This window comes from Neltuma alba, unplaced genomic scaffold (genome assembly GCF_004799145.2).
Source record: "Neltuma alba isolate B1F8T4 unplaced genomic scaffold, ASM479914v2 tig00005664_pilon, whole genome shotgun sequence".
NCBI classification, from domain to species: domain Eukaryota; kingdom Viridiplantae; phylum Streptophyta; class Magnoliopsida; order Fabales; family Fabaceae; genus Neltuma; species Neltuma alba.
The window spans coordinates 404,394-476,482 of record NW_021634192.1 but is presented as its reverse complement, the minus strand read 5'-3'; the positions used below and the strand labels follow the sequence as shown (position 1 = coordinate 476,482).

The window sequence follows — 72,089 nt, the reverse complement described above, 5'->3', positions numbered from 1 at the left end:
TCGGTTAACTAAACAATCTCATTTAATTAATGAATTTTATTGAGGATAATATAAAAATTAACAAACATGAATTACTTTTAACTAACTTTTCTAAATATGCGGAAATTTGTTATGGATCAGACGATGGAATAATTTCATAACTTAATCTTGCATCATTTAATGTTAAATTCTTATTCAATCCAACATATGTCAAAGCAGTTATATAAATATGTTGGACAAGATGACATTTTAAGATTGGCTTGATATATAGCTAAATACTACATTTTTCACGTTTAGTAAGGCATGACTAAACATGTTTATATAAGCCAGTCCTATTTGTGAGATAGAGCGAGAATGTCTCTTTTTGGTCATATTTATAAGTCACTCATAACTTTTACCATTGATATATTTTTTGTCTTTTACTTATTATAATCTAGATAATTATTTTTTTAAGAAAAAATATATATTAAACAAGAATAACGTTGAAAAGTTGTATTTTAAGAAAAAATTAATGCAGTTTAAAAATTTTTTTATATGTGAAACATACTAAAAATGCCCTATAAATAAAACTAGAGGAGTAATATGGAGTCTAAAAATATTAGTAATAAGTTTTGAATAATATAGCTCACGATGTATTTATATTCTAGTTTAGTTTAGATGCAATCTATTTTGTTCAGCAAAACAGAAAAAGAAAAAGAAAACTAAAACAAAAACAAAAACCTTTCGCGCGGCCAAGGCCGAATAGAATAACTCATTTGCTAGCTTATTTACATTTCTTCAAAGGCCAAGGACCACCTCCGATTCTTCATACAAGTTCAATAACTAGTTAAAAATTTAATTTAATCTTTAATATTATAGCCTTTAGCAGTGACTTTTTGTCGTCGTTGAATGACACTTTCAACGGTGACATTTTTGGTTGCTACTGAAGGGTAGTTTCACTTTCAGTCACCGTTGAAAGTCTATTTCAATATTTTATTATTATTATTATACACATTTGATTTTATAACAATTATCACCAAATTCATTCCAACTCAATAGTAAGAAGAAGGGACGTGAAAGGAGGTTAGGACATCTAACCATGGAAGTGTCATATCTATGGTGATGTGGCACATCGATGTGTGGACACGTGACATAGGCAAGTTGACAAGTGACGTGGCGACTCTTGGCAGCACCGTCAGTAGTGACATGCGGCAATCGATAGCTAGTTAGTGATAGTAACGGAGTAGTGGTACTTGATGGTGGTCCTATTTTCTTCAGTGACACTTTCAGCGGCAACTCATTCAGCAGCAAGTTTCAATGATATATAGTAGCTGTTTTCAGCGGTGACTTTTTGACGCTGAAAGTCAATTTTTTTTGTAGTGTTAGTAGCTCTTATATTAAAAACCGGAGGTAGTATATATTATATCCATTTCTTAATATAAGAACTAGTTGACTAATTTGAATGGATTAAGAAAGTTTATTAAATTAGTTATTTGTAATAAATAAGTGTTGTCTTTCCTAAAATACCTTTGCTAATCAAGTGTATTAGCTTTAACATTTGACAAAACATTTAATATGTATAACTACTATAAGGACTATCTTGAAAAAAATGAATAAACATGAGAGACAAAGTGTATTGGGATGTTATACTAAGGATCAAAAGTAGTACACACACTCTCACACTGTGATTATAGGGTCCAGTCGCGCCCTTTCCTAAAGCTTTTCTTTTTAATCATCATCAATTTGATGTGGTTTTAGGGAAATAAAAGAAAATCATACATTTATCCATGCCATTTTGCTAATTAGGCATCCAAACCAACAAGAGATTCAAACTTGAATACGCAATAATGCCGCAACGATCATAATCAAAGAAGAATCGTGTGTGTGTGTGTGTGTGATTCACTAGAATACGCGGATCAAAATAACTAAGGACGCAGTCTGAGGAATTAATACCACATTATTCTTAGGCACTACTGTAGGAAAGGCTTTTAACGTCGAGGGAGGGAAGTGAAGTCCGGCAATGTAGTAATGAGACTTAGCACACTCTGTTATATGTGTTACAATTTGGCTTAGGTGAGCCAGATGACTTTGAGGGGAGGCAGCTACTGTATTTTGTCTTAGGAGGACATGCAACCGCAGCTCTATTTTCATTTTGGGTTCCTCCCGTGACGGTGTCCTTCATTGCCGTACTCATCAGAGACACAATGGGATCAGTTTCTACGGACAATCTGGCCTTCATAAGATCTTCGATGTAATTATTGTTATTGTACCACGACATGTTGGCCGCCATCTCCTCAATATTCTTCCATGGATCTGATCCAGACGCGAAACCCTGGAGATGAATGAACAAGCTCATCGTGGTGAGTAGAAAGGGAAGCATTTTGGGCATCCCTATTTTCTTCATTTTCTTCTTGTTCTGCTTCCTTTGTTTTCTGCACTGATCTTGTCTTTATATATATATAGAGAGAGAGAGAGATCGATGCTGGGAAAATAAAGATGGAACCATTAATTATTATTATATAATTGTTACCTGTGAGAGATTGTATATGGAGAATATACAATAATAACTACATGAGAAAACAGGATCAAATCATTAACCTTCTACTTATGAATCTGGATCCTTTTAGAATCCTTCTTTTTCCTTTTCTTCCCTAAATCTCGTATCCACTGCTAGATCAAGTAATAGATGGTTCAAATTTAATATTTTAAAAAGCAAATGTCCATCTTCTTTCTCCTATTTATGCAATGTTACAATGATAGTTTTATAAGGCATGAAATTTGAACCATTCATTATTTGATCCAAAGGCGGAGATTAGATTCTGAGAAAAAAAGAAGAAAGAAGGATTCTGAGAGGATCCAGACCTTCTACTTATAATGGAGTTTTTATGCCACTAATCGAGTTAATTAAAATAATTTAAGCTTCTCTTTGCTCCCCCCAAAAAAACAAAAAAAAAAAAACGGGAACAAGAAGAAATGAATTTAAAGACTATCCTAATGGTACAAGATGCGAAAAACTTTGATGGCCAATTAAGTCATAACATTTCTTAATTCAAAAATACAACTAAGAAATGCAAAATATAATAGAATGGAAGAGTGCATCAATGAACTTTGGTGCTTCGTAGCTGTTTCTTCACCCTCTTCATTACTTAATAATTTACTAATAAGCTTTATCATTGATAACTCTCTTTAACTATGTTCCTAGTTTGGTGCTTTTTAAGTGGGATTGTTGAATTCATTTTGGTTGACTAATGCAAGTTTTGGAAGGCGCACGTTCATGCATTTAATTTGTTGGAGGCTCCAATATGACCCTATCTCAATACCCAAAGCGCACAATCATTAATTCGTACCATATGCTTAACATTATATTATAAGAGGATTTCTACTGTGTCTATTGTCCTAATTTACAGCACTTGCTATAACTTGCACTTTTTACGATTCATAATTTAAGTTACTTCTAACTAATTTACTGAAATTAAGAAATGATAGTTATTAACTCGTTAAAGTTATCTTAAATTGAGAATATTTTTCAACTTTGTTCATATTAAATAAGGTTTTGAAGAAAACAGAAAAAATACAAAAGCATGAATCACAAAGATAAAATTGGCAAATAAGTATCAATTACTCTGCAAGTAACTTACATTGTAAATAAAGGACTCAATCTTCAACACATACAGAGAAAAAAATTACGCAGAAGATTATATATACATATATATATATATATATATATATAGAGAGAGAGAGAGAGAGAGTTTGATAATTTGAAAAGGTGAGAAAACACTTTGGCTGCGAAAATAAGCACAAAGTAGGAGGTACCACAAACTCCTAGTGTTATTTGTTTGAATAATTGTGGATTAGCACTTAGGAGGTGTTTGCAAACCCTCAAAATCACTTTTAAAAATCACTTTTCTGCAAAACGAGACAAATTCCTCCATATATTTATTTTATAAATTGTAAAGACACTTTTGAAACCATGATTTGGTTTCCATCCAAATATCCCTTTAAGTGGGTTGCATATGCTCTGCTGACAACCATCATCATATATGACGTTTCATGGAGATACCAAGGTAATTAATGCAAACATTTCGTAAATTCATTACTAAGTCCATGAGGTTGACTTGCAAAGCTAAGAATGAGTTAAATGTTAAAATTCAATTTTTTTTAAAAAAAGTTTACGCATAAATTAAGAAGTTTGAATTTTAAATCATAAAGATTTATTTGTAAATCTTCGAAGTTTAACGTGTAAATATTAAAATATTAATATTGTAAGAGGTTGATTTGTAAATCTATGAAATTTTAACTTGTAAATCTTTAATATTTGACTTGTGAATATTTTTAAAAATTTTGCCAATCAACACCAGGGTTGACCACTTAACGGCCGTCACTGGTGACTTGTCAATGCCGTTTAAGACTGAGTTCTTCTTATCAATTTATATGAAAAATTAATTATAACCAAGTCAGTATTTTAATTTCACAAATTTTGCAAGACTTATGAAAAACTCTCTTAATTGGGACCTATTCATAATTTTCTCTTTTTATAATAGTTAGCAACCGTAGAATATGCGTCATTTTACAGATTCAAGAGAACTATCTGTTATTTTCTTCTTCCTAGCGCCCTATACAATAAAATCACCATATTTCTCTCATGCCTTACAATTTCTTAAAGGTTAAAATGGAAATTTCTCCTGAAAGTTTTCATTCAAAAATACTAGACACCTGAAAGTTTTTTTGAATGTAAATTTTCTTTGAAAAATTTAAAATCATAGCAAGATTGCCTCCTAATACTAAAAAATTAGACTATAAAATTGTGGTTAGTGTTTTTAATAGCAAATGACAATCTTGCTACGATTTTAAACTTACAAGATAAATTTGTATCTTAACCTATTTATCAATGCAAATCTCTCTAACCTTATATTTGGAGAGGGAAAATTGGGGGGGATGAATATTAGGAGAGAAAAATCTTTTTAAAAAAAGGTAAATTTTTTCCTTTCATCCCGTCTAATATCTTCCTCGTTTGGTCAAGTGGGTTTGTTGAACTGATCTTTTTTGTTGACAAAACAAGTTTTGGACCACATTAATTATATTATGTCAAAACTCCAATATGAACATGTGTGGGTGTCATCTAAAATCTAAGCATAAAATATATATTTGCAGTGTCAGCATCCAAGATGTAAGTGGATCATGACATGTGTTTGTAGTGCTAATTTTAGTAATTACTCCCTCTACTTTTTATTATAAGAATTTTTAATTTTTTTTCCTAAATATCCTTTGATTTGATATTCTCTCATTAATTAACTAAACAATCTCATTTAATTAATGAATTTTATTGAGGATAATTTAAAAATTAACAAACAAGAATTACTTTTAACTAACATTTCAAAATATACGGAAATTTCTTAAGAATGGATCAGGCGATGGAATAATTTCATAACTTAATCTTGCATCATTTAATGTTAAATTCTTATTCAATCCAACATATGTCAAAGCAGCTAGATACATGCTGGACAAGATGACATCTTAAGAATGGCTTGATACATAGCTAAATACTACATTTTTTTATGTTTGGTAAGGCATGACTAAACATGTTTATATAGACTGGTTTTATTTGTGAGGCAGAGAGATGTCTCTTTTGATCATATTTACAAGTCACTCATGTAATTTTTAACATAGATGTATTATTTTGTCTTTTACTTATTATAGTTTAAATAGTTATTTCTTTTAAAAAGATGTATATATTAAACAAGGATAAAAATAAAAAGTTGTTATATTTTAAGAAAAAATTAATACAATTTAAAAATTTTTTAATGTGTAACATACTAAAAATGCCCGATAAATAAAACCAGAGGAGTAATATGGAGTCTAAAAATGTTGGTAATAAGTTTTGAATAATATAGCTCACGAGATATTTATATTCTAGTTTAGTTTTGGTGCAATCTATTTTGTTTAGCAAAAAAGAAAAAGGAAAAAACAAAAAACAGAAACAAAAACAAAGACCTTTCGGCCAAGGCCGAATAGAATAACTCATTCGCTAGCTTATTTACATTTCTTCAAAGCCCAAGTCCTGCCTCCGGTTCTTCATATAAGTTTAATAATTAGTTAAAAATTTAACTTAATCTTTAATATAAAATTCTAATCCATTTTGTTTTTAATATTTATCTACTCTTTTTCAACTAATCCTTATAGTAATTAAACATATTAAATAATTTTTATTAAGGAGTAGCTCCAATATGTATAATTAACTACAATTAACTAATTTTTTTTAAAATTTTTTTGAATCAATTATCTAACTTTAGTATTAAAAAATGGGAGCCGGTAACTCATTTTCTGTCAGTCTGTGAATGGTCATCTTGATCCATGTCACTATTGGACCCACTCATGACACTAATTCCCAGAGTTACTTTATCATTCAAAAATTACATTTTCATTAAAAAGAACCTAGTAGTAAATTCACAGTCATAAATAGTTATAATTAAAATAAGGGGAAATCACAAATAAAGACCCTTGAATTAGTAAAATCACTCTATAGTCACCTGAATATGCTAAATTACTATGAGGGACCCGGTCTCAAATTGTAATTATGAAATTATAGCCAAATTACCAAAATACCCCTCTTTAATTTTTTTTTTAAAAAAAGAAAGCCACTGCCTCACCGGAATCCGGCCACCGGCACCGGAGCTCCGGCGGCCGCTTCCGGCCACTGTCGGCGGCAGGACACCGGAGCTCCGGCGCCTGCGGCCGCTTCCGGCGGTCTTCCTTTGTTTTTTTTTTTAACTGTTTTTTTTTTTTTAAATTGGGGGGAAGTGAGGTTGGGGGGATTTGATCTCCCAACCTAATGCTTCCCAAAATAAGGAATGACCATTGAGCCAACAAATTTTTGTTAACATTATGATGCAAAAAAAAAAAAATAAGTTAACTCATTTACTTTTGTTCCAGGTGATAACAACAATACATTTGGAAATAACAAGTTCTGATTGTAAAATAACACGTCTGGAATAAAAATTTAACAATATGTTTTTTTATAACAATAAATTTTGTTGCAAGCAATAACAACAATACATTTAAAAATAACAAGTTCTGATTATAAAATAACAAGTTTGGGATTAAAATTTAACAACACGTTTTTTTTATAACAACACACTTTATTTCAAGTGATAACAACAATATATTTAAAAATAACAAGTTCTGATTATAAGATAATAAGTCTGGGATTAAAATTTAACAACATGTTTTTTTATAACAACACATTTTGTTTCAAGTGATAACAACAATACATTTGGAAATAACAAGTTCTGATTGTAAAATAACAAGTCTGGAATTAAAATTCAACAGCATCTTTTTTTTATAACAATTAATTATTTTATACTTTTGGAAAATAAATTATTTATAACTTATAAAAAGTACTTGTAATCTATTTAATTTGCTAAAAAAATAATTTTTATCTCCAATTTATAATCAGAACTTGAAGTATAATTTTTTATAGATTAAAAATACTTTTTTATTGTTCAAATTTATAAATAAAATTTAGGGAAAATGGCAACACACTTTTTTAATTTTTTTTAAAAAGTTTTTAATCTATATATCTATACAACTTATTATAAATCAAACTACTTCTTATAAATTATAAATAGTACAATTTATTGTGGATTAAAAATACTTTTTGACTGCTTAAATTTATAAATGAAATTTATCTCTAATTTATAATTAAAAATACTATTTTATTCTTTAAATATAAAAACTATTTTTAATATTTAAAGAATGAAATAATATAAAATTTATACTATGATTAATAGATTAAAAATGCCTTATTATAAATACTTTATAATTTATAAGAAGTAGTTTGATTTATAATGAGTTGTATAGATATACAGATTAAAAAGTATTTTTTTGGGAAAATTACACTCAGGTCCCACAGAACACAATTAATATCAAAAAGGTCCCTCGAAATCGCGAAATGATTCTGAAGTCCCCAGGGACCTGTGTGTAATTAATTCTAATTGTGAAATTACGTAGTTACCCCTGTTAATTTAAACCTATTTACAACCTCAACAGTGGCATTTACAACCCGAGATTGTAAACGAATTGCTATAATAAAATTAGAATCTATTTACAACCTCAACAGTGGCTGTTAACAACCTGAAAAGAGGTGGTTAACAACCTCAACAACGCCCCTGGCATTCCACAGAGTGAGTTGTCATAAGCACTGCCGAGGTTGTCAATCACGTCTTCTCGGGTTGTTAACAGCCACTATTGAGTTTGTAAACGAATTGCTACAATAAAATTAACAGGGGTAAGTAGGTAATTTCACAATTAGAGTTAATTACACACAGGTCCTTGGGGACTTCAGAATCATTTCGCGATTTTGAGGTACCTTTTTTATATTAATTATGCTTTGTGGGACCTGAGTGTAATTTTCCCTATTTTTTCAGAGAAATAAATATATTAAAAATATTTTTTATAAGTTATAAATAATTTATTTTTTAAAAGTATAAAATAATTAATTGTTATAAAAAAACGTGTTGTTAAATTTAATTCTAGACTTATTATCTTATAATCAGAACTTGTTATTTTTAAATGTATTGTTGTTATCACTTGAAACAAAGTGTATTGTTATAAAAAAAACATATTCTTAAATTTTAATCTCAAACTTGTTATTTTATAATCAGAACTTGTTATTTTTAAATGTATTGTTGTTATTGCCTGCAACAAAATTTATTGTTATAAAAAAAACATATTGTTACATTTTTATTCCAGACGTGTTATTTTACAATCAGAACTTGTTATTTCCAAATGTATTGTTGTTATCACCTGGAACAAGAGTAAATGAGTTAACTTATATTTTTTTTTGCATCATAATGTTAACAAAAATTTGTTGGCTCAATGGTCATTCCTTATTTTGGGAAGCATTAGGTTGGGGGATCAAATCCCCCCAACCTCACTTCCCCCAATTAAAAAAAAAAAACAGTTTCAAAAAAAAAAAAAGGAAGACCGCCGGAAGCGGCCGCCGGCGCCGGAGCTCCGGCGGCCGGACCCCGGCGTCCGGCCGCCGACAGTGGCCGGAAGCGGCCGCCGGAGCTCCGGTGCCGGTGGCCGGATTCCGGTGAGGCAGTGGCTTTCTTTTTTAAAAAAAAAATTAAAGAGGGGTATTTTGGTAATTTGGTCATGATTTCATAATTACAATTTGAGACCGGGTCCCTCATAGTAATTTAGCATATTCAGGTGACCATAGAGTGATTTTGCTAATTCGAGGGTCTTTATTTGTGATTTCCCCTTAAAATAACTTAGTCAATTTAGTTATTTTCATTTTCCAGATATAATCTGATTAGATTAAAGCGGCTCACAAATTTTAATATAGTTCTTTTTTTTTTTTACTAGCAAATTTTAATATAGTTCAAACTTATGATAACCATGGGAGTTTCACGAATCCATTCAATTAATATACTGCTTTTAATTCTTAATATAAGACTTAGTTGATTAATTTATAAAAATAAAAAAAATAATTAAATTAGTTATTTGTAATAAATAGATATCTTTTCTAAAATGCTTTTACTAATAATGTGTGTTTGAATTATAAATTAATAGTAACTCTTTAATATATGCAATTACAATAAAATTACTTAAGAAAAAATAGATAAATAATAAAAACAAACTAAATTGAAATTTTATATTTAAAATCAAATTAAAAGTTAAAATAACTCTTATATTAAAAAGAGGTAGAATATTCAAACCAGAATAACTGGCTACCAAATGCAAGTTATAGTTGTCCTTCGAGCGAGCGCTCTCACATACTATATACATAACAATATTAATACCAACCCTTACGTAGCAATTATTAAAATTTCATTTATTTAAGTTACATCACTTCTTAACTATTTGAATTGAACTCATTTTGTACAAATCAAATTCTTATTTTAACTTAAATTTCTGCGGTACAAACTCCAAGCGAAAACCATAGTTTGCTGGTCACCTCTTACTAGAGAAGAGTCGTGAAGCTTTATGTGGAACCTTTTGTTTCGACAACTCAAAAGGCAAATGACAAATGGTGCTCATCATTCAATCATGTAACAGGCTACCAAACCTAAGATTCACCAACATGGACCTAATCCCATTGAAGGGTGATCATACCATGTTGTCCTTTAGGTTCCACCATCATTTCTTGAGGCAGACCTAAAGGATGACCTCGAAAAGTCAGCCCGTGTCAGATAGAAAAGCTAGGGTAAAAGGAATTGAATAATCCGAAGCACAGTGCTCTGCGTTCCTTTATTGAATATATAGACAAGAATACAATAGCTAGAGGACAAAATGCATTACAAAGAATCAGCAGAAAAATAATTGAGAGCCTATTGAAACTAGACACGTGTAAAGGTGAGAATATTCTAGATAAGCTATAGCTGATACAATATCGGACTCCTAATACAAAATATGATATAACATGTTATGCTTTAACATTCCCCCTCAAACGAGAGGGTGTGATAGACAGCCCGAGTTTGTGTCTGAAGTGGGAGAACTGAGAGTGAGCAAGAGACTTTGTTAGGCAGTCTGCTACCTGATGACTTGAAGGTATATATCTGATGTCAATACATCGAGAAGCCAGCAGATCTCTAACAAAATGAATATCAATCTCTATATGTTTGCTCCGACTATGTTGAACTGGATTTGAAGCTAGAGCTCGTGCACTAATGTTGTCGCACCACAGCACAGCAGGTTGTTTTAAAAACAAGCCTAATTCAAACAATAAAGATGTGATCCATTTTACCTCAGCAGCTCCATCAGCTAATGCTCAGTATTCAGACTCAGTGCTGGATCTAGAGACCACCCTCTGTTTGCGAGAAGACCAGGAAACTAACGTATTACCCAGATAAATACAAAAACCCCCCATGGATTTTCAGTCATCAAGATCAGCAGCCCAATCAGCATTAGTATATGCCATAATTTGTAGAGATGATAGAGGTTTTATGTGCAAGCTATAACTGTATGTTCCTTTCAAATATCTCAGTATACGCTTGACAGTTTGAAAATGGTTCACTGTTGGATTTCATAAAAATTGACTTAGCTTATTTACAGAAAAAGCAATATCCGGCCGAGTAGTTGTTAAATATTGTAAAGATCCTATGGCTCTTCTGTACAGAGTGGGATCTTTCATCAATTCACCATCATCGAATGAAAAATGTCTACCTGTAACCATAGGTGTTGGGACAGGGGCACAATCTAGCATATTAAATTTCTTTAACAGATCCAATACATATTTCCCTTGATTCAGAAAAATTCCAGAACTGTCTCTAAAAACTTCAAGACCCAGAAAATAGTATAGCGGTCCAAGATCTTTCAAGGAGAACATAGAATTCAGTTTTTGCACAAAACTTCTCAGATAATCTGAATTGTTTCCAGTGATCAAAATGTCATCCACATAGATCAAAACAAAGACAGTGATGTTACCCTTTCGAAGCAAAAATAGAGATGTGTCACTTCTGGCATTATAGAATCCCCACTGCTGCAAAATGAGTCTTAAACGATCATACCATGCTCTTGGTGCTTGCTTCAACCCATAAATGGCTTTGATTAACCGGCAAACATGATTGGGACGACTCTGATCTACAAAACCCTCTGGTTTCTTCATGTATACACTCTCTTGGAGAAAACCATTTAAGAAAGCATTATTTACATCTAACTGCCTAATTTCCCAATTAAAACTTACAGCAATGGTAAGTACTACTCGGACCGTCGAAGGTTTGATCACTGGGCTGAAGGTTTCTCCATAGTCGATTCCGGCAGCTTGTTGGAAACCTTTCGCAACAAGTCGTGCTTTGTGCTTCAGTATGGAACCGTTTGCACAAGACTTGGTCTTAAAGACCCATTTACAATTAACAAGCTTCTGTGAACCATCATATGGCACTAGGACCCACGTTTTATTTTTCTGCAAGGCGTTGAACTTATCCACCATTGCTTGCCGCCATTGAGGAAGAGAAAGAGCCATAGGGATTGAAGCAGGTTCAGATGCCTTTGATAAGGATTTTGGGTCTTCCAGTTGCATAAGCCCAATAAATGGATGCTTGGGTTTGTAAATTCTGTCCTTGGCTCGGGTAACCATATGATGTCTATTTAATGGATCTTGTGGTGGATTTTGGGCTTCAACCTCAATATTGGGCCTGTTACTCATAGACTGATCTGCAAAGGGTACTTCAGCATATGGGCTTCGAGGTGGAGAGCCATTTTGTAATACATTGTCAGTCCTTGAGAGAGAATCAGTGCTATTTGAAGAAGAGCTCATGGAGACTTCAATATTTGCTTCAGGTTGCTGATTCTGTGTTAATAGATTCACAGAGTGCACTGGTGGAGGCATTATCATCGTTGCATCATTTGATTCTCTTGCACGTGTTCTTTTATTTAGAAATCCTGTGACAAAGGGAAAGGAAGATGGATTAAAAACCACATGTCTGGACACAAATATTTTCCCAGTGGAGCTCAAACATTTATATCCTTTTTGTTGATTTGCTACACCCAAATAGGCACACCTTTGACTATGAAATTGAAATTTGTGCTTATTATAAGGTTTCAAGCAAGGATAACAAGCACACCCAAAGGGTTGTAAAGATTGTTAGAATCAATCTCACCCAAGAGGGGGGTGAATTGGGTGAGTTACAAAAATTTGAAACTTAAAACGAGACAGTATTGAAAACAGAGAGTTAGAGTCAGGAGAGATTTCACCGCAGAGGGAAGACACATGATTTATACTAGTTCGGTCTTAACCACTTGACCTACGTCCAGTCCTTAGAACACTTCTGAGTATTTCACTATCTTCCAAGATCGACAGGGCTCTTGGTGCCTCGGTACAGTAATTGAATCGCTCAATCACTCCCCCTTACTCCCGTAAGGATACAAGCCCTCTCAAGAGTCCACACTCTTGAGTATTACTCAATAGTAATTAATGAAGAGTAGATATCGACTCTCTTACAGAGTGAATTTAATGATGAACACTGACGCTCAGTAGTATTGAAGAAAACAGAGTATTGAATGCTAGACTTGATAATCACAGACGGTAGTTCCGGTATTCAATCTCTTCATTAATGCTTCTTCGCGCCTTTTATAGTAGAGGTCGTTAATTAGTCGTTAGACGGAAGAGCTTCTAGCCGTTGTGACTCCGCGTGTTTCGCCAGTTTCAATGGTTCCGCCATTAATGCGTCTGAGCTTCTGACACTGTAGGTTGTAGCCTACGTAATCCCGTTGAAGAGCTGTTGTATTCTTTCTTAGTAATCTGCATATTATTAAAACTTTAAGTAATAAGGAGTCTTGTGGTGTAGGCTTTAATTAAGAATAAGAAGAAAAATGAATTTATCATTCAATGATCTTGGACGAAATGATTTGTCTGTAGAAAGAGCAGAAAGACATTCTGGGTATGCTTGATTGAAGTGGTGATCGATTACTTGTTGATCGATCAGGTTATCGATAAACTGAATGAAAGCTTTTCGGATTAGTTCAACAATATTATCGATCAAGTGTTGGATCATTGACTTTAAGAATTATCATAGTAAACGGAAATCGTTCCATGATCGAACACTTGTTGATCGAACAGATTATGGATAATTCAAATGTTATTGAAATGAAACTTCAGTCATTGATGATCGAACAAATTATCGATAAACAGATGAAGGATAATGTTATCGATAAACAATGAGTAAAAATACGTTCAGCGAAAAACACAGTCTATCTGGAATGATCGAACAGGTGATCGATCAATGAATATTCGAATAGGTGATCGATCAAGTGAAGAAAGAAATTTAATCCTGTAAGGTAAAGAAACTGATTATCGATCACGTTTTGTGAAAACATGAGTTTCAGGAAATCGGATGATCGATCATATTATCGAAAAGTCAATGATCGATTAGGTGATCGAAAAAATGGTTCAACATAAGTTAATGCGAATATAGCAATCCTTAGACTCTTTATCGATCATGTTATGTGAAAAGATATTATGCAAACAAGTTAAATTATCGATAATGTTATCGATAATTTGGTTGCAGAAAAAACTAAATATGTATAGATAAAGACATTGATTATCGATCATGTGATCGATAAGGTTATCGATTCAGCAGTTAAGATGATTACCTGCATTCAGAGAGTTAGAGCATAATGATCGATCATGTGATCGATAAACAAATGATTGAAAATATGATAGATAAATGATAACAGAATTAATGTGCAGAACGAGTAGAATGTGTTACCTCTTATCGAAGTCTTTATTGATAACTGATTTATCGATCATGTGATCGATAAGTGTACTTCAGATTTGGTTCTCTTTATCTGTTACTTGTTTGTTTATCTGATGTTATCGATCAAGTGATCGATAATTAGCTGTAATCTTATGTGATATCCATGCTAGCGATAATCGATCATTTTATCGATCAACAACTTATCGGATAGCTCTTCGATCAAAATATCTACTATAAAACTGATTTATACCTGCGCAGTTATCTGAAAACTTAGCGATAAACGATTGATCGATCAGATGATCGATCAACATACTTAACCCAATTAATCTAACTTTGTTATCATCAAAACTATAATCCTAACAAAGATTTGTAATCTGGCTCTGTTTTAAACAATTTAAACAGAGGAGTTTTGCCTTCTAGTACTGGTGTAGGCAATCTATTTATCAAGTAGACAGCCACTTGGAAAGCATCCACCCAATATGTGAGTGGCATATGTGACGGTGCTTTCTCTCTGCACGACCGTTTTGAGGAGATGTGTATGGACAAGTAAATCTTAAATTGATGCCAACAGATTGAGCTACAGGAACAAAAGGCTTGTACTCTGAACCATTATCACACTGTAGAGCTTTAATTTTCTTGTTGAATTGATTTTCAACGAAAGCCTTGAAATGATTAAAGGCATGTATAGCTTCCCCTTTGTGTTTTAGTGGATAAATCCAAGTGTAGCGACTAAAGTCATCGACAAAATGAATATAAAACCTGTGTCCATGAACAGATTGCACTGGAGAAGGTCCCCACAAGTCAGAGTGAATTAAATCTAAAGGCTCAGAAGCATGAGAGACAGAATGAGTAAACAGTAAATGTTTTGATTTCCCAAGCTGACAGGCTTCACAAAAGTATTTTTCATTCACAGGAATTTTCATATTACACCTGTTCAAAATTTCTTTCAAAATTCTAAAGCTAGGATGTCCTAATTTGTGGTGCCAATTTCTAACTTCATCTTCATCTCCGGTAAAATGAGCAACGTGCACTTGAGGTTGAAACTTAGCCTTACTGCCCATTGGATACATTCCGTCCCTGGGCATTCCTTGCATCAGCAATTCCCCTATCACTTTGTCCTTCACAGTACACCCAGAATTAGTGAAGCTCACATCAACAAAATTATCTTCTATAAGTCTATTCACACTCATGAGATTTTTAGTGGCATTAGGAACTAATAAGACATCCTTGAGAAGCAGTTTAGTGTTAGAGGCAGGGCAGGGTATGAATTTTGAGCCAATACCCAAGATTCGACTCTTTTCACCAGTACAAGTAGAAAGATGAGACTTACCAACCGGAGCTACTTGATCAAGGTTGTCTGAATTAGGAGTCACATGGTAATTAGCTCCGCTATCCATGTACCAATTAGGATCTGAAACAGAGTAAGGGGAAGCATAGTAGGCATGAGGATCAACAGGTCGACCATAGTTTGATGGGGGCATAAAGTTTTGGTCATTTCTATAGTAGCAGTTCGCCATGATATGTCCTGGTCGCTGACAGTAGAAGCAGTAGGTTCTGCCATTGTTACCCCCTCCTCGACGACCACGTGATCTACCACGTGCACCACGACCTCCACGCCAACCATTGCGTCTAGAACCAGAGTCGGAAAAACGACGATCAGGTGAGTCACCAATCGGGATATCTTGACGTTGAGCTACATTAGCACTCGGCTGAATAGTGAGGGAAGCAAAATGGCTAAGTTGTTCCAAGCGACCTTCAAAAGAAAGGAGGGAGGCTTGTGCATCAATCCAAGTGAGCCCAGTTTGATCAGCAAGCTTGACAACAATCGCGTTGTATTCTGCGTCCAGACCATTTAACGTATGGAGAAGTAATTCCTCATCACTCACAGGTGCTCCAGCAAGAGCAAGCTTATCTGCAGTATTTTTTATTTTGATCAGGAATTCTTCCATCTTCATTCCATTTTTCCTGGTGTGATGCAGCTCAGTCTTGTACACCATTATCCTTGCCTTAGTAGATGCACAAGTTAGTCCACGAGCACCACTCCACAGCTCTGAAGCGGTTTTGTAGTGAAGAAGTTGTGCTCCAACATCTTGAGTCATAGTATTTCTTAACCATCCTACCAGCATTTGATCTACCGCAAACCATTCCTCGTATTCTGGATTCACCTTCGTCCCTTCAACTTCAGGGAGCAAGCGAGGCGGGATCTTAGCAGAGGCATTGAGGTGTCCTTCTAAGCGGTTCCCTTCAATCAGCGGCAAAACAACGGACTCCCACACAAGGTAATTGCTGCAATCCAGCTTAATCGCAGACGTTTGGCTTGAAGAGCTAAAGAGGCTATAGGTTTTTGAAACAGGGGAGGTAGAGTCAGCCGCCGCCATGGCTCTGGTACCAAGATAAAAAAGCTAGGGTAAAAGGAATTAAATAATCCGAAGCACAGTGCTCTGCGTTCCTTTATTGAATATATAGACAAGAATACAATAGCTAGAGGACAAAACGCATTACAAAGAATCAGCAGAAAAATAATTGAGAGCCTATTGAAACTAGACACGTGTAAAGGTGAGAATATTCTAGATAAGCTATAGCTGATACAATATCGGACTCTTAATACAAAATATGATATAACATGTTATGCTTTAACAGTGTCAGGACACTGTAGGAAGTTGGCACACATACAAATGCAAAATAGTTTAGGAACATCAGCTGCAAGGGATGGATTGTTTTAGCACAGATATAAAGCGGACATTTTGCCATAGAGGGGTGGGGGTGGGGGAGATGAACTTATCATTTTATTCCAGAAGGACCATGTTTCCAAACCAGAAAATGAAATGTACATTTTATCCGGATCTATCTAGCATGCCAAAAAATGAACCACTCACCCAACCCTGCTTTTCATTGCCTGCAAAAACAGGAAAAAATTAAAAAAGGACAAGAAAGCTAACTCTCTTCTGTTGTGAGCCTCTTAAGAGCTTGTTCAGAATCCTCACTGTAGTAGTCGACTCCTGAGCATGGCATTGGGTGTTCACAAATTGGCTCCCATGATCCCGAACAAACAACATTGGCCACTGTCAAGATGAATTTAAAAGGTAAAAATTATCACACAGCACGAGGTCAGCATTATTACGACTGATAACAATGAAAACACAATGGGTTGACATGATCCTGGCCAAAAACAAGGATACTGGAAGCTTGTCCATCTTTCTGTTCTTTTTCATAAATTATCTAAGGTGGCAGCTGCTAATTAAATACCATAGGTGTAGTAATGATGTGACAGGAAATTCTCAAACATTCCGAACCGTAAGTTTTGACAAACCTTTGAGCTAGACGTGGAGGCAGTTTATCGTCTCCCTACATCAATTTGTACTGAAACGCTGGCCTCAGATAAATCAACACCTGAAGACCGCAATGCTTGCACGAAATTATCCAATATTCTGTTGAGCACAAAAACCCCACTCAATAATGACACAGTGAAATATGGTTTCATGAGATCCTTTAATGTGCCAAGAAGAACTTTTGCCCAGAGAGTAACGAGCATACGAATTATTTTAGTCAACAGCAAAAAGAAGGCTGATGCAACCTATTTTTTTTTGGATAAAAGCGGCAAGCCTAGGCTTGAAAGAGTCTCAAAAGGGACAAAATAAGAATACAATAGAAGCAAAGAGAGCCATGAAAGAAAGCTACTGGTCTCTCCGAAAATCTTCTGAGAATTGGGCCCAGCATCCACTTGGTACTCTTGGAATCAGAATCAGCTCCTCCGAGCTTGCATGTCCCTTTCGCGCAAGGAAGTCTGCACATCGTAGATTCTCTCTTCGCGTATGTCTAAGCTCTGTCTCTCCGCTCTGTAGGCTGATGCAACCTATGTCATTGTAATCAACACCAAATCCTTAATGATTCATACTAGGCCGCATTCCTAGAATCTTAATCTGTACAATCATCAAAGCATGCATCCTGCCAATCCACTTGGCCTCAACCTTAACTACTGTGCCTAAAAGTTTGAATGTCAAAAAGCAAGGTTTTAGAATATTACACGCAGAAAGAGATTGTAAATGTATCTCAGAAAACCAAGTTATCGCACTACAGTTAAAACTCATTATCTGTCAGTCTACATTTTTCAATTTGACATTTCAGACAAAGGTTCAAACAATTCTGCTTCTGAGAACTTACAAAGTCAGCAATTAATAAGCCTTGCATTGTTTTCACAGAACGAAATTCTATGTCTCAGGCAGTGAGGCCATTAGTTTGCAGATAACGAGTGGAACTTTGTATGCAATAATTGTTTATGCCCAAGAATGGCACACGTTCTTTTATAAAATGTTGAATGGGCATTGGGGAATTCTGTTACGGGTAAATAAGTTAAATATGCAAACCCAATGCCAGCTTCTAGAACAGTTACAGCCATTCATTGGTTATGTCAGTTTCAATCTAACAATAATTCCTGGGAACCTAATGAAGAAGAACTAATGTAAACTCACGAGAAACTCACCCCTGAGAATCGGCTCTTGAGATGCTAACCGATTCACTTTCAAATGTCAGCTCGTCTTGATCCTTCGACGTATTATTTCGAAAATCATATGCACCCCTACTTGGGTTCACCAAGACACACGTGGGGCTGAGTATAGGAAGGTGTGTTCTCAGTGTTAGAAACTGCTTCACGTAAATGTTGGGTTGGAATGCCACTGCTCACAGCCAGATCAAACATGTCTAGCCGCATTTGCATGCCCAGGGGAACCGCATCAGAAGCTAAACCAGGGGCCCAGCCTTACGAATAACTGTTGGTGACAAGTCAGATTCAATTGTATTCTGTGCATTTAACGGCAGTGATGGAGGGTTTGTATAGCCTGAGATGTGACATTATCAGTTGGTCCACAATGATTTCTCTGATACAAAATTTGAGGGTTCCAATAAGTAAGATTTAGAGCAACTGTTTATTGTGTTAATATTCATCAGCACCTAGCCAAAATAAATTATAACAATGAACACTTTATCATCCCTGAACTCACAAAAATATGCATACAGGAAGTAGATCTACCCCAAGCTTTAAAAGGAAAAAAATGGGTAAGGCAGACTGAGGGATGACAGAAATAACAAGTCATGGGAAGGCAAAAAAAATATAGGGGGGAAAGCACGGAAAGGATGGAGATTGAAGTATTTTATTATGGTATTTCTGTTACTTTTCCTTCCAGCATAAAGGTGTTGCCACATGATCATTTTACAAGCAGGTGCTCACGCTGTTAAGCCACAAGATCAGTTCTGTCAACTTCGCCATAATGGCCTTCAAAGCTAAATCACTGTGCAAACTGAGGGGTTTCAAATTTGTAGGACCACATTGAAAATAAGTTTATGTTTTGATGGCCAAAATGTCAAATGTATTCTTTAAAACATAGATTATTTACTACTTAAAAATATAACGCACTGTATATTCATTTCAATCAACTCACAAGAAGCTGTATTATATCTTGCATCAAAATCACTGAAAAGCTTGAATACGCTAGCTAAAATATAAGATTAAAATACAGCCATGATGAATAGGAAGACTTGGTGTTATGGTATTTAGGTGAGAAAGAGAGAGGAAGAGAGATAACGAGAGAAAAGAAGCAATGTGAATGGTGCAAATATTATTGGAAATCAACTCAAAAATTCGGTACCTCATTGCCTTTTATTCATAGGCATTATTCTCATCTGAATATATAACCTAAATTATCCAAATCCTACTAATATAATAATATAACCAAATGTCAAATCCCATCTAAATATGTTGAAATTTTCTAAATCTATTTAAACCTGACTAATTCTTTGTTCCTTGTTTTATTTTTATAATAATTACATGACACTTGACCACACGCTGATAATATGGAAGCCTCCTCTTTATGTTTATAATACATCGGGACAGAGATTAAATACAAAATAAACTCCTACAGACATGATAAGAATTAGTGAGTGCTGAACTTACTTTCCTTTTAGTGTGATCATCTCATTATACCCATGGGCTTTTAGCTCTAGTCTGATTCATTTACTTAAGAACTGTGATTTCAATCTTTGTTCTTCTTCTGCAGATATGTGACATGGTCTCCATTGCTAGATACTTGAATGCAACTCTCATAGTTCCAGAGCTTGATGAAACCTCCTTCTGGGCTGATCCGAGGTTTTCCCTTAATTGCTTGCCATGTCTAGGATTGTCCTGATTTCTTGTTTGGAATGACCTCATGTATGTTCCATTATTTTGCAGTGACTTTGAAGACATATTTGATGTAGATCATTTCATTACATCTTTAAGAGATGAGGTTCGGGTATTAAAGAAACTACCACCTAGGCTCAAGAAAAGAGTTGATGCAAAGCAACACTAGTCATTGTCGCCTGTTAGCTGGTCAAAGATATCATATTATGAACATCAGGCAGTTTTTGTTTTTGGGCTTCCTATTGGATACGGGGTTTTATCAGATTCAGAGCTCAATTGGGTTTGCATCAAGTTCTCTAATCCTTCTGAATGTTTGCCGCAGATCCTTACTCTATTGCTGAAACACAAGGTTGTGCATTTAAACAGAACTGACACTCGACTAACAAATAATGGACTGCCTTTTAAGATTCAAAAGCTGCGATGCCGAGTAAATTTTAATGCTCCGAGGTTTACCCCTCAGATAGAGCTACCTGGTAGAAGGATTGTCAGAATTTTGAGGGAAAAGGGATCTTTCATTGTACTTCATCTTAGATATGAGATGGACACGTTGGCTTTTTCGGGCTGTACGCAGGAATGTGACAGCAGTGAGGTGAAGGAACTCTCAGAAATGAGGTAATCTGCACTTTTGGGATTCAGCTCTGATCTTCTGACCCTACAAATAACTTAACTACCCCTGAGTCAAAGATTTATTAACACGATATGCTATCTCTCTTGTTTCTTTGATATCCATCTGATGTAATAACATAAGCTTATGAAGTGAAGAGGAAAGAAGGTTTTTGCCCTGTGACACCTGAGGAAACTGCTCTGACATTGACAGCACTAGGCATAGATCGCAATGCCCAAATTTATATTGCTGCTGGTGATATATATGGTGGAAAGAGAAGGATGGCGAATTTACGAGCAGCATTTCCTAATCTGGTAAGTTGAAAGAAGTAGAATCATATCACAAGCGTATCTTTGTCACTAAAACTTTCTCTAATTGCGACAGGTGAAGAAGGAAACTCTACTGGAGCCTTCAGATTTGGAGTACTTCCAAAATCATACCTCCCAAATGGCTGCTCTGGATTATCTAGTCTCTCTTGAGAGTGATATATTTATTCCAACTTATGCTGGGAACATGGCTAAAGTCGTGGAAGGCCACCGCAGGTGCTGTTATGCTGCCACTTGTGCCCTTTATGCTTGGTCCACGAAAGATATTTGAATTTTCAATACACTTGGGATTCTATATTTGCATAAAGTATATAGGAGATTTGAGTCTGTTTGAAATGTTATTTTCACTTCGGCAAATCCTAATTAGATGGTGAATGAAAATCATCACCTCTAGCATTTACAACCCATTCATGACTCCTTGACACTAACAAACTTTGATCATAGTTGATACCTAAACTGTCATTTTTTTTTAACCTCAATTATGTATTCTGAAATTCAAACGTTACTTATTTCATTTTGCTTCTCTTAATAATGCACAGATTCCCGGGATTCAGGAAGACAATACTTCTGAAAAGGAAGCTGCTAGTGAACTTAATAGATCAGTACACCACAGGCTCATTGAGCTGGGATGAGTTCTCTGCAATTGTAGAGGAATTTCATGCCTCTCAAATGGGAAGTCCCAAAACAAGAGTGGTCATACCGGGAAAACCCAAAGAAGAGGACTATTTTTATGCCAATCCACAAGAATGTTTGCAAATGTTGGATGACGAACCATTGAGAAGCACAGGATAATGCGACTCTGATTTATGTACACGGTTTCATTCATTGAATTGTGGCAATATAATACTTGAGGAAGGTCCATGGTTCTTTACAAGAAAAAGGTTCCAGTACAAGAAACTGGGAGTGCCTGCTTATTCCCCACAAGCATCACTGGCATCATTTAGGTAACAGTAATCAAATTTCACGTCTTTGAAGGGACGGATTTTTGTGTAATGCAAATAGTAACATGAAGAAATTTCTTCAACAAATACTCCCCCATCTGTGTCATTGTTTTTTTGGAATTAAACTAAAGATTGAGAGGGAATGACTAACATCACAACCCCTCTAACCTAACCAGTGTTGAAAATAATCTACGCACTTCACATTCCTTTCTTTTTATTTATTTATTTTTCTTCCTTATTTCTCTCTACTTGATCCTTCATTTATTAATTTTGTATTTATTAATGCCAATCTATCAAACTCTTACTTTAAGTCCATTCCTTGGTTAGTGCTCTGAGTGGGATTCATGAATTGATTTGGGTTGACGGCGGGATACTCATTTTGTTGGGCGTCCAATACGACCATATGTCATTCAACACACACATACTGACAATCGAACCATCAGAGATCAATATCAAACAACTTTGAGTGTGGAAGAAATTGGAACACTCCAGAAAATTTCATCAGTGCCAACAGCCAGATACAAGTGGGGCACTCAATGGTCCTAGGTTTATTACTCCGGATCCTTCTTTTTATAAGTTATAAATAATTTTATTATATAAATAAAGAAATTAATTAAAATTAGTTTAAAAAAATTTTGTTTTTAAAGCTTGTTCTGAAAAAACAATTTCATAAAATTATTTTGGAAACAAAAAACAAATAGCAGAGCCAAACAAGCCCTAAGGTACTATATGATACCACCTCCTATTCTTAGTATAAGACCAAGTTGGGAAGATTAATGAAGTTGATAAATTCAATTTGATACACAAAAATGGCTTTACTAGGTAGGCAACATAAGTTAATTAGTAAAAATCTTGGAAGATGAGCTGTAAAACATCAATGATTGAATTGTAAATTCTAAAAGGGAGCGAGTTGGAGCTTCAGTTGCAACCTTAGCTAGCAACATTTTTCATGGTTTTCTCAATCTGAGGTGGTTTAGAATAAAATAAAGAAATGAATACACACACATAAAGTAATCCCACTTTGTTGACTAGGCCTCAAATATCAGCATTTGATTAATAACTGGTCATATTATAGCCTTATCAACACCATTACCCCATATTCATCAATTTAGTGATTAAAAATAAGATCATTAACTTTGCAACCATATTAAAGTATATGGATACGATCTAAATTGTATAAATGTTCCAACACACACACGCAAAGATAAACATGTAGTGTTAAGAAAACAAAAGGACCAGAGCAGCCGGTTCAATTGGAAAATTTGACTAGTGATTTGGTTTGGTTTAAGTGCTGAACCTGTGAGAAAGTGAACTGATATCAACTTGATCAAATTAAGAGGATAACCAGTTTAGATGATTATGTTGTTATTGGTTTCATTTTTTCTCATTCAACTCTTCATATCTTAGTGATTGTATGTTTGAATGAATTTTAATGATGATTTTGGTATTAATGATTGTTACTTTTACTTATTGAGAAATTGTAGAGATTAAAATTCTTAATGTTGTTGTACTTTGTTATTGTTACAATCAAATTATTGTTATATTTTCTAATATTTTATTAGTAGTGATTATTAATGTTATTGTATTTTGTTTTTCCCAACTAAATTATATTATTTTAATATGATCAGTTTGAGCTCAAGTTGATCCTAGTATGATCTACCGTCACTGGCCCTTGAACTACTACCATAATCAATTTAGTGTCCGGTTTGGTTTTTTGTTCTTTGCTAATTAATCACTTATGCAATGATATATTGAGACATGACTCCAATTAAGTTGCTAAAGTTAAAACAGATAGAAGGACACAAACTGCAAACTGGACAAGATCTGCATAAAAAGGGTTCAAACTTGAATACACACAGTGCTTCAAAATAATAGAAAAAGAAGCATGATTTAGCCGAACGCTGTCATGGGTCTCATGTTGGGAGGACTACCTTAAAGAGACGACTTATAAACGGTTAACTTTTGGGATGTCGTTCTTTTAAGAACTTATGCTTCTTACAAACACGTACGTAGGAGAAACAAGCTACGCAGAAAATGGATACAAGAAAAGAGAAAAATAGGGATTATATGGAGCAATAAGGGAGACATACAAAACAATATTGTGGTTTTGCATTAGGAGTGAACATTCATCTAACCATCCTTCTTTTTTCCTTCCTTTCTATCTCCAAAGCCCAAATTCCACATAGTGCCATCAGTTTTCCGAAATTAGAGGATTTGAATAATTCTGACATTTAACTTAACAGACACCCGTGATAAAGAGATACAAAAATAGCATAGAATATATATATATATATATATATATATATATAATAGCCTGGTATACTCTTTAGATTTTAATCTTTTCAATTCAATTTAAATAAGGAAACTATATATGATACAGTGGTAAGTAAAATTAAAGTGGATATAATATATGCATGGTGCTTCATTTATTTACTTTTGTTTTTCTCTTTAATTACGTGATGCTTTATCATTTCTTACTAAAACTCCCTTTAATTCTCTTCCTTGAGTAGGGTTGTTGAATTGATTTTGGTGCACTAATATAAGTTCTGGAAGAGACACATTAATTCATCTTGTTGGGGAAATCCAATATGACCTTTATCAATATCCAATAAGTGTGTGTATGTGTGTCTCTAGATATTAATTAGTGTTAACATCCAAATGTGTCAATAGTCCTTTTTTAAAAATTTTCTCATAAATTGACCTTGTATCATGTAATTTAATGTTGTTAAATTCTCATTCAATAATTTAATTTAATTAATCGCGTGTCTCTGAACTATGTGACGAAAACAGTGCGCAAAATTAATGGTTCTTCAAAAATTCAAAAATGACATCATTTTCCATTTCCACTCTTTGAAACTCAGATAATTACCAATTATTCTATGATGATCTATATCAATAGTACTAGTAGCATGAATAATTATGTGAAAGCAAAGATGTGGGCAGCATCTTGATACCACTCGAAACGGTAAAAAAAAAAAAAAAGAGTCCAAAAAATTTAAAAATTGGATCTATGTCCAATGGGCCTTTCCATATTAATTTTCTAAGCAACCAGTTTTAATTTGACAGGTTGCTTGTAAAAGTTGCTTCATCCGGGAAAAAACAAATACTACCTCTTGTCCTTAATATAAAATTAATTAAGAATTGGATATGATATAAAATATAAGATTTTAATTCACTTTATCTCTAAATTTACAATTTATTTTCTAAAATATTCCTATTAATTATATATGTCAAGGGGTTTTAATTCAAGGAGAGCCATGATTAAAAGAGGTACTTTAAGAAAATCAATTAATATTGGTTAAAATTACTAACTTAACTAATTTTCTTAATGAATTAGTTAGTAGCTCTTATATTAAGGATCGGAGATACTCCCTCCGTTCCTTATTATAAGAGACATTTGATGCTTATAGTTTGTTCCTAAATATAAGAGACAGTTAAAAGTTGTCTCTACTTTTTTGTGTTGATTTCCTATTTTACCCATATTTATTGTCTCCAACTCACACTCTCTCTCCTTCCCACTTCTCTTTCTTTTAAGAATTTACTATTGTTCTCTCTCATGCTCTCTCTCCTTATTAATGAGGGCATTTTTGGAAAAAAAATTATACTTTTTACACATTAATTGTTCTTAACTAATTTTAACTGTTTTTTTGATCAACGTAATTCGGTTATCCGTCTCTTATAATAAGGAACGGAGGGAGTAGTATGTTACCTTCGGTCTTTAATATAAGACCTAGTTGACTAACTCGAGTAGATTAAAAAAAGTTTCTTAAGTTAGTTATTTCTAATAAATAGGTATGTCTTTCCTAAAATACCATTACTAATCAATTATATTAGCTTTAATATTTAATGAAATATATAACATGTATAATTACTATAAGAACTATCTTGAAATAACATGAATAAATATGAGAGGTAAAGTGGATTAAAAATTTGAAGTCTTATACTCCCTCCGTTCCTTATTATAAGAGACGGATAACCGAATTACGTTGATCAAAAAAACAGTTAAAATTAGTTAAGAACAATTAATGTGTAAAAAGTATAATTTTTTTTTTCCAAAAATGCCCTCATTAATAAGGAGAGAGAGCATGAGAGAGAACAATAGTAAATTCTTAAAAGAAAGAGAAGTGGGAAGGAGAGAGAGTGTGAGTTGGAGACAATAAATATGGGTAAAATAGGAAATCAACACAAAAAAGTAGAGACAACTTTTAACTGTCTCTTATATTTAGGAACAAACTATAAGCATCAAATGTCTCTTATAATAAGGAACGGAGGGAGTATTTAAAATCAAATTGAAAGTCAAACTAACCTAAGCTAAGCACCGGAGGTAATATACATACACTCACGTCCCTGTGATTAACGGATTATGGGGTCCACTGGGACCCTTTCCTAAAGCTTTTCTTCTTAATCATCATCAACTTGATGTGGTTTTAGGGAAATAAAAGAAAATCATACATTTATCCATGCCACTCCGCTAATCAGACATCGAAAACCAACAAGAGATTCAAACTTGAAAACACAAGAACGCTGCAACGATCATGATCAAAGAAGAATCCCATACATATACATACATACACATATGTATGTATATAATTCACTAGAATACGTGGATCAAAATAACTAAGGACGCAGTCTGAGGAATTAATACCACATTATTCTTAGACACTACTGTGGGAATGGCTCAAGAGGGAGGGGAGTGAAGTCCAGCAATGTAGTAATGAGACTTAGCACCCTCTGAAATATGGGTCAGGGTTACACTGGCCGTTATTTGAGAGAGGCCTTGGGCCCACGCAGCTACTGTACTTCTTCCCAGCGGGACATTGAACCGCTTGTCCTTTTCCAGGGGTTCCGTCCGTGACGGGGTCGTCCATTGGCGTGCTCATCAGAGGCACAATGGGATCAGCTTCTACGGACAATCTGGCCTTCATAAGATCTTCGGTGTAATTATTGTTACTGTACCATGAAACGTTGGCCGCCTTGTCCTCAATATTCTGCCATCGATCTGATCCAAACCCAGAACCCCGGAGGTGAAGGAACAAGCTCATCGTGGTGAGCAGAAAGAGAAGCATTTTGGGCTTCCCTAATTTCTTCATTCTCTTCTTGTTCTGCTTCCTTTGTCTTCTGCACTGCTCTTGTCTTTACATAGAGAGAGAGATCGATGCTGAGAAAATAAAGATGGAACCAGTAATAATTATTATATAATTGTTACCTGTGAGAGATTATATATGGAGAATATATAAAATAATAAATGCCCCTCTGTTTCTAAATATAAAACCTAACTACACAATAAAATATGTCTTATATTTAAGATCGAAAGAGTATATAACAGGATAAAATCAATAACCATCTACTTATAATAGGGTTTTTATGCCACTAATCGAGCTAATCAAAATAACTTAACTCCCCTTTGCCTCCCCCGTCCCCCCAAAAAGGGAAAAAAGAAGAAATGAATTTAAAGACTATCCTAATGATACCAGATGCGCAAAAGTCTGATGGCCAATTAAGTCAGAACATATATATATATAGAGAGAGAGAGAGAGAGAGTTTGATCGTTTGAAAAGGTAAGAAAACACTTTGGCTGTGAAAATAAGCACAAAGTAGGAGGCACCACAAACTCCCAGTGGTATTTGTTTGAATAACTGTGGATTAGCACTAAGTGGGTTGCATATGCTCTCCTGACAACCATCATCATATATGATATTTCATGGACATACCAAGGTAATTAATGCAAACATTTCGTACATTCATAAATCTATGAGGCTGACTTGCAAAGCTAAGAATGAGTTAAATATTAAAATTCATTTTAAAAAAAAAAAAGTTTACGTATAAATTAAGAAGTTTGAATTTTAAATTATAACGATTTATTTGTAAATCTTCGAAGTTTAACGCGTAAATATTAAAATATTAATATTGTAAGAGGTTGGTTTGTAAATCTATGAAATTTTAACTTGTAAATCTTTAATATTTGACTTGTAAATCTTTTTAAAATATCTTTTAAAATTTTAGCAATGGTGATGCGTCAATGCCGTTTAAGACTGAGTTCTTCCTGTCATTTTATAGGAAAAATTAATTATAACCCAGTCAGTATTTTAATTTCACAAATTTTGGAAGACTTACGAAAAATTCTCTCATTTGGGACCTGTTCATAGTTGTCTCTTTTTATATTAGTTAACAAACGTAGAATGTGTCATTCTACACATCCAAGAATTGGATTCGAAATAATCTCATTGATGATGAAGAGATTAGAGAGTTACCTCGTAAACTTCTCTTTGGAGTAGCTCGTCGGTCGTTATGAAAGCAGAGAAATGCTAGAACTTTCAAGAATCTGGAGGTTTGCGTTAGAAGTTGATAAGATGAAGAACAATAGAGTAAAGAACTTGATGGTGAACAAAAGTGACCCTACTGATGAGATGTTGGGAACCCGTGGAAGATGTTGTTCCTCCTATTGGGCGGATCTTGGATGCTGATAAGATGATAAGATCATAGAGTGAGCATTTGGAAGCAAGCACATCTGGTCTGAATTCAGATGATATGGGCTAGTTGTTTTTTCTTCTCTGGGCTTTAGGCCTCTTTTCAACCCAAAAAAGATACTGTCTGTTATTTTCTTCTTCCCAGGGCCTCATACAATAAAATCTGCATACTTCTTTCATGCATTACAATTTATCAAGGGTTAAAGATGAAAATTTCTCCCAAAAGTTTTCACTCAAAAACACTAGATGCCTACAAGTTTTTTAGTGTAAACTTATTCTGAAAAGTTTAAAATCGTAGCAAGATTGCCTTCTAATACTAAAAAGGGATAAACTGTGACACGAAAGTTTTAGACTATAAAACTACGACGTTAATTGTTAATATTTTTAATAGTAGATTGCAACTTTGTTACTATTTTAAACTTACAAGATAAATTTACACTTTAACCCATTTATCAATGCAAATCTCTCTAACCCTATATTTGGAGGGGGGGAATGAACATTATGAGGGAAAACTCTAACCCCATATAGTCCTAATTTTAGTAATTACTCCCTCTAATTTTTATTATAAGCATATTTTTAATTTTTTTCCTAAATATCCTTTGATTTGATATTCTCTAATTAATTAACTAAACAATCTCTTTTAATTAATGAATTTTATTGAGGATAATTTTAAAAATTAACAGACATGAATTACTTCTTACTGACTTTTTAAATATACGGAAAATTGTCAACAATGGATTAGACGACGGAATAATTTCACAACTTAATCCTGGATCATTTAATGTTAAATTCTTATTCAATCCAACAAATGTCAAAGCAGTTATATACATATGTTGGACAAGATGACATCTTAAGATTGGCTTGATACATGGCTAAACATTACATTTTTTAATGTTTAGTAACATGTTTTATATACTGGTTCTATCTGTGAGATAGAGAGAAAATATCTCTTTTTGGTTATATTTATAAATCACTTATGTAATTTTTAGTATGGATATATTATTTTGTCATTTACTTATTATAATCTAGATAGTTATTTTTTTTAAAAAATATATATATTGAATAGGGATAAAATTAAAAAGTTGTGATATTTTAAGAATAAATTAGTGCAGTTTATAATTTGTCTTTATGTGCGAAACACGCTAAAGATCCCGTATAAATAGGGTTAGTGGAGTAATATGGAGTCTAATAATAAGTTTTGAATAATATAGGTCACTATATATTTATATTCCAGTTTAGTTTAGATGCAATCTATTTTATTTAACCAAAACAAAAACAAAAACAAAAACCTTTCGGCCAAGGCCGAATAGAATAACTCATTTGTTAGCTTATTTACATTTCTTCAAAGGCCAAGCACTACCTCTGGTTCTTCATATAAGTTCAATAACTAGTTAAAAATTTAATTTAATCTTCAATATAAAATCTCGATCTGTTTTTTTTATATAATATGTATCCACTTTTTTTTTCAAATAATCTCTATTGTAGTAATTTAACATGTTAAATGATTTCTATTAAGAAGTAGCTCTAATATATATAATTAATAATACTCCTTCGGTTCTTAATACAGGACTTAATTGTTGAGTTAATTTTGATCCTAAATATAAGACATATTTCTCATATTTATCAATTTTCTCTAAATTACCCCTATGGATACTCCCTCAACCATAATCAAGTAGAAGAGGGAGATGAGGTATTAAGAAAGATAATTATAGTGTTTTAAGAAAAACATGTCACATTTCTCATAATTAACTAACTTACCTAACTTCTTTAATCTAATCAAATTAGTTAAATGGATCTTATATTAAGGACCGGAGGAGTAATATTTTAAAAAAGACAATACTCATTTATTATAATTGACTAATTTAATTAATTTTTTAAATTGGTTATCTAACTTTAATATTAAAAAGGGTAGCTACTAACTCATTTTGTCAGTCTATAAATGGTCATCTTGATCCATATCACTACCGGACCTACTCATGACATTGATTCGCAGAGTCGCTTTATCATTTAAAAATTACATTTTAATTAAAAAAAACCTAGTAGTAAATTCACACAGTCACATAAATAGTTACTACCTCCTGTCTTTAATATAAGACCTTATTTGACTTTATTTTGATCTTAAATATAAAACCCCAATCCATTTTGTTTCTCGTAGTTATACATTTTTTTTCCAAGGTAGTCCTTCTAACCGTGATAATTCTAATCAATACACTTGATTAGTAAAAATATTTTAGAAAAGACAACACCTATTTATTACAAATAACTAGCTAAGCTTATGTTTTTAATCCTCTCAAATTAGTCAATGAACTCTTATAATTAGGACCAGGGGTAGTAGAATTAAACTAACTTGGTCAATTAATCACGTGTGTTTGAATTATAAATTAATAGTAACTTCTTAATATATTCAATTACTTGAAGATTACATAAGAAAAAAATAGATAAATAATAAAGACAAACTCAATTAAAGTTTTATATTTAGAATCAAATTAAAAATCAATCTAGCTCTTATATTAAGAATTGGTAGAATTCAAACCAAAATAACCAGCCACCAAATGCATGTTATAGTTGTCCTTCGAGCGAGCATGCACATACTATAAATGTAACAATATTAATATCAACTCTTACGTAGCAAGAATTAAACTTTCATTTATTTAAGTTACATCACTTAACTATTTGAATTGAACTCATATTGTACATATCAAATCCTTATTTTAACTTGATTTTCTGCGGTACAAACTCAGCAAAAACAAGTTTGCTGGTTACCTCTAGCCTCAATGAAACAATACAGACACTTCTTACCGGAGAAGAGTCATGAAGCTCTACTTGAAAGTGTGGAACCTTTTGTTTCGACGAGTCAAAGGGCAAATGACAAAGGTGCTCATCATTCAATCATGTAAGGGTACCAAACCTAGGATTCTCCGACATGGATCTAATTCCATTGAAAAGTGATCATACCATGTTGTCCTTTAGATCCCACCATCATATCTTGAGACAGACCTAAAGAATGACCTCGAAAAGTCAGCCCGTATTAGGACACTGTAAGAAGTTGGCACACATAAAAGTGCAAAATAGTTTAGGAACATCAGCTGCGTTGGATGGATTATTTTAGCACAAATATAAAGCAGACATTTTGCCATGGAAAGGAAAAATAGAAGATGAACTTGTCATTTTATTCCAGAAGGACCATGCTTCCCAACCAGAAAATGAAATATACATTTTATCCGGATCTATCTGGCATGCCAAAAAATGAACCACTCACCCAACCCTGCTTTTAATTGCCTGCAGAAACAGGAAAAAATAAAAAAGGACAAGAAAGCTAACTCTCTTCTGTTCTGAGCCTCTCAAGAGCTTGTTCAGAATCCTCACTGTAGTAGTCGACTCCTGAGCATGGCATTGATTGGGTGTTCACAAACTGGTTCCCATGATCCTGAACAAACCACATTGGCCACTGTCACGATGAATTTAAAAGGTAAAAATTATCACACAGCACGAGGTCAGCAATATTACGACTGATAAGAATGAAAACACAATGGGTTGACATGATCCATCGGCCAAAAACAGGGCTACTGGAAGCTTTTCCATCTTTCTGTTCTTTTTCATAAATTATCTAAGGTGGCACTCCTAATTAAATACCATAGGTGTAGCAATGATGTGACAGGAAATTCTCAAACATTCCGAACCGTAAGTTTTGACAAACCTTTGAGCTAGACGTGGAGGCAATTGATCGTCTCCCTGCATCAATTTGTACTGAAACGCTGGCCTCAGATAAATCCGCACCTGAAGACCGCAATGCTTGCACGAAATTATCCAATATTCTGTTGAGCACAAAAACCCCACTCAATAATGACATAGTGAAATATGGTTTCATGAGACACTCAAGGTAACCCTTTAATGTGCCAAAAAGAACCTTTGCAAGATTTAGAACAACTGTTTATTGTGTTAATATTTATCAGCACCTAGCCAAAATAAATTATAACAATGAACACTTTATCATCCCTGAACTCACTAAAATATGCATACAGGAAGTAGATCTACCCCAAGCTTGAAAAGGAAAAAAATGGGTAAGGCAGGCTGATGGATGACAGAAATAACAAGTCATGGACAGGCAAAAAAAAAAATATATAGGGGGGAAAGCACGGAAAGGATGGAGATTGAAATATTTTATTATGGTATTTCTGTTACTTTTCCTTCCAGCATAAAGGTGCTGCCACATGATCATTTTACAAGCAGGTGCTCACGCTGTTAAGCCACAAGATCAATTCTGTCAACTTCCCCATAATGGCCTTCAAAGCGAAATCACTGTGGAAACTGAGGTTTCAAATTTGGAGGACCACATTGAAAATAAGTTTATGTTTTGATGGCCAAAATGTCAAAATGTATTCTTTAAAATATAGATTATTTACTACTAAAAAATATAACGCAGTGTACATTCATTTCAATCAACTCACAAGAAGCTGTATTATATCTTGCATCAAAATCACTGAAAAGCTTGAATACGCTAGCTAAAATATAAGATTAAAATACAGCCATGATGAATGGGAAGACTTGGTGTTATGGTATTTAGATGAGAAAGAGAGAGGAAGAGAGATAACGAGAGAAAAGAAGCAATGTGAATGGTGCAAATATGTACCTCATTGCCTCTTATTCATTATTCTCATTTGAATATATATCCTAATTTATCCAAATCCTACTAATATAATAATATAACCAAATGTCAAATCCCATCTAAATATGTTGAAATTTTCTAAATCTATTTAAACCTGACTAATTCTTTGTTCCTTGTTTTATTTTTATAATAATTACATGACACTTGACCACAAGCTGATAATATGGAAGCCTCCTCTTTATGTTTATAATACATCGGGACAGAGATTAAATACAAAATGAACTCCTACAGACATGATAAGAATAAGTAGTGAGTGCTGAACTTACTTCCCTTTTAGTGTGATCATCTAACTATACCCATGTGCTTTTAGCTCTAGTCTGATTCATTTATTTAAGAACTGTGATTTCAATCTTTGTTCTTCTTCTGCAGATATGTGACATGGTCTCCATTGCTAGATACTTGAATGCAACTCTCATAGTTCCAGATGTTGATAAAACCTCCTTCTGGGCTGATCCGAGGTTTGCCCTTAATTGCTTGCCATGTCTAGGATTGTCCTGATTTCTTGTTTGGAATGACCTCATGTATGTTCCTTTATTTTGCAGTGACTTTGAAGACATATTTGACGTAGATCATTTCATTACATCTTTAAGAGATGAGGTTCGGTTATTAAAGAAACTACCACCTAGGCTCAAGAAAAGAGTTGATGCAAAGCAACACTATTGAGAGTGATATATTTATTCCAACTTATGATGGGGCCATGGCTAAAGTCATGGAAGGCCACCGCAGGTGCTGTTATGCTGCCACTTGTGCCCTTTATGCTTGGTCCACAAAAGATATTTGAATCTTCAATAAACTTGGGATTTTATATCTGCATAAAGTATATAGTAGATTTGAGTCTGTTTGAAATGTTATTTTCACTTCGGCAAATCCTAATTAGATGGTGAATGAAAATCATAACTAATAGCATTTACAACCCATTCATGACTCCTTGACACTCTACAAACTTTGATCATAGTTGATACCTAAACTGTCATTTTTTTAACCTCAATTGTGTATTCTGAAATTCAAACGTTACTTATTTCGTTTTGCTTCTCTTAATAATGCACAGATTCCTGGGATTCAAGAAGACAATACTACTAAAAAGGAAGCTGCTAGTGAACTTAATAGATCAGTACACCACAAGCTCATTAAGCTGGGATGAGTTCTCTGCTATTGTAAAGGAATTTGAAGTCTCCCAAATGGGAAGTCCCAAAACAAGAGTGGTCATACCGGAAAAACCCAAAGAAGAGGACTATTTTCATGCCAATCCACAAGAATGTTTGCAAATGTTAGATGAGGAACCATTGAGAAGCACATTATAATGCGACTCTGATTTATACTTGAATAGTGGCAATTGGTATATATATAATACATATTACTTGAGTAAGGTCCATGGTTCTTTCCAAGAAAAATTTCACGCCTTTGAGGGACAGATTTTTGTGTAAAGCAAATAGTAAATAATGTCAACAAATACTCCACTGACACTGAAGCTTATAATAACGTGAAGAAATTTCTTCAACAAATACTCCTCCATCTGTGTCATTGTTTTTTTTTTGGAACTAAACAAAAGATTAAGGGGAAATGACTAACATCACAACCCCTCTAACCTAACCAGTTTTGAAATTAATTTATGCACTCCACATTCTTTTCTTTTTATTTATTTTTTTCTTCCTCATTTCTCTCTACTTAATCCTTCATTTATTGATTTTGTATTTATTAATGCCAATCTATCAAACTCTTACTTTAAGTCCATTCCTTGGTTAGTGCTTTGAGTGGGATTCATGAATTGATTTGGATGGACGACTTGACATTTTGGGCGCCACAAACACATTTTGTTGGGCCTCCAATAAGACCGTATGTCATTCAACACACACACAGATATATGCGAACCATCAAAGATCAACATCAGCCACCTTTGAATGTGGAAGAAATTGGAGCACTCAAGAAAACTTCACCAGTGCCAACATCCAGATACAAGTGGCACACTCAATGGTCCTATGTTTATTACTCCGAATCCTTCTTTTTTATAGGTTATAAATAATTAAATTATTTAAATTAAGAAATTAATTAAAATTAGTTAAAAATAACAAGCATGTAACAGATTTTTTTTTTTTTGCTCTTAAAACTTGTTCTAAGGTTTTTGAAGGTTTTTGCTCTTGAAAAACAAAAAACAAAAAGCAGAGCCAAACAAGCCCTAAAGTACTATATGATACCACCTCTTGTCCTTAATATAAAACCCAGTTGATTTAGTTAGGGAGATTAATAAAGTTAATAAATTACTTTAAAGTATTTATATTTATTTATTTTTTTTCAAATTAATTTGACTCACTTATAAATTGATATATAATCTAATGATACACGTGAGTATTTTAAAGAAATCATGTAATATGTGCTATAATGATGCAGTTCAATAACTTTCTTGATTTCTCCAAATTAGTTAATTAGGTCTTATATTGAGAATCAAAGGTAATACTATTGCTAGTTTGAGAAGAGAGAATGCTAAATTGAAAGATGAAAAATGCACGGCTAATGAGTCTTGGAAGAAGATAGTTGCGGAGCCACATGAAAGCTTTTGTTTGAAAAAGATATACTACTTTTTATCCTAAATATGAAAATTAGTTGGAGATCCAATTTGATACACGAAAATGGCTTTACTAGGTAGGCAACATAAGTTACTTTGTAAAAATTTTGGAAGATGAGATGTAAATCATCAATGATTGAATTGTAAATTCTAAAAGGGAGCGAGTTGGAGCTTCAGGTGCAAACCTTGAAATCTTTTCTAAACTAGCAACATTTGTCATTGTTTTCTCAATGCGAGGTGGGTTAGAATAAAATAAGGAAATGAATACACACACATATAAATTAATCCCACTTTGTTGACTAGGCCTCAAATATCAGCATTTAATTAATAACTGGTCATATTATAGCCTTATCAACACCATTACCCCATATTCATCAATTTAGTGATTAAAAATAAGATCGTTAACTTTGCAACCATATTGAAGTATATGGGTACGATCTAAATTGTATAAATATTTCACAACACACACACAAAAAAAGATAAACATGTAGTGTTAGGAAAACAAACGGATGGGATCGAGTGGCCGGTTTAACTGGAAAACTAGCCAGTGGTTCGGTCTGGTTTAAGTGCTGAATTGGTTAGAAAGTGAACCGATATCAACTTGGTTAGACCAAAAGGCTAAACCGGTGATAAATCGATTTGGGTGATTATGTTATAATTGTTTATGTTTTTTCTCATTCAACTCCTTGTATATTAGTCACTGTATATTTGAATGAATTTTAATGATGATTTTGGTATTAATGATTGTTAATTTTACTTATTGAGAAATTGTAGAGATTAAAATTCTTAATATTATTGTATTTTGTTATTGTTACAAGCAAACTATTATTATATTTTCTTATATTTTATTATTAGTGATTATTAATGTTGTTATATTTCGTTTTTTTCCAACTAAATTATACTCCTCCGGTCTTAAATATAAGACCATTATATACAATACAAAAAAATCTTATATTTAGGATCGGAGAAGTATTATTTTAATATAATCAGTTTGATCTCGAGTTGACTCTAATCTAACCTACTATCACTCGCCTTTGAACTACTACCTCAATCGGTTTAGTGTTTAGTTCAGTTTTTTATTTCTTGCCAATTAATCACTTATGCAATGATATATTGAGACATGACTCCAATTAAGTTGCTAAATTTAAAACAGATAGAAGGACACAAACTGCAAGCTGGACATGATCTGCATAAAAAGGGTTCAAAGTTGAATACACACAGTGCTGCAGAATAATAGAAAAGAAGCACGATTTACCAGAACGCTATCATGAGTCTCATGTTGGGAGGACTAGCTTAAAGAGAGGACTTATAAACGGTAAACTTTTGTGATGTGGTTCTTTTAAGAACTTTTGCTTGTTACAAATACGTACACAGGAGAAACAAGTTACGCAGAAAATGGATACACGGAAAGAGAGGAATAGGGATTACATGAAGCAATGGAGAGATACAAAACAATTTTGTGGTTTTGCATTAGGAGTCCACATTCATCGAACCATCCTTCTTGTTTCTTCCTTTCTATCTCCAAAGCCCAAATGCCACATGGTGCCTTCAATTTAACATTTAACTTAATAGACGCCCGTGATAAAAAGATGCAAAAATAGCATGGAATGTGTATATATATAGCCTGGCATACTCTTTAGATTTAAATGTTTTCAATTCAATTTAAATAAGGAAACTATATCATACAGTAGTAAGTAAAATTAAAGTATATATAATATATGTATGGTGCTTCATTTATTTACTGTTGTTTTTCTCTTTAATTACTTGATGCTTTATCATTTCTCACTAAAACTGCCTTTAATTCTCTTCCTTGTTTGGTGCTGTTTGAGTGGGGTTGTTGAATTGATTTTGGTGCACTAATATAAGCTCCGGATTAGAGACACATCAATTCATCTTGTTGGGGAAATCCAATATGACCCTTCTCAATATCCAATATGTGTGTGTATGTGTGTCTCTAGATATTAATTGGTGTTAACATCCAAACGTTTCTATAGTCCTTTTTATTTTTAATTTTCTCATAAATTGCTCTTGCATCATGTAATTTAATGTTGTTAAATTCTCATTTGATAATTTAATTTAATTAGTCGTGTGTCTCTGATCTATGCGACGAAAACAATACGCATAATTAATGGTTCTTCAAAATTCAAAAATGACATCATTTTCCATTTGCACTTTTTGAAACTCAGATAATTACCAATTAATTCTATGATGATCGATATCAATAGTACCAGTAGCATGAATAATTTTGTGAAAACAAAGATGTGGACCTTTCCATATTAATTTTCTAAGCAACCAGTTTTAATTTGAGAGGTCGCTTGTAAAAGTTGCTTCATGCAAAAAAAAAAAAAACAAATACTACCTCCTGTCCTTAATATAAAAATTAATTGAGAATTGGATATGATCCTAAATAAAAGACTTCAATTCACTTTGTCCCCTAAATTTATAATTCATTTTTTTAAAATATTCCTATTAATTATACATGTCAAGGGGTTTTCAATCAAAGAGAGTCATGATTAAAAGAGGTACTTTAAAAAAATAAATTCATATTTGTTACAAATAACTAACTTAATTAATTTTTCTAATGAATTAGCTAGTAGCTCTTTTATTAAGGATCGGAGATAGTATATATTACCTTCGATCCTTAATATAAACGCTAGTTGACTAATTCGAGTAAATTAAGAATTTTTTTTAAGTTAGTTATTTCTAATAAATAGGTTTGTTTTTCTTAAAATATACTTGCTAATCAATTATATTAGCTTTAACATTTAATGAAACATATAACATATATAACTACTATAAGAACTGTCTTGAAAAAACACAAATAAATATGACAAATAAAGTGGATTAGAGATTTTAAAAACATAAATAAATATGATAGACAAAGTGGATTAGAGATTCGGAGTCTTATATTTAGAATCAAATTGAAAATTAAACTAGCTCTTAGATTAAGCACCGGAGGTAGTATGCACACACTGACACTGTGATTATAGGGGCTAGTGGCACCCTTTCCTAAAGTTTTTCTTTTTAATCATCATCAATTTGATGTGGTTTTGGGGAAATAAAAGAAAATCATACATTTATCCATGCCACTCTGCTAACCAGACATCAAAAGCCAACGAGAGATTCAAACTTGAATACACAAGAATGCTGCAACGATCATGATCAACATACATACATACATACATACATACGTACATATATATATGTATGTGTAATTCCCTAGAATACGTGGATCAAAATAACTAAGGACGCAGTCTGAGGAATTAATACCACATTATTCTTAGACACTACTGTGGGAATGGCTCAAGAGGGAGGGGAGTGAAGTCCAGCAATGTAGTAATGAGACTTAGCACCCTCTGAAATATGGGTCAGGGTTACACTGGCGGTTATTTGAGAGAGGCCTTGGGCCCAGGCAGCTACTGTACTTCTTCCCTGAGGGACATTGAACCGCTTGTTTATCTTCATTTAGGGCTCCTCCCGTGACGGTGTCCTCCCTTGACGTACTCACCAGAGACACAATGGGATCAGCTTCTACGGAGAAACTGGCCTTCATGAGGTCTTCGATGTAATTATTGTTGCTGTACCACGACATGTTGGCCGCCTTCTCCTCAATATTCTGCCATGGATCTGATCCAAACCCAAAACCCTGGAGGTGGAGGAACAAGCTCATCGTGGTGAGCAGAAAGAGAAGCATTTTGGGCGTCCCTAATTTCTTCATTCTCTTCTTGTTCTGCTTCTTTTTCTTTTCTGCACTGCTCTTGTCTTTATATAGAGAGAGAGATCGACGCTGAGAAAATAAAGATGGAACCATTAATTATTATATAATTGTTACCTGTGAGAGACTGTATATGGAGAATATACAATAATAACTACATAAGAGAGTTTTTATGCCACTAATCGAGTTAATTAAAATAACTTCAGCTTCTTTTTGCGCGCCACACCCCCCCCCCCAAGAAAAAAGGGGAAAAAGAAGAAATGAATTTAAAGACTATCCTCACAAGATGCGAAAAACTTTGAGGCCAATTAAGTCAAAACATTTACTAATTCAAAAATACAATTAAGAAATACCAAAATATATTAGAATAGAAGGGTCCATCAATGAACTTTGGTGCTACGTCCCTGCTTCTTCACCCTCTTTATTACTTAATAATTTACTAATAAGCTTTATCACTAATAACTCTCTGTAACTATGTTCCTCGTTTGGTGCTCTTTAAGTGGGATTGTTGAATCGATTTCGGTTGACTAATGGAAGTTTTGGAAGCCACACGTTCATACATTTGATTTGTTGGAGGCTCCAATATGGCCCTATCTCAATATCCAAAGCGCACATTCATTAATTCGTACCATATGTCAACTATTATATTATAAGAGGATTTCTACAGTTTCTGTTGTCTTAATTTATGTCACTTACTATAGCTTGCCCTTCTTCCCATAAGTTACTTCCAACTAATTTACCAAAATTAAGAAGGAAGACACCATGATTCTGATTACTATGACCCAAACCTGTCTCCAAGTAATGAACCTATCTGTAAAAACTTGGCGGTAGACACAATTATGAAAAAATCTGCTTTGTGTCATCCTTGAAGATAAGTAGGACTCGGCAAGTATCTATTTTATGTCATCATCTTCCTCTTTTTTAATTAAAAAAGTCTGTCTTGTCATGATAATTAAAGTATTGAAAATAATTTTTAATTTTATCCATATTAATGAAGTTTTGAAGGAAAGTGTAAAAAATAAAAAGCCATATTTAAGCATGAATCACAAAGATAAAAATGGCAAATAAGTATCAATTATTCTAAAGGTAACTTATATTATAAATAAAGAAAATTCTTCTAGAACTACTTATACTACCTCCAGTTCTATTTATAAGAACTAGTTGACTAATTTGAGAATATTATAAAAAAAAAAGTTAAGTTAGTTATTTGTAATAAATTGGTATTGTTATTCCTAAGACATCCTTACTAATTAAGTGTATTAACTAGAACTATTATTGTAAGAAGGATTATCTTGGAAAAAATACATAAATATGAGAGACAAAGTCGATTGGGATCTTATATTTAAGACCAAAATAAAAGTCAAACAAAGTTTTATATTAAAGACTGGAGGTGATATTACATATAGAGTATATTAGAATAAAAAAGGGGCAAATCACTAATGCAATCATCATTTGACAAACAACGTGGGTGTGCGCGGGAAAGAACATCTTCTTCATATTGAAAAGGATAAAGGATTCAACCTTCAACACATACATACAGAAACAAATTATAAAGAAGACTGTGTGTGTGTGTGTGTGTAGAGAGAGAGAGAGAGTTTGATCATTTGAAAAGGTGAGAAAAAACCTTGGCTGTGAAAATAAGCACAAAGTAGGAGGTACCGCAAACTCTCTCTAGTGTGATTTGTTTGAATAATTGTGGATTGGCACTAAGTGGTTTGCATATGCTCTCTCGACAACCATCATCATATATGACATTTCATGGATATGCCAAGGTAAGTAATGCAAACATTTCGTAAATTCATTGCTAAATCTATGAGGTTGACTTGCAAAACTAAGAATCAGTTAAATATTTAAATTTAATTTTTTTAAAAAAATTTTACTTATAAATTAAGAAGTCTGACTTGTAAATCTTAAAGATTTATTTGTAAATCTTCGAAATTTAACATGTAAATATTAAAATATTAAAATCGTAAGAGGTTGATTTGTAAATCTATGAAATTTTAACTTGTAAATCTTTATTATTTGACTTGTAAGTCTTTTAAAAATATTTTTTTAAAAATTTTACCAATCGACAGCAGGGTTAACCAATTAACGGCCGCCACTGGTAATCTGTCAACGCCGTTTAAGAATGAGTTTTTTGTAACATTTTACAGGAAAAATTAATCGAAACAAGTCTCTAGGCTTGAGAGTATTTTAATTTCACAAATTTTGCAAGACTTATGAAAAATTCTCTTAATTGGGACCTGTTCATAGTTTTCTCTTTTATAGGTAACAACTGCAGAATATGTCATTTTTCTTCTCTCATGCCTTAGTATTATTATGGGTCAAAACAGAAATTTTTTCTGAAAGCTTTCACTCATGCTAAATATTTTGGGTGTAGATTTATTCTGAAAAGTTTAAAATCATAGTAAGATTACCCCTAATGTTAAAAAACTAGACTGTAAAATTATGGCATTCACTGTTAATATTTTTAATAGTAGAAAGCAACCTTGCTATGATTTTAAACTTACGATACAAATTTGTACATTAACACATTTATTAATGCAAATCTCTCTAACCCTATATTTGGAGGGGGGAAAATTAGGGGGTAAATGAATATTTAGGAGAGAAAACTCTAAAAAAAGGGGGGGGGGTAATTGGTTTTTCCTATAAGTTTTTCTTTCTAATATTTTCTCCTCCTATTTTCCTCCCATTTTTCCTTTCATCCCGTCTAATATCTTCCTCGTTTGGCTCAGTGGGTTTGTTGAACTGATGATTTTTGTTGACTAATACAAGTTTTGGACCACATTAATTATATCATGTTAAAACTCCAATATGAACATGTGTGGGTGTCATCTAAATTCTAAGCATACAATATTTATTTGCAGTGTCAGCATCTAAGATGCATGTGGATTATGACCATGTGTTTGTAGTCCTAATTTTAGTAATTACTCCTTCTAATATTTATTATAAGCATATTTTTTTATTTTTTCCTAAATATCATTTGATTTGATATTCTCTAATTAATTAACTGAACAATCTCTTTTAATTAATGAGTTTTATTGAGGATAATTTTAAAAATTAACAAACATTAATTACTTTTAACTAACTTTTTTAAGTACACGGACACGGAAATTTGTTAACAATGGATCAGACGTTGGAATATTTTCATAACTTAATCTTGCATATTTTAGTGTTAAATTTAACGGGATATGAAAAGAAGTATTTATGATTTTATTATATTTCTAAGATATCTGAGTTATTTGGATTTATTATCATTCTAAGATTTATTTAGATTTATTAGTATTTTTATTATTAGGCCTAGTTGTTATTATTATTATCTTTATTACTATTTGAGTATAATTAGATCTTAGAATAATACTCCTCCGGTCCTTAATATAAGACTCATTTAACTAATTTGATTAGATTAAGGAAGTTAGGTAAGTTAGTTAATTATAAGAAAAGTGACACATTTTTCCTAAAACACCATAATCGTCTTTCTTAATACCTCATCTCCCTCTTCTACTTGATTATGGTTGAGGGAGTATCCATAGAGGTAATTTAGAGAAAATTGATAAATATGATAAATGGGTCTTATATTTAGGACCAAAACCAACTCAAGAATTAGGTCCTATATTAAGGACCGGAGGAGTACTTGACTATTGAATCCTTTTCTTTTTGGCTTGTTTCCTCTCGTCTGAATTTTTTTTCCTGAACTATCCTCCATACCTGCCACTGTCGCCGCTCTCTGTCATCGTCCACCACCTTCCCTTAATCTGATCATCATGAAACCGCCTTATCAGAAGCAGCTTGAAGAACTCAGCCAGATTACAAAGTTTCACAGCGAAAGAAGCCGTCACGCACCACTTCATTGGTCTGCAAGTGGATTCCGCAGGCTGACGAGGCTGAAATGTCCAGAATTAGACTTTCACAAAAGTAACACTTGAGACCCAGGGTTCTGGCAAAAGTTACACTTTTGGACTCCATTTTTGTGTGAGAAAATTTCATTTTGGAACGAATTTTGGAAAAATTTGCATTTGTGACCCATTGTTACCTGCCTCTCCGAACGTGGACTTTCAGGTATTTTTATTTTCAATTTTCATTAATATTTATTTGTTGTACTTGGTTTCCAGATAAAAATTTAGAAAAAAAAAGGAAAAGTGGAGAGAAAAGGGGAGTTGTAATGCTACTTAATTTTGAGTTATAAAAAATACCCATATAAGAAGTGTTGCTATGCACATGACACCCCATGTAAGGATATTGATAATGACTGTATTAGATATACTACTCACCCCTATCGGTATGCCAACTGGGTGCAGTACGACTATACTGATTGTGATGATTATGTGCTCAATACTATGTTGATCCTACACATTATTACCACTATAAGCATGTCATGCAAAAACAATCATGTGATTATGCACTTGATAAGTTTGAAAAAAATCACATAATGAGAGAATTCATAAGCTTATAAAATTCTTTGATAAGTCAAAAAATCAAATAAAAGAGGCTCTCCAAACGAGTAGGCTAATAGAGGTCAAAGCTTTTTCACTAGACACGGAAGAAGATATTGTCAATCTAGTTGAAGTGGCACTTCCAACTCATCTAGAGTCCATTACTCGACATGTACTGTTGGACCCACTTGTGACAGAAGTAAGTAAAGTCTCTAATCTTGTTATCATTAGTGACAATAATTCTATGAAGGATGATCCAATTGTCCAACTGGCAAACAAGGTAGTTTCTTCTTAGATTGTGGCCAGCAAGAATTAGTCTCATCATTCTACAATGCCACCTTATTTTAAAGTTGCATTTCCTAAGATTGCCCCATTACTAAACAAATTTTTCCAACAATAGCTTGTCTATTAGAAAGATTTCCTAGATGCTCTCCAAGATCTAGCTACTCAGTCTTGCCAATTTGTTAGCTTACCTATTGGAAGGAATTTTTAGATTGAAGTGTCATGTCAAAGTTTTGTCTAGCCCTTCTCTACCTAGCATTGCACATCACTTTTAACTCATCTAGAGCGGAGTTCTTCATGAGCGGGAGAAATGATGGAATATGAAAAGAAATATTTATGATTTTATTATATTTCTAGGATATTTGAGTTATTTGGATTTACTATCACTCTAGCATTCATTTAGATTTATTAGTATTTTAGTATTTTTATTATTAGGGCTAATTATTATTATTTTTGTCTTTATCATTATTTGAGTATAATTATATATTTAGAGTTTTCATTCTAAGATAGACTTGATTATTGAATGATATTGTAATTATCATTTTCTCTTGGTTTATTTCCTCTTCTCCATTTTCTATTTCCCCTTTCTTGCTCTTTATGATCTCTTTCCTTCTCCATTCCTCTTTTTGTTTTACCTCAATTATTCAATGCAACATATGTCAAAGCAGTTATATACATATGTTGGACAAGACGACATCTTAAGATTGGTTTGATGCATAGCTAAATACTACATTTTTATGTTTAGTAAGGCATGACTAAACATGTTTATATATACTAGTCCTATTTCTGAGGTAGAGAGAGTGTTTTTTTTTTGGGGTCATATTTATAAGTCATTTGGGGGTGTTTGGATGAAATCAAATTATAATTTAGAGAATAACTTCTGAAAAATAGATTTTGGAATAATAGATTTTATAAAAAAAAAATTCTGATAAAGTGAGAATGTCTCGATAGCGGTTATTAGAAACACTTTTATATATATATATAAATTACTAAAAAGGGCATAAGTTGATATGATAATCATATAAAAAATAGATTTCATAATATATTTTAATTTGAAGGAATAAAATTGTTAATAATATATTTTTTACCAACATAATTAATAACATATAAGATAATATAATTAATAATTAATTAATATGTGTATATATATTTATAAAATATAAGATTAAATATGTTTATAGAAAAATAATTGAGGGGTATTAAAGTCATATTACCATTGGGATCAACTCTAACCGGCACAATCATACCCTCTAATTTAGGCAAGAAGCAGAATGAATTCATTTCTTCTGAAAAAATGGTTTTGGCTTTGGTCTAAAATGGGTGTTTGGATGAAATCAAACAATGATTTGGAGAATAGCTTCTGGATAATAGATTTTGGAGATAATAAATTTTGTGAAAAAGCGATTCTGAGAAATGAGAATGTTTAGATAGTTGTTACCAGAAGCACTTTTTACATATGCAAATTACTAAAAAGGTCATAAGTTAATATGATAATTATATAAAGGATAGATTTTATAATATATTTTGATTTGAAGAAATAAAATTGTTAATAAAATAATTTTTACTAACATAATTAATAATATATAAAATAATATAATTAATAATTAATATGCATATATATTTATAAATTATAAAATTAAATAGTGAAGGACCGATTGTGAAATGAAAAGTGAGGTATCAATTATGGGGGCTGCTTTGTCATATGCTGTTGGGCCCATATTAACGTCTAAAAAATTTGAATCTGAAGCAACTTTAAACCACTTCCACTGAAACCATGGTTTTGGGGTTCAAAACCATAGTTTTACCCCAAACCATGGTTTTCACATTTTTTTTTTTCCTTGTTTGGCAAATTTGGCCAAAACCATGGTTTTAAATATTTGCCAAACAAGCCCTTATATAATTTTTAGTATGAACATACTATTTTATTATTTAGTTATTATAATCAAGGTAGTTGCTTCTTTTCAAAAGACTATATATTAAATAGAAATAAAATTAAAAGGTTGTTATATTTTTAAAAAAATTAATACAATTTAAAGCTTTTCTTTATATGTGAAACATGCTAAAAATACCCTATAAATAAGATAATAAGTTTTGAATAATATAGCTCACCATATATTTATATTCTAATTTAGTTTAGATACAATCTATTTTGTTTAACCAAAAGAAAAAAAAGAAAGAAAACAAAAACAAAAACCTTTCAGCCAAGGCCGAATTTGCATTTCTTCAAAGGCCAGGTACTACCTCTGGTTCTTCATATAAGTTCAATAACTAGTTAAAAATTTAATTTATTCTTCAATAAAAAATCAAAATTGGTTTTGTTTATCATATTTATCCACTCTTTTCCGAATAATCCTAATAGTAATTAAATATGTTAAAAAATTTCTATTAAGAGATAGTTATAATATACATGATTAATATTAACATTGAAAAAAAAAGACAATATTCATTCGTTAAAATTGACTAACTTAACTATTTTTTTGATTTAATTATCAAATTTTAATATTAAAAACAAGAACTAGTAACTCATTTCCTGTCAGTCTCTAAATGGTCATCTTGATCCATATCACTATGACCCCCTCATGACATTAATTCAGAGTTGTTTTATCATTTAAAAATTACATTTTAATTACAAAGATCCTAGTAGTAAATTCACAGAGTCACATAAATAGTTATAATTAAAATAACTGAGTCAATATAGTTTTTTTATTTTCAAGATACAATCTCATTAGATTAAAAAAGTTTACAAATTAATAATAATTCCTCAATATATACAATTACTTTAGAAATTGCCTAAAAAAATAAATAATCTTATATTTAAAATTAAATCAAAAGTCAAACTAACTATTATATTGAGAATTAATAGCATATTCAAACCGAAATAACCAGCTACCAAATGCAGATTATAGTTGTCCTTCGAGCGCCCGTGCACACTACATATATAAAAATATTAATATCAACTCTTGCGTAGCAATTATTCAAATTTCATTTACTCAAGTTACATCACTTCTTAACTACTTGAATTGAACTCATTGTCCATACAAACTCAGAACAGAACCCATAATTTGCGGGTTACCTCTAGCTTCAATGGAACCATACAGATACTTCTTACTGGAGAAGAGTCGTGAACCTTTTGTTTCGAGAACTCAAAAGGCAAATGACAAAAGGTGCTCATCATTCACCAAACCTAGGATTCTCCGACATGGACCTAATTCCATTGAAACGTGATCATACCATGTTGTCCTTTAGATCCCACCATCATTTCTTGAGGCAGACCTAAAGGATGACCTCGAAAAGTCAGCCTATGTCAGGACACTGTAGGAAGTTGGCACACATTAAAATGCAAAATAGTTTAGGAACATCAGCTGCAATAGATGGATTATTTTAGCACAAATATAAAACAGACATTTTGCCATGGAAAGGAAAAATAGAAGATGAATTGATCACTTTATTCCAGAAGGACCATGTTTCCAAACCAGAAAATGAAATGTACACTTTATCCGGATCTATCTAGCATGCCAAAAAATGAACCACCCACCCAATCCTGCTTTTCATTGCCTGGAGAAACAGGAAAAAAATAAAAAAGGACAAGAAAGCTAACTCTCTTCTCGTCTGAGCCTCTTAAGAGCTTGCTCAGAATCCTCACTGTAGTAGTCGACTCCTGGGCATGGTATTGATTGCGTGTTCACAAATTGGTTCCCATGATCCTGAACAACAACACTGCCCACTATCAAGATGAATTTAAAAGGTAAAAATTATCAAACAGCACGAGGTCAGCATTATTACGACTGACAACAATGAAAACACAATGGGTTGACATGTTCCATTGGCCAAAAACAAGGATATTGGAAGCTTTTCCATCGTTCTGTCCTTTTTCATAAATTATCTAAAGCGGCAGCTACTAATTAAATACCATAGGTGTAGTAGTGATGTGACAAGAAATTCTCAAACATTCTGAACTGTTAGTTTTGACAAACCTTTGAGCTAGACGTGGAGGCAATTGATCGTCTCCCTACATCAATTTGTACTGCAACGTTGGCCTCAGATAAATCCACACCCGAAGACCGCAATGCTTGCATGAAATTATCCAATATTCTGTTGAGCACAAAAACCCCACTCAATAATGAAATAGTGAAATATGGTTCCACGAGATGCTTAAGGTAACCTTTTAATGTGCCAAAGAGAACTTTTGCAAAAGAGTAACCAGCATACCAATTATTTTAGTCAACAGCAAAAAAAAAAAAGCCTGATGGAACCTACATCATTGTAATCAACACCAAATCCTTAATGATTCATACTAGGCCACATCCTAGAATCTTAATCTGTACAATCATCAATGCATGCATCCACCAATCCACTTGGCCTCAACCTTAACTTCTAAGCCTGAAGGTTTGTATGTCAAAAAGCAAGGCTTTAGAATATTACACGCAGAAAGAGATTGTAATTGTGTCTCAGAAAACCAAGTTATCGCACTACAGTTAAAACTCATTATCAGTCAGACTACATTTTTCAATTTGACATTTCAGACAAAGGTTCAAACAAGTCTGCTTCTGAGAACTTACAAAGTCAGCAATTAATAAGCTTTACATTGTTTTTACAGAACAAAATTCTATGTCTCAGGCAGTGAGGCCATTAGTTTGCAGATAATGAGTGGAACTTTGTATGCAATAATTGTTTATGCCCAAAAATGTCACACATTCTTTTATGAAATGTTGAATGGGCATTGGGGAATTCTGTTACTAGTAAATGAGCTAAATATGCACACCCAATGCCAGCTTCTAGAACAGTTACAGCCATCCACTGGTTATGTCAGTTTCAGTTTAACAATAACTCCTGGGAACCTAATCAAGAATAAGAACTAATGTAAACTCACGAGAAACTCACCCCTGAGAATAGGCTCTTGAGATGCTAACCGATTCACTTTCAAATGTCAGCTCGTCTTGATCCTTCAATGTATTATTTCGAAAATCATATGCACCCTCCTTGGGTTCACCAAGACACTCGTGAGGCTGAGTATTGGAAGGTGTGTTCTCGGTGTTAGAAACTGCTTCATGTAAATGTTGGGTTGGAAGGCCACTGCTCACAGCCAGATCAAACATGTCCAGCCGCATTTGCATGCCCAGGGGAACCGCATCAGAAGCTAAACCAGGGGGCCCAGCCTTATGGATAACTGTTGGTGACAAGTCAGATTCAATTGTATTCTGTGCATTTAGCGGCAGTGATGGAGAGACAATGTCATTGTTCTCATGGCCAGAACCATTTTGTATAGCCTGAGATGTGACATTATCAGTTGGTCCACAATGATTTCTCTGATACAAAATTTGAGAGTTCCAACAAGTAAGATTTATAGCAACTGTTTATTGTGTTAATATTCATTAGCACCTTACAACAATGAACACTTTATCATCCCTAAACTCACTAAAATATGCATACAGGAAGTAGATCTACCCCAGGCTTTAAAAGAGAGGGAAAAAAAAAGGGGGGGGGGTAAGGCAGACTGATGGATGACAGAAATAACAAGGTCATGGAAAGGCCCAAAAAATATAGGGGGGAAAGCACAGAAAGGATGGAGATTGAAATATTTTATCGTGGTGTTTCTATTACTTTTTATCATGGAAAGGCCACCTGATCATTTGACAAGCAGGTGCTCACGCTGTTAAGCCACAAGATCAATTCTGTCAACTTCCCCATAATGGCCTTCAAAGCGAAATCACTGTGGAAACTGAGGTTTCAAATTTGGAGGACCACATTGAAAATAAGTTTATGTTTTGATGGCCAAAATGTCAAAATGTATTCTTTAAAATATAGATTATTTACTATTTAAAAATATAACGCAGTGTATATTCATTCCAATCAACTCACAAGAAGCTGTATTATATCTTGCATCAAAATCACTGAAAAGATTGAATACGCTAGCTAAAATATAAGATTAAAATACAGCCATGATGAATGGGAAGACTTGGTGTTATGGTATTTAGATAAGAAAGAGAGAGGAAGAGAGATAACGAGAGAAAAGAAGCAATGTGAATGGTGCAAATGATTGGAAATCAACTCAAAAACTAGGTACCTCGCTGCCTCTTATTCATAGGCATTATTCTCATCTGAATATACATCCTAATTTATCCAAATCCTACTAATATAATAATATAACCAAATATCAAATCCTATCTAAATACATTGAAATTTTCTAAATCTATTTAAACCTGACTAATTCTTAGTTCCTTTTTTATTTTTATAATAATTACCTGACACTTGACCACACACTGATAATATGGAAGCCTCCTCTTTATGTTTATAATACATCGGGACAGAGATTAAATACAAAATAAACTCATAGAGACATAATAAGAATAAGTAGTAACCACAGAACTCGTAGACAATACTAAACTACAACGTTCTTAAATAGTAAAACAACAACAAAACCAGTGTAGTACAGCCAATGAAAAATCTTGCAATAAGGATATAAATATTAAAACGTATGTTTTTCACAGTAAAAGGAGTAAAAAGGGAAAGAAAACCTTGTTCAAGTTGGCCTGTAATTAGTTTAAATCAACCTTAGACAAAATTAGCCATCTATGTAAGGTGCAGTCCATGCTCAGGGTTCTGAAATCGAAAAGCCATATGGCTGACTTAAAACATTCTTCCGTATTTAAAAGTGACTTCTAGAATACACACACACACATCAGAAAGATTCACAATGCCCAGCGCACTCACTTTGACATCTGTCAACACTTAATGGAATCTACAGTCTCCAAGATTTTAGCAAGGACAAAAAAAAATCTTAGCACGGCAAAGAAAGGTACCTTGGACAAACTAACATCAGTATCAGAACAGAGACATAATCACGCAATTGCCAAAACATTCAATAAAACAAACGTGCAAATTGCAGAGAAGCAGGTACATGCATGCATGAACAACATCAATCCAAGGAATTTTACCCAAGGAATTAATTTCATTGGCTCCTGGTTCCAGCCTTGGTAAGATTGCTCATACATCTGTAATTTCTCCTGTAAAAATTGAATATACTCGATAACCTGCATAAAGAAAAGCCAAATTCCTTGATTTAGTTCATCAAAACCAGATCACATGATTATAAGAAACTCATGACTGAATGAAATACCTCCAACAAGAAAGAAGCCTTATCCCTTTTTTGATCATTTTGAGGAATGAGGTCTCTCAGAATCTGAAATCTGGTTCACAAATTTAGCTATTTTCAGGTATAAAAATGAAAACTCTCATTGCTATTAATAATTCAATCATCAATCTCATATCAAAATAGCCCAAGAAGCATTCAAAGGGCAATTCAAATCTTAACATTGTGATTAGGTAGCTTAGAAAACCTGGTTGATATTCAAATCTAAAATGCCAACTACCTAGAAGCAATCTTTGATAGGAAAATAAAAAAACCAATCATGTGAAGAATATATTAAAACTGTGAAGAGTGCAGCTACAAATTTTTCAGAAAATAATGCATTTTATTGCTCAAATCCTGCACAAGGAAATGATGGCAAAATCTTTGCTTACAAAAGTGAAAACAGAACATAGTATTGTAAAAAAAATTAAATTGAAACGAGGCCTTCTTATATGACTGTCATGCAGAATCAGTAGCCAGAAAAATTGTCAAACAAAAATCAGAAGCTAACCTGCTTTGATCATTAGTCAAATTGACGGCATTTTCTATCAACTCTAAACCAGTTGGTATAGCCATTACACAGGAAATTACAAAGGAAAATGCAAAGTATGAAGGTACCGTCACTGGGAAATGGCTTTCATAATAATTTGAAGTCCTTTTCCCAGTAACAGTGGGTAATATATGTTTGCGCCCACTGGCTACTGCTAATAATCCCAACAGGCTAATAATCCCAATAGAGGAAATAAAGCAAACCCAAACGATAATTGCTAAAAGCCAAACGAAAAATAAATATTATCCCGTAGCTTCACAAATGCATTAGTCAGACAGGAATATAGAGACCGCATCCGTAGGCATGAACACATTAAAAAACAGGCATTGACGAAGCAAAGTTTACTAGTCAACCATAGCTAGTCATTTAGCTTACCTTTCATTTATCTTGCTCCTTCTACGCTGCTCAGTTTCTGAATGCTTAGAACGATGCGCGTTAACCCGCTGCTCTCTAGCCGTTTCATCCACCTTCACTGCCGGTCAAGACATAATTATCAAATCCCAGCATTCAATTTAGAAAATTTCCGGCACCCAATCCCTTTACTACTATAACCCAATTCCCAGAATAACACGAAAGGAGAGGAAAGCGTAGAGAACCAAAGCATCGGGGAGAGATGCAAACCTTTGTGCGAAGAAGAGCCATTTCCAGTCAGGTGATCTACGTCGTCGTCTTCCAATTCTTGTTGCTGACCTCTCGCAGACCGAGCCATCCCCTCTGCCCCACACGACAGAGAATGGATTGAAAACCAAAGACTTCTCGCCAGAAAATCAAGATTCAAGAAGAGATGGAGAGCGCAGAGAGAAATGGAGGAGGAGAATTTGGGAGGAGATTTCGCCGGCAACGAGGGCCTCCGAACGGGTTGACAGGTCGAGTTTGTTTTATGTACAGTTGGAATGAGAGAATCAGAGAAGGAAGCCCTAAAGTGACGATGAGTTGAAGATGTAATTTGTCCATTGTGGGGAAGTGGCGGGTGCTAGCCTACGCACTATAAGCAGTGTGTTCAGCTGGGGTTTGCGCTTTGTCGTTTAGTCATGGTCGAGAATTAATCCATCCTTAATATAAAATATATTTAACTAATTTAATTAGATTAAAAAATTAGTTAATTATAAAAAATATGATATGATTTTTCTAAAACACCATAATCATCTTTTTTAGTATCCTCTCTTCTTTTCTACTTAATTATGATTAAGAGAGTATCTATAGGGATAATTTAGAACAAATTTATAAATATGAGAAATATATCTTATATTTAGGATCAAAATCAACTCAACAATGAGATCCTATAATAAGGACCGGAGGAGTAGTTTTTATTCAATTCAATTCAATTCACTTGTGTGATTCCAATTAAAATTACTTTTATAATATACGAAGTAAATATCTGAAAGAATTTGCCTTGATTTACAAAAAAATGCTTTTAACTTTTTAAAATATTTTTCATCAATCCAAACACTCCCTAAAAAAAGGGGGGGAAAAGGCACATACTCTAATTTAGAGACTATTTGGGTAGAAACTAAATCATAATTTTAAAAATAATTTTATAGTGTACGAAATAAATATATAAGAAAAATTTTGTCTTAACTTTTAAATATTTTTTAAAAATACTTTTGGGACATATCAAACAGCCTCTTAATTTGAGAATGTTAAACATTGTTAATTGTTAAATATGAGGATCAATAAAACAATTTTCTAATATATCAGATGGGTTTGAAAACTCAACTCCCATTCTTACCATCTGAAATATCACCTTTTTTTTGTGAGAAATGCCATAAGTGTCTTTTTTTCAGAGGCCGGGAACGCCAAAAGTTGTTTTGGAAATAAAATTTTAAATTTATCACCCTTTCGTTTAAAAAAATAGAATTAAAAATGATTTTGTACATATACCATGCCTTTTATCCCCCTAAATAAAAAAAAATAAAAAGAAACAAATACTATTCTGCAATAAGCAGTAGAAATATAATGTGATTAGGTCATTACTAATGCGACCTGAAAGATCAAAAATCTCATCTTCAGAAACTTGTGCAAGATGCCACATGTTTTAGATTTTGGTCTTGTTATTTTTAGCACAATACCTTCAATAAAATGCAAAACAACCACCCAAAAAAAGCAGTTTCTAATTTTACCCGAAGATGCATTGGTCCCAAAAATCAAATATTAAACTTATCAAGATACTAAATTATCGCACATGTTATCTCAGGAGATGCAAGGATTTCTGACAAAAGCCAGCTATATGCGAACTTCCTCCAAGCAAGTTGAATTGGTTGAACTGCTTGTATCATGAGGTACAAAATTTCAGTGCACATTCACAGCTACATCAGTTAAAGACAATCTATGTGCCAGGAGAACCAGTCCAGTTTTCCCAGCAAAGAATGAAAAGCTAAACTAATGCATATCTACTAAAATGAAACTAGGCTACACTAAAATTCACATGGGTCCAAGGGTCTGAACTTTGTTGTGATGGAAGCTTTGAGTTAAATACAATCTATGAGGATGTTTACTGCTCCATTAACTGAGAGGGCGGTCATTATGTTGAGCAGAATTGCAGAGTTTCAGAATCATTTCGTGTGAATCCACCAGATTTGAATTCTCGATATTCACATAGGACAATGCACATGCTGCATTCTTTTGAATCTCCTGTCGCATTCTTTGCATCACTCTCCAAAAGTATAAATGTATAAATATGGAAGGATTTGATTTGACCTTTTATGTGATCACACAAAATTGAAGCCATGGAGCATAATTTGATGCAACAGTCACTTGTATAGATTAAATGCAGATGTGAATCCATTATCCTGGTGTCATCGGTCCCCACCCTCAAGCTCGTCTTGGTCTTCAAGCTGATTTTCATCTTTGTTGTTTCCTTCTCCGTCACCTTCATTGTTTCCCCTGTTTTGCCCAAAGAACAACCCAGATGATGTGGAATCGTCATCATCCAGATCATCTTCATTTTCTTTCTCTTTGAATTGGGAAACAGAATCAGTGTCCATCCAGACAGGACACCGATGTGGAATGCCGCCAAGAGCAGTCAAAAGTTGCGATGAAGTTGATGGACTAGAAGCATTTGTTGTCGATCTGTCCAAGGAAGTATATCTCATGCAAGAACATTCAGGGACTGGATGAGAAAGAAAGGATAACTGTTTTGATTTTTTCGATGCCTCCATAAGTTCATCAAGTAATACTTTTCTCAAATGCCTTCGGACTGATTTTAGCCAAGTATGATTTGCTTGATACATGTTGTCACGATTTCTTCTATAAGTCTGGCACCTTCCTTTCTGCATCAACAGAAGCATGATAGAAAAGTCTGAAGAATTGTAAATTATCATCAAGTTTCAACATGGGTTATAAGAGCTTTTTTTCAATCACAATCGCATGATAAGAGATTGAACTTTAGTCATCATTTTGCCAACTATACTTTATCACTCAACTCTACTGTATTGCTTCACATTGGCGTTATTCTAGAAAAAAACTACATTCATTCCCTTTAAAGTACAGTTTAGATACATGAACTTCAAAATATAACAAAACAATCCCTATGCTTAGGATGAAAATGTTAAAACACAATTAAAATTAACAGTATTGCAATTACAATGCTTGGCTTGAAGTAATGTTCAAACTAGCAAAAAGTTTGTTTCTCGATCTAATAATTAACTAGGACTAAAGTCTTCATTTTGGCCCAAAATTTAGGTGGGTGTTTGTTTAAATTTTAAATCCAAGTATTGATTAGAGGGATGAAGTATAATTTGTCCTAGATTTTTAATCACAAATACAAACAAGGAAACAATGTTAAGGCTTAATGTGGAAAGCAAACAAGCTTCCACACATAGCTGAGGTATTCACCTGTCAGGTCTATAAGTCTTCAACGCAGCTGATTGGTAAAGCCTATGCCCTATCACCGAGATAGCAAAATTTGGCTGTCCCTTGCCATCACGATCAAATCCAGAAATAAAAGCATCAGCTTCAACACAAACCACATAGTCAATAGCTTCCCATAGTAATTTATGGGCATTGGTTCGCAATTCCATGACAGTACTATCAGGTTCATCATCACTCTCAGCAACCCATCCCCACCAGCCTTCAATGTTATATGATTTAGGCCTTGCTGGAGGTGGGGGCAGAGGGCGAGGTCGTGGACCAGCATTCTTCCAAGCATCTTGCTTAGCATCTTTTTCAATTGATGGTGGTGGCCCAGGAGGATTACTAACAAGATTAATCTCTTGGCCATAGAGATGACTCATTTCTCTTGGAGTGCTGAGAGAAGTCCTATCAACAACATTTTCGAACATTGCATGAAGAGCAATCAATGTCCTCTGGCCACCAAAGATTTCCCCTCCAGAAACATATATAACAGTGTCTCGTGAGTATCCATAAGCTCGCAGTAGAATACCAATCTGCAACAAATTTAAATTTCAAAATAGCTTCCTTAACACGTCTTTCATTTCACATATGGACTAACTTAGAGCTGCACATGGATTAAGTGGTCAATAAATTGCTTAGGCTCAGCTCAGTTCATCTATGAAATAAAAATGCTGGGGCATTACATTAGGCTTGCTTAATTCAAGAAACACTCAGTTAAGAATAAAATACGCTACAAAAACTGTGCATAAGCATAAAAATACATAATTGAGTTTCTTTAAAGTGAGAACTAGATTGGGCTCAGCTTACATAGACTTATTTGAATATACAGCATAATGAGCTGAGATATATGTTTGGATTAGTTAGTGCTTTGCGAAGTTTCAAGTTCAGTTCATATGGCTCACTTATTAGGTGAACTGAACATTAGATGCCTAAAGATTAAATCATACACACCCCTACACTTAATTGAAAATTCAAACATGATAATGACTAAGTTAGGATATTATATCCAGCCGTTTCATCAACATGGACAAATTTTACCCACTGGAAATTGGAAGAGCATGTTCTCTTACCTCTTCTGGCATTAAAGGGCAAGAACCATTTAATCTTGCTTCAGCTGAGTTTACTTTAAGCTTCCCCTTCACAATCCCTCGTTTGATCATCCGATATCTTTTGTGTTGGATGAGTTCAGTATGAACATCCTTGGGAAGAATTTAAAGGCATAGAGAAGATATGAAATGCTGAGAAAGGTTTAAAGATAGTCAGCGAAAATCTTTTAACATTTAAATAAAATACCTGGAAGAGTTCAGCACAACCGTGATATGCTAAAGCATCTCTTGTCATACCAGGTTCGTAGGCAATAAATGGTTGACCAGGAGCACGTAACCTACAAATATATCAGATGCTGCCCAAATATCAAGAGCTGCAAGAAAAAGAAATGAGAAGAAATTTATGAGATAGGGGACCGTGAATATCAGTCTTGCCTCAGTAGAATCTTTGCGGCAAGTTCTTGAACTTCCTGTCGAAACTGAAGAGCATGAAAAGCAACCCGACATCGCAGCCTTTGATATTCTTCAAAGCGGGGAGGAAGAATGGCCTGAGAAAAGCTTAGACAGTAAATATTTAAAACAAAAATTTTACTGCAGTGAGGAAATATTAATAAAAGGCTAAGTAAGAAAGGATCAACACATACAAATAGATATGATCAGAAATAATACAGCAAGGAGTGTAAATTACTTTTGTAGTCTTATGATCATTTGTTATGATTTATTACCACAGACTACATGCAAACAATCTGCATAAAGAAAAACTACCAAACTTGTTGAAAAAAGCAAATAAGCTACTTCATCTTTTTACACATCATCTGAATTGACTAAAACCAGAGCAAGTTTACGGCATTTGATGTTTGAGAGCGCATAACTAACACATAAACAAGGGGAAATGCAAAAATTAAAAGAGAAAGCATTAAGGAGAAAAGTTGACATAGAGAGCACAATGAACAATTATCACATCAATATCACTGCTACAACAATATCAGTCACTCAGCTTTTTGCAAGAAGCCCTTGAAAAGAAAAATATAAAATTCTAGATACGGTTTAGTATATGAAATTTTTTTTATTCCGTCTGTCTAGAAACCTACTTATAAAAAACAAACATAATTTTAAAAAGTTGCATTGTGTCCTAATTTAGGGGCTTTCTTTACTGTCAAGCTCAAATGTTTTATAGGTAGGTTTCCAACATCTTGGGAAATTAGGGTACCCAGGCACCAAACACCACCTAAGAATAAAAGAGAAGCAAAATCCTCTAACAATGTTCTACTTCTGACTAGTTACTTCCAAAGTTCAATTCAGGTAAGGCAGGAGTTAAGATTTAATGAAAGGTAAGGATATATTAGTTGAAACACAAACAGCCTTCACCTGCAAGCATCCACCATCAGATACAACTAGCTCTGCCACTGAATGCTTCTTTAGTACAGGGAGAACATTGTGCAAATAATAATATGGTGTTGCCGAACGAGGAACTTTAAAAGATGGAATCTCCTTCTTTCTCCTTGCACCTTTAAGATTTTTTGGAAGAGTTTTGACAATGTTGACATCTTTTGCGAGTGCTAGTACAAATTGATCTTCATTATAAAGATAAGCAAAACTCTTGAACTGAGAACTGCATACATAAATTTTTTGAAGAAAAAGGTAGAAAAATTAATTAATGTAGAAAACATTGGACCAAAATCTTTATAGCAATTTGTCACAGGGGCAGGAACCTTATTCCCTTGCTGCTTGTTGTCGATTGGATCTCAGGAATTGCTAAGGTAGCATTCAAAAGTCGAGAAACCACAACCACATCACATATCTGGAAAGAAACAGATGACACTACATGATTCATTCAATATGGTATGAAATCAAAAGAACAAACTAGCTGAAACACAATTCCTCACCGAGTTCCTGATCTCATGAAAACCACCCTGTATCCGGACAAAGATAAATCCATTTCTTTCTGAACTCGGTTCTGCACGACATAGAATATGGTTAGAGAGATTACAGATAAGAATTAACAGTATCCTATGGAAAATATTTAGGCCTACTGCATATGCCACCAGACTTTGTACAATTTACAAACAAGTCAATGTTAGAAATGGATCAAGACAATATTTCAAATAAGCTAAAATCCAAGACTAAGATGACAGTTGAAATGTGTATCATGAATAATTAGTAACATATGAACTGATGCCAAGGAATTCCCATGCTTGAGAACAATATGCTTGAGTTCAATCCAGTTGGCGGAAATATTTGACAAAAACCTATGCCTGGTACCAAGAAAACACTATGTACAACATAGCAACTGACGAATCTATTCTAATTTCCAAGGTTATACTTTGTTTTTCCTACATGATCATCTTTTTAAATCTAGAAACTTGGAATTTCCATTGACTAAATAGTCTATTCAGCATATTATCCAGTTAGTTAAACAATCAATTCCCTTCAGACCACAAAAGAAAGAACTATTAAAAACAATCAGATTTTTAATTCGTAAGTTTCGTCAAACAGATAATGTCTTAGACCACCAATAAAATCCTCGGGGACTAAAAGAAAGCAAAATAGTCAGAACCAACCAGCATAATATCCTCTGGGATTTGCATCGGGGTGCAAAGATTCAAGCCGCTTCACGGAACCCCATAGTCTTCTATATGACTTACTCTGCAGCTCGAGTCATGAGTTAAGCATTAGAAATAGACACTAATCAATTAGTGAAGAACTACAGAGAATGCACGCAAGAAAAGATAACTCCGACTGCACAGGACTCAATACCATCCAAAATTACAGAAAAACTGAAAAAACACAAGAAGCAGATCTACGCCAAAGAACAAATTTTAAGCTGAGCTTTTCTCATCGAACAACAAAGATAGCAAAGAAAATGGCCTCTCACTGTTCACTGAATATTTATAAAGATCCAGACAAAGATGCGATAAGTCGAAGCTCAGGCCAAAAAATCCCCCATGATTGGAAAATGACAGTGAATGCAACAACACCTAGTCGCTTTTCAGAATAGCAATTTCTTGCCCGTAGAATAACAGAACACTTCGTCAACCAAGTCAACAAAGAACAAATTGAGATCTCAGCGTGAACCACCACCTGGCATCAGCTCATTTATTACCTGCGAGGAGAAATCTGGATTCTCAAAGATGGGTCTCCAAGAGAACACTGTAATTGACGACTGATAATCTGCAATGCCATCCTCAGTAAATCGAGCAAGCAGAAAGTGGACGAAGATGGAGAAAGCAGAAAGTACAAGCCCAACCAAACCAATCCATTTCATCTTCGACTTCATTTTCCCTTCTCCTTTCATCACTTACTCTCTCTTTCTCTCTCTATCTGTGTGGGGACTGCGAACTAAATGTGAGCTTCTCAGAGCCTAGAAGAAGAAGGAAACAGAGAGAACTCAGCAGAGATTAGGAAATTCTATAAAAGAGATTCAGATACCACGTGAGAGAAACAGGTGTGATGGACTTCTTTTTTGTGGAAGTCTTAATCACGGCAAATATGATTTCTTTTCTTTCTCATGTTTTTATTTTTCTCATTTTCCTTTCCCGGAAGATTTCTCAGGGACTCCCTCCCATATCTAAGATTCAATTTTGAGGTAGGCATCATCATCATATTTATATTTCTGGGAAAAAAAAACATGCTACTTATATTTATAAAGAAGGGAAAATTGGTTAAAAATTTTCCATTAGAAATTTCATAAGTGAGAAGAAGTTAATAAATTTATGCAAACAATAGTAGTACTTATCAAATTTGTATATATTTTTTTGGCCAAATTAAATTGAGACAATTCCTATGAAATGACAAATAAAAAATATAAGTCCTAATAATAACAAAACAGTCTATAATGACAAGTTTCAAAATAATAAATGATAATTACTCACTTATTGTTAAAACTTACTAGTAATTATTTTTCTTAAAATTTCATTGTAATTCTCCCAATCAAATTTGTGTACATATATAAAGATATTATTCTGCATTTTCCTAATTTTAAATAATTATTTTATCTCTGTATCTCATAAAAAGTCAAGAAAACCGTACTGTCATGTTGGCTTCCTGGTAATGGCAAGAAAAAAAATGTGGGCTTCCCAGTTTAATATAAATAAATATATATTGTAAGTTTTTCTTAATTTAAACCTTACGTTTGTACTTTGTAATAGAGGGCAAGTTACTTTATTTTCTCGGGATAACGTACAATAATTGGCGGGAAGACAATGATAAAAATGGGAAGGAGGATATTATTGATCTAAAAAAGTTAATCTTGGTATAAATCTCGGATAATCTTTTAATGGCAATATGATTAAATTACATGAACTGTTTGTTCTATTTTGTTGAAATTAAATAAATTCTTTTTTTTCAAAATGAATATAAGCATGTCTTAAATTTTATTAACATTGTATAGATTTTTTCTTCCGTTTTTGAAATCACAGTTTAAGAAATTTATTTTAAATTTTGCCAAAGCTACTATTAAGAAATTAATTAAGATTCCTCTTCTTATAAAATATTTTACATAATCATTTTATGAAGTTCTAGGAGAAGCCTTTTTTAATTTTTGCCATAAATCAAAACAAAATCAACGCTATCTAGACCTTATGTTTAGAAAATGCTTTTGTAATGTGGAGGGAAAAAAAGCATATGCTACCACACAGCGACACTCCTTAATATAAAATTATTTAAAAAATTAGTTAAGTTAGTTATTTGTATAGATATGATTTAATTTTTTTTAAAGAACTATTTTTAATTATGACTACTCTTAGATGAAAATCCTTTAACATATGTAATTAATAGAGATACTTTAAAAAATAAATTACAAATTTGGAGGACAAAATAAATTGAAATTTTATATTTATGACTAGATTTAATTCCTGACTAGTTCTTATATTAAAAACAGAAAATTATTATCTTCAATCAATGGAAGTTAAAAATGATGGTCGTAAGACCATTTTTGCTGCTTTTTTATGCAATTTGTTTTCATTTCTTACGACAAATTTACGTAGCGTAAATTATAACAAATAAAAAAAATTAAATTGTAGCAAAATTTAAAATTTGCTTAAATTAGACCTTGTGCTTGTTTGATAAGGCGTTTGATGGAGGAAAAAATAGCTTCTAAGTGTTGTAAATGAGTTGGGAAATTTAGAAGCTGTTTGTCATAATTTTTTGCTAATTTGATTTATGAGACAAAAGCTATTATTTTAAGTACGATTATAAAATATCTAAAACTTATTTATGACTTATACAAAAATAACTGTTTAGAATTAAAAGACATTTTACCCTAATATTTATATTATTCTTATACTTCTCTTTATATATTATTTATGCTTCCTAATTAGTTTTAGTTATTTATTTTTAACATTCTCTTGTGTAAAAATAATTTTTAACAGTTTTTATAATATTTTTAATTTTTAATATTATTTTAATTTCATATTTACATAAATTATGTATAGTATATCATCTAATTAATTATGCAATATTATTCCTTTCAAAAATTTGCACGTTACTATAATTTCTAATTTAAATATATTTTATTCATTAAGTATAACTTCTTCCTATTATAATAATTTAAAATTATTATATTTTATAAATTCATATTTTTAATCATTTTTTATTATTTAATAAAAGTAATATTCATTTCAATCATTTTACAAATTAAACTTATTTATTCAATCATAATTCAAACAATTTTTTTACTTTACAAATTAAATTTTATAAAAATCTATCTAAACATAAATCATATTATCCAATTTAACTTTTATCCAATCTAATTTTTTAAAAAATTTAAGCTAAAAATAAACTACTGGATCCTTATCTAACAGTTTTTGGCCTGTCGGATGTATGAAATAAAAGCTTTTTTTTAAAGTACGATTGCAAAAACATTTAAAACTTACTTATGACTTATGCAAAAGTAACTTTTTAGAATTAAAGGACATTTTATCCTAATATTTATATTATTCTTATATTTCTCTCTATATATTCTTTATGTTTTCTAATTAGTTTTTAATTATTTATTTTTAATATTCTCTTGTGTGAAAATAATTTTTTACGGTTTTTATAATATTTTTAATTTTAAATATTATTTTTATTTCATATTTACATAAATTATGCAGAATATATCATTCAATTAATTATGTAATATTATTCCTTTCAAAAAATTTCACATTACCATGATTTCTAGTTTAAATTTATAGTTTTAATCATTTTCCATTATATAATAAAAGTCATATCTATTTTAGTTATTTTACAAATTAAACTTACTTATTCAATCATAATTCAAATAATTTTTTTTACTTTACAAATTAACTTTTATAAAAATTAATCTAAATATAAATCATATTACCTAGTTTAATTTTTACTCGATTTTTTTAAAAAAAATTAAACTGAAAATAAGTTGCTGAATCCCTATCTAGTTATGCCTTGATAGCTGAGAGGAAGTAACTTTTTTTTTTGGGGGGGAAAATGAATAATTAAAGTATTGGGAACAGACAAACGGACGGGACCATCAATCCAATGGCAACTAATAAGCCATTTTCCATGTTTAGCATGATCCTCAAACGAGTGACGAGGACCTTTTGGCACGTGATGAAGCGTGGAGATGGGGCCCACTTTGTCTTTTCTACTACTATTTCTGGTTCGTGGCGGGGTGGGTGCCTGGGTGGGTTATGCAGATTATAAGCATCATTAAGGAAAAGGGATTTTTGAATGTGATGATTATTTTTTGCATCTGATATTTAATCCTTTTTTATCCAGAAAAAAAAAAAGAGGCAACTTTTCCGATGGGAAACAGATGTTTACCATTAACTCTTGTGACCTTTTTTCTTTTTTAATAAAAGACATTATCCTGTTCTGAGTAAAATCACTATTCGTAATTTTTTTTATCAATATAATTTGAAGCAACTTTATAAAAGGCATGATATATATAAAAGATGTTTCTTAATTAAAATAATATTACCCATCAACCTATGATTGCTTTTCTCAATGATGTGATAGAAAGCATTATTGAAAATTTTAAAAATTTATTTATTTGAGATTCAATTAAAAAAAGAAATTTAAAACTAACATATACTCCCTTCGATTGCATAACATAAAATGTGTTTGTCTCCCTTTTATTAGTCACCATTTTTTTATTTTGTCATCATTCAACAAAAAAACCTCATACACCTATCATTCTTAGAGAGAGTTAAATTCGTAAACTCTTATTTAAATTAACACTTAAGAAAATACTTGGTATCATTTGAGCCAAACGGCTTGGACTATGAATCAGGATACGTTTTTATCAGCATATAAGTCACAATATAATTTTGTTAAAATATTACATTTTTTCATATATGCTTTATGTTGAAAACTATGATGCAAAAATAACAAGAGAGGATATAAATTAATATAATGATAAGTTTGCTGCAATTTATACGGGTAATATTAAAAATTATCTCAATTTTATAACAATTTTCGGTCTAACTAGTTTTTAGTCACTTTTTTTAATGCCTGTAAGGAAATCACTCTCTATACATGTGATTAAATGGAATGGCTTATGTTTAGAATTGGAGAGACTTTATAAATATTAAGAAGTCATATTACCAAGATAATCGCATGGACTACTATTCTTACATAACTCAAAATAATGCCATTTCAGATTTAATAATGAGAGAAAAAAATACAAAATCCTACACGATCAACTTTTTTAAGCTTTGAACCAAATCGGCTAGGAGACTAGTACACGGATTTATTAGTCTGACCAACTAATTTAGGTTGGCTTAAAATTACAAACGCACACCAGTCATTGAGCGGTCCAAATTTTTTTATTATAATTATATTTTGGAAAAATCGCAGAAAAAGACTCTTAAAAAATACTACTTCCGGTCCTTAATATAAGACCTCGTTTGACTTTTATTTTAGTTCTAAATATAAGACCTCAATCTACTTTGCCTCTAATATTTATGCATTTTTTCCTAAGATAACCCTTTTAATAATGATAATTCTAGCCAATACACTTTATTAGTAAGGATATTTTAGGAAAGATAATACCTTTTTTTTTTTGTGAACAACGAAACCTATTTATTATAAATAACTAACTTAACTTTTTTTAATCTCCTCAAATTAGTCAATTAGCTCTTATAATTAAAACCGGAGGTGGTATAAAATTATGAAATGGGCAATTCAATTCATAAAATTGCTGTCAAAAACCAGGTCCTAAATATGAATTATGATATGTTAGGAAAAAGACCAAAATACCCCATTTGTTAAAAAAAAAAAAAAAACTCTCATCCTCTCCTCTCTCCATGTCGTTGAGAAATCCGGTGACAGGCTCGATGAAGTGGTTTTTTGAGTTGGTGGAGGTTGTTGACAATGGGAAGAGAAGTTGGACCTCGTGGGATGTTTCTAAACTTCTTATTTTGAACGAAGAGGTTGAAAGTGGAGAAGAAAGCAAGAAAAAGAAGGAAATAACAGAACAAGAAGGTAAACATCGTTGTTTGTCTAATTTGGTACTTTTCTTTTGTGGCCAACTCGGTGGATTTCATTCATGGAGACATGTGTGTTGTTGTTTTGTATAGCTTCCTGTGTTGCGTTTGATGATCTTAAGTGATGTTTTGATTAATAATTAATAATATATCTAATAAAGGATCTCTCTTCTAAAATCCAATTACGTCATATTCGTTGACTCTTGTTTTTCTTGTTGCTCACTTGAAAGCTCCATTGTACTGATATAAATGTGGGATATCATACTTATCATCAAACCAATTAAAAAAAAATTGAATTCATCGACTTGAGCTTGAAGAAATTTACATCCTTACTATCTTACCATATGCACTCTTATTCCCCATAGTTAAAGTATCCCTTTTGCTTGATTAAACTTTTTTTTTTTTTTTGGCCAACTATTGCTTGATTACACGATTATAGTAAATAATCACCTACTTCACACATGTTATAATAATCATCAACGGTAGAAAAAAAATGTTGCAAGAAAATCAACTGTGGAGTTGTTGTTTGCAAAATTGAACTTGTTCTTTCCAATAATTAACTTGTTATTTGTAGAATTGTAGAAGTGAACTTATTATTTTCAAGTGCAGAGTTGTTATTTTGAATACCTAAATTATAATTTTTAATATTATACTTGTTATTTTCAAAACTTAACTTGTTATTTAGAAAAGTTAACTTGTTATTTTTAAAATTTAACTTGTTATTTAGAATAGTTAACTTGTTATTTTCATAACTTTACTTATTATGTTTAATAATGAACTCGTTGCACTCCACTTGTTATTTATAATAATGGACTAGTTATTTTCATATTCAGTTTTATTGCTTGGAATAATTGTTATTCACAGAGTTGTGATTTGTTATACTTCACTTGTTATTTACAAAAGTGAAATTGTCATTTTTATATTCAGTGTTGTTATTTGGAATAGCTATTATTTGCATAGTTGTGATTTATTATACTTCATTTGTTATTTACAAAGGTTGATTATGTAGCTTTGTATATTAAGACAACGTGGCTAACAATTCTTCCCAGTGAATATTGTAAAAAATACTTGCTATCAATTTCATACTAGTTTTTTTTTTTTTGGGTTAGTGATGATAACATTGTCGTTATTTTCCATGCAAGTGTTGTAACCATTGATAAAGCTAGAAGACAACTGAAGTTGTCGTTTGCATAGAATAGAGAAACATCATCCATTACACCAACGAAAAGATGATCTTCATCATCTTGGTGACCATCATTATTCTTTTGTTAAGACCTTTTCTGTGCTTGAACAAAAGTGAAAAATCCTCAAATTCAAACTTAATTATATGTAATATCCTAATTGGAGAGAGAAGAATATTTTATTTGTATTACAAAAATAGTTGCTATCATAACCATACTGGTTTTTTGTTATTAATAACATTAAAAATGTTGTTATTTTCAATGTAAGTGTTATTATTGCTGTCATGGCCAGACGTGTAATTCCTATGCAAAGCTATCCATATTAATTTAAATTTTAGTAAAAATTGATATTATTTTCATAATTTAACTGCGAATAACAAGTCTAATATGAGAAATAATAAATGTTGAAAAGCTATTCACATTAACTGAAATTTTAATAGAAATTGGTATTATTTTCATAATTAAGCTGCTAATGACTAATTTAGTATAAGAAATAACAAGCGTTGAAAAACTACTTATATTAATTTTAGTTTTAATAGAACTTGATATTATTTTCACAATTTTTAATTATCAATGACAAGTCTAGTATAAAAAATAACAAGTGTTAGAAAGTTATTTACATTAATTTAAGTTTTAGTAGATATTGACATTATTTTCATGCTTTAATAACAAGTTGCGAATGTCAAATTGCCAATTTAGTTAGCAAGGTTTGGTAAGTAAAATTCTCAAACCTATAATCATTTGAGTTGAGCATATTGATTGTGACCACTAGAAACATACTCCGGACATAAATTTTTTGCTGAAAATAATGTGAATTTATGCACGCGATTAGCTATATATCATTTCAGGAATACATGCATAATTGTTACTAATAATTAATAAGTGTACTAAGTTATTATTAGTACAAAGTCAAATTTATTAAACCTAAATTGAATGTGCCAACGTTATCTGCAATTTATTCACATTTCATTATCTACTTGAGTCAATTTTCTTTTTTTGGCCCTTTCTCCGTTACCTGAGTGTGGAAGAAGCTGCAAAGCATCATCACGCCCATTGTAGCTTATCATTAAGGGTCAAAGCCCCAAACTGTGTTCCCTCATCATCGCAGGTGCTTTTCACAGTCACCTTAATGACAGACTAGCCTTGCTCACGCAATAGGATGGCAATGGGACACCCCCTCCTCTGTCCATCCTAAAAAATGTGACGGGACGTCGTGTCCCGTTTAGAAAATGCCCCGGTTTTGATAGAGACAGGTACGAGACCAGGACAGGACTAGGATATTCTAATTGAGAAAAAGAAACAGAGCAATGCAATTTTTTTCATAGACCAAACATAAAAAACAGAGCAGTGGCTCTTCCCTCATATTTGTAACTTCCCTATCACTTCACAGTTCACGTACACTCTTTTTCCCTCATATTTGCAGACTTCGTTCAAAATCCTAACTTCCAATAGCGATTGCTTCTCACCCAACTATGAGCTTCTCACCTTCTTTCTACTCACTCTACTTGGATACAGCTTACTTGCCTCTCAGCGTCTCACACTTCCCTCCCGTCACCTTATTTTGTTTCAATCTTGCTCAAACTTACATCCGTCACCTCTTTCCCTTTTGGCGATAATCAATCGTGATTTTCTGATCTAGAATCAAGCCAAACTCGCTCATTAACTCGTCGACTCGTATCAGAAATTCGCAAAGAAGAAAAAAGGAGGAGAAGGGAGAAGAGAAGAGTGTCGGAGTTTTAATGCATGAATGTGTCAGAAGAAATCTCATATTACTTAAAATTGAGAAAACTTTAGTGTTTATTAAGATGTGAGCTTGAGCTAATAAAGTGGCTGAAAGATGAGTCTTTAGAACTGATCTTTAGAGATGGCCGTTGAAACATTTATGTGTTTTAATTAGTTAGTTTTATTATTCCATTAATCATATTTAATGGTCTTAAAATATTTTAATTTATCTTAATTAATTGTTTTAAAACCGTCCTTTTAATTGTTATTAAAACCATCTTTAATTACTATCATGGCAGTCCAACAATAACATATCATCCACCTATAAAAGACAATGCGTGGTGCATAGTCACAACACGCTGAGTTCTATTCCTGAGCTCTTCTCTTCTCTTTCTTTTTTTCTGAGTTTTAAATTTCTGATGTTCTGTCAACTTACTCTGCCTAAGAAGGGTTTGATTGTTTAATGTTGGGGAGTGGCACTTTTTATTCTAACTTGTGTGGCAGAATAACTCTTAAAAACAATGCCCTTGAATATGACTCGAATCATATTTTTATTATGTTTTGCAGGTGAAACCAACAATCTTAAGATTTATTACTTACTTTATCTCTTCAAAATGGTTGCTATAGCTGAGCACACATTAATTTCATATTGATGTTAGTACCTATGGTAAGAGCTATTTCAATTTCCATTGCACACAATTGTTGTTGATCTAACACTGCTTAAGTGAGGATCTTGGGCGGTATCATACTTGTGCCGAAGGTAAATTTCTCCATCTTTCATTTAATTATCATCATGTGCTATGGTTCATGATTTGAATCTGATTCTTGATCGTGGAGCACCTAATTATTGGTTTGATGGTTATTCTTTTATATATTGCATTTCTTTCACTGCCTTTAGAGACAAGGCGTGGTTAATGTATTTCAAAAGTAGTTCGAATCACTAATTTCTGCTCACGTGGTTTGTGCGGATGGAAAGCGGTTATAATATGGTGAGACATATCCAGATTTGACTTATCTAAGCTATAAACCTCTGGTATTGTAGAGGGCAGGGATGATATATCTGAGGATTGGGTTCTAACTCACATATGACCACTTAGTATGATGATTCAAATTGGTGGTAGACGTGAATCCGATGAAAGCGTATATTTGAGACAGTGAGTCTGATGATATATATTTTTGAGAAGATGGGTTTTGAGGTGTGTTATATGTTAAACCGGTCATGATGGTTGAGAACCCGAGTGCCAAATTTGCCTCTTTAATCAGACTCACTACGGACTTCGTGGATACTATATTAATTCCGGATGAATAGTCCAGGGGCAATGATATTATTGTGTAGAGTTGCTATTGAGTATGCTTCCCACGAGATTGTTGCAATACTCTTTACTTAATCTACCGTCATAGGTACATGTTCTTCTAATTCAATACACATTGGTGTGGTAGCAAATTGTTAATTAAGGGTGAAAAGAAATTATTACAAATTGAGAGTACAAGTATTGATATGTTTATTAGTCAAAGGAGTTATATGGCTATTCAAAATTAACACTGGCATTGATATTGAAGTTTATTATCTAGCAAGTGAATTAACGAGAGTTCATTATGTTTAAAGTAAATAAAATTAGTATATGTGTCAACCTGTGGAAGTCAGCTTTTTCTTTAATTAGATATCCGTTAATTATATTCAAGACAAAGCATGATGTTGGAAACTGAAAAATGTGCCGTTGGGTTCCGTGGGATGGTTTCAGGTTTTAAATATAATTTTGAGTAAAATCATTAGTTCGATGTAACTGTTTTGGAGTAATGGTATTCTCTTAATGTGAACATTTCAACCATTAAAAAAAGGAAGGGAGAATAACAATAGAGAGTAATATTTATAGAAAAGGATCATAAAAATTAAAATTATTTAAAAGGACCAAATATTCAAATATAAATTTAAAGATACTATATTGGTCCTATTTAAACCCCCTACATTTTCTCCTGCATTTTATTTTTAAAACTAATGCAAATTAATAAATTTAACTAAATTAAACATAGTTTCTCTCAAAATTTACAACCTACATAAATCAACTAAAAAAATTGCAAATATTGTTTAGTCATGTAAAAATTAAATTTCTATTTTCTTTTAAGAAAACTAAAAAATTTTTAAGATCATCACAGACTTTAATTAAAGACAAAAATTATATAATTTTATTAAAATTTAGATTATTATTAATTCATTATATAAGAAATATTTAAAAATTCAAAGAAAATGATTTCTTTAAATTTTTTCACGTTACATGAATTTTTTTATTATATAATTAGGTGGCTTTTGTTACATGATTTTGAGGAGGGTTCTTATAAAATTATAATAAATTAACTGAATTCTTTAAATTTCTTAACATTAAATATATTTTTTATTTTTAAATCTGATATGAATTTCTTATTAAATAAAAAATAAAGAAAATTTTGAATTTTTTAAAATCGTGATTATAATAAATTAAATAATAGTCTAAATTTTGATAAAAGTATATAACTTTTATTTTCAATTAAAATCTATGACGGTTTTCAAAAGAAAATTTTAATTTTTATAAAAAAATAAAACATTAATTTTTATATGAATCAACAATGTTTGCATATATTTTAAATTTATTTTTACGCAAGTTGTAAACTTTGAGAAAAATCGATGCCCAAAATTTTTTTAGAGAAATCAGGTTTAACTTAGTGAAATTTGGTAATTTGCATTAGTTTTCAAAAATAAAATGTAGAAGGGAATATAGGAGAAAATATAGGAGATTTCCATATGAGCAATATGGCCTTTTTAAATTTATATTTGAATATTTGGTCCTTTTAAATAATTTTAATTTTTATGATCCTCTCTCATAAATATTACTGCCTATTGGTCCTTCCCTCTAATTCTCCCAAAAAAGAAATCAATGTAGATTTTACATGTCCACACACAATCTTATGAATTGTGTTTTATATGCATGATGTTCTACGTATAATGTGAGTTGAAAGAAGGAAAACGTGATGGATTTTTATCATTTCATTGATTAAATGATTTTTTTATGTTATTACATTGTATTTCCATTGGCGGTTTTATTCTTTCACATTGAAAAATTTGTCGGGTTGGTCAATATATATACTAATTTGGTTTTAATAATTGATAACCTCCGTGCTTAAAATATTATTAATGTTGGAGGTTTATTGCTTTATATTAATGACTGGTGAATTTAATCATTTCCTTTGGAATTTTGGAGGTTCTATTGCTTTTTATTGATGATTATGTTAAATTGATTCAATAATATTTGCTTGATATGTTGCTGTTAATCCTCTAGAGACAAATTTAGTTTTGTAGTAACTAATACACATGGCGTCGTTCGGATCATTGCATGTGATACCATTGTCACTTATTTGTTTATTTATCATCATAAAAGACTTTCAGTTATATAGATATTGACAGGATGTCTACTTGTATTTAAAAAGTGATGAGTCATTTTGAAGTGGTTATAAATGCACGCATTTAAAGTCTTGTCATGATTTAATTTGGTCTGTATGAGGTATTCTTTGTACGGTTTTGGTGCCTCTGATTAGTTTATTTCAGAGGTGACATGATAACATGTATTGTTGTTTTAGTGATACTGGGAAATGTTTGACCAATATACAAAATATTTAAATGGGCATGAAAAAAATCGTGTTTTAGTGAGTCTCCAAATCAGATAATGGATTATATACTTTGACGGATTGATTACATGGAATGAGATTATAATTTAATTAGAATGATTATTGATTAGGTATGAAAATAATTTCTATATAAATGAGATATTTGAAAGTGTGGGGGTGCTTAAGATGTAAGGGACTTTATAAAAA

General features: G+C 32.6%; 2 protein-coding genes and 1 pseudogene across 6 annotated transcripts; 1 reads left to right on the top strand and 2 right to left on the bottom strand.

Moving 5' to 3' along the window:
* The first annotated feature begins 17,822 nt into the window (after positions 1-17,822).
* On the top strand, positions 17,823-22,058 carry LOC114748279 (rhamnogalacturonan I rhamnosyltransferase 1-like; annotated as a pseudogene).
* Positions 22,059-31,936: 9,878 nt separating this feature from the next.
* On the bottom strand, positions 31,937-52,944 carry LOC114748282 (transcription factor BIM2-like). 5 transcript variants are annotated; one of them, XR_003740446.1, is made up of 9 exons: positions 52,626-52,944; positions 52,380-52,476; positions 51,443-51,512; positions 51,261-51,356; positions 49,207-49,631; positions 48,300-48,417; positions 47,924-48,029; positions 47,399-47,598; positions 47,146-47,255 (listed from the first exon to the last, which is right to left on the bottom strand). XR_003740446.1 is itself a non-coding variant. In XM_028936638.1 (8 exons), exons 1-8 carry the CDS (start codon positions 52,711-52,713, stop codon positions 47,630-47,632), a joined length of 1,008 nt encoding a protein of 335 aa, XP_028792471.1. In that variant the 5' UTR covers positions 52,714-52,944; the 3' UTR covers positions 47,146-47,629. The 5 variants fall into 5 exon arrangements, 4 of the variants coding, with proteins under 4 accessions (XP_028792473.1, XP_028792471.1, XP_028792470.1 ...); XM_028936638.1 differs by having other exon boundaries at positions 47,146-47,637; XM_028936637.1 differs by having other exon boundaries at positions 47,146-47,598.
* Positions 52,945-54,261: 1,317 nt separating this feature from the next.
* On the bottom strand, positions 54,262-60,296 carry LOC114748262 (O-fucosyltransferase 27). The gene is given in 11 exon segments (XM_028936621.1): positions 54,262-55,245; positions 55,248-55,273; positions 55,839-56,389; positions 56,927-57,055; positions 57,150-57,240; positions 57,338-57,450; positions 58,271-58,514; positions 58,615-58,703; positions 58,789-58,859; positions 59,464-59,548; positions 60,006-60,296. Coding segments are annotated over 11 exon segments (2,037 nt in total). The 5' UTR covers positions 60,198-60,296; the 3' UTR covers positions 54,262-54,799.
* Positions 60,297-72,089: the final 11,793 nt, after the last annotated feature.

Bases quoted from the DNA above. Each gene is read 5' to 3' on its own strand.
- LOC114748282 (XM_028936637.1), bottom strand. From the start codon at position 52,713: ATGGCTCGGTCTGCGAGAGGTCAGCAACAAGAATTGGAAGACGACGAC. The intron at 49,632-51,260 runs GTAAAATTCCTT...ATTTTGTATCAG, and splicing joins CAATGAAATTAATTCCTTGG to AGAAATCATTGTGGACCAAC. The intron at 48,418-49,206 runs GTGAGTTTCTCG...TGTGCTCAACAG, and splicing joins TCAAGAGCCTATTCTCAGGG to AATATTGGATAATTTCATGC.